This window comes from Vigna unguiculata, chromosome 5 (genome assembly GCF_004118075.2).
Source record: "Vigna unguiculata cultivar IT97K-499-35 chromosome 5, ASM411807v1, whole genome shotgun sequence".
Taxonomy (NCBI): domain Eukaryota; kingdom Viridiplantae; phylum Streptophyta; class Magnoliopsida; order Fabales; family Fabaceae; genus Vigna; species Vigna unguiculata.
Genome location: NC_040283.1, coordinates 9,883,007 through 9,955,095, shown reverse-complemented (window position 1 = coordinate 9,955,095; position 72,089 = coordinate 9,883,007). Strand labels below are relative to the sequence as shown.

General features: G+C 27.5%; 1 protein-coding gene, 1 long non-coding RNA gene and 1 pseudogene across 2 annotated transcripts; 1 reads left to right on the top strand and 2 right to left on the bottom strand.

Annotated features, from left to right (window-relative positions):
• Positions 1-29,754: 29,754 nt before the first annotated feature.
• On the bottom strand, positions 29,755-39,041 carry LOC114185128 (calcium-dependent protein kinase 13). The gene is made up of 7 exons (XM_028072661.1): positions 38,135-39,041; positions 33,952-34,095; positions 33,490-33,642; positions 31,300-31,415; positions 31,050-31,217; positions 30,544-30,774; positions 29,755-30,464 (listed from the first exon to the last, which is right to left on the bottom strand). Exons 1-7 carry the CDS (start codon positions 38,766-38,768, stop codon positions 30,315-30,317), a joined length of 1,596 nt encoding a protein of 531 aa, XP_027928462.1. The 5' UTR covers positions 38,769-39,041; the 3' UTR covers positions 29,755-30,314.
• A 12,579-nt stretch (positions 39,042-51,620) lies between these two features.
• Positions 51,621-52,448, top strand: LOC114184332 (annotated as a pseudogene).
• Positions 52,449-56,029: 3,581 nt separating this feature from the next.
• On the bottom strand, positions 56,030-57,437 carry LOC114185931. Its single transcript, XR_003604930.1, has 2 exons — positions 56,873-57,437; positions 56,030-56,222 (listed from the first exon to the last, which is right to left on the bottom strand). It is a non-coding gene; the product is annotated as an uncharacterized LOC114185931 (long non-coding RNA).
• Positions 57,438-72,089: the final 14,652 nt, after the last annotated feature.

Genomic DNA, 72,089 nt, shown 5'->3' with positions numbered 1-72,089 from the left:
ATTTAAAAGAATATCTATGGATAATAAATGATTCTATTTATAAATAAGTGTAAGTATCATACTAATTATATTTATAAATATATATATATATATATATATATATAATTAAAATTTAATTTATATTTTGTTAAGTTAAATTTAATTTAATTTGTATTTTATATATTTATTTAATTTTAACTTATATTTAATTTTAAAATTTATAAATTATCTTTTTTAAATATCTATAAAATATTTATTGATTTTTAAATATATTTTCACGGGAATCTAACAAGTAAAAAAACAAGTAATGGATTACATGTTTCGTTGTGGATTACATTTATCCTACCCGCTAGATAATTTGTCCCGCTGTAATCGTATCCATATCAGTCAGGTATCCGTTATGCGGGTACTTGCATAATTTTTTTATATCCACAGATATGCATGAGTACCAACAAATATTTACAAAAAAAAATAAAAAAAAATATTTAACAACATATTTTAATTGTAAATTCAAATAAAATATAATACATAACATTCATAAATTTTAAACAAAGTTCAAATAACTCATTTAAATAGTGTTGAATGACTGTTTAAAAAGAAATTAATTTTTTTAAAACTAATTGATAAAAAAATAACTCATTCAAAATCAATATATTAATATTTTAATCATATCTTTTATTTTTTTAATTTAAATTAGAGTATAGCGAGTACGAGTATTTATGGGTACGGATACTATGATACTCGTACTCACTCCATTAATATGCATGTATTAAAAATACTCATACCCGTTATTCGCGAGTATTCATTTATAATATTCATTCTCCATGAATGTCCATGAATACGGATTTTTTTGACATTCCTAAAATAAACACAATCTGTATGATTCTTCGTTATCATTCATTAATATAATCCTTATAATTTAATTGTGTTGAATTTTAATACAATAGTTTCAAAGTGTCATTTGAATGATTTCAAAATGACTTTTATACCATTGAAATCTTTTTTGATAATAAATAAACTTTACATCGTTGATTAAGAGAATTATATCTTCATCTTATTTTTAAAGTTCAAGAGGCAAAATATATAAATTTTAATTTTGTATCAAATTTAAAAACTGAAATCATATTTAACCTATACATGTGGTCCTATCTTATATACAAGACAAGATTTTTTATTTTTGTCATAAACAGGTCATTTAATTTTTGTATTGAAAATTTGGATACCGCTTGGTATGTGGAAAAAACTGTGTACTGACTTGAAATTGGTGCACCCCAACCATACAGTAGAAAAAATATGTAGGATTTCTGAAAAAGAAAAGAAAAAAAAAAGAATATCTTTGGTGTATTAGTTTTGTGTCTAACAACATATGGAAAACATGCTACATCGGGACAGAAAATAACATGACGGCATTTAGTATAAAACATAAATATAAAAGTTGTGGTCTGTATTATATAACTAATATATACTTACTTTTTAAGGTACCGTGGAGGTGGAACTACACACTTTTTGTATTCTAATTAAACATGGTGAAATAAACGAAAACAAAGTTTGTGTTTGTGTGTTGCTACCTAACTATTGTTTCTAACAAATTTGATGACGTCCTAATAAGTCAAAATTTGTACTATATAATTGTTGATAAAAACAAAATAATATTTTCAAGTTTAATTCAATTTTGAATGTGATATTGTATTACGGTTTTGTTTAAATTTAAATTATTTAATAAAACTGGTTATATGAGATTTATCATTATTTATATATTATAATTTAATTTTATCTTTAATTAATGTAATATTTTATATATTGTAATTTTATATTTTCAACTTACAATAAATTAATTAAAAATAGTTATTATATATATAGGCAAAATGTAATAGGTTTGATTTTAGGAACAAAATTTAAAAATGCTATTATAATAATATTTTTTATATTTTATTTTGCTTTAAGAAACTAAAAATCACAAAACGTGTGAATTAAATAACAGGTCTTATGAATAAATATATGATGAGAAATAGAGAAATGTGTTAAATATGCTAGAAAGGAAGTTTACCCGTAATTTCAGTCCTATCAAGCTTGATTAGAATTGTCTTCCATAATAATATATAATAATAGTATATATGAGACCTAACACCAAACAAAGTCAAGGAATTACTAAATGCAATATGTTTGTCAAAATTGAAATTTTGATTATTTTCTCTTCCTATGTTTTTCTTTTCCGGATTTAGTTATTCTACTTAAAAAAAAATCAAAATTTTAATTGAAGTTTTTTAGAAAAATTGTTGATATTATTAATTGACAATGTGACAGAAAAAGAGGGTGTCCAATAATGTACTTGTGGTTGTTTCTGTCGACATAGGATATAGATGACAGAATTAATATATGCCAGCTCAAATGTCTACTTCATCACTTTTTTCTATTTTGCTCGGATCTCTTTAATCCTATTTTTTGAATAATAATTTTTTTTTTTACAATTTTCAGCCATAAAAATCTGGAACCACAATGTATTCCAGCACAACTTTGCTTATCAGTCTTTGATGGGACAGTTAAGTTTATATTGTTTGTATTTCTTATGCATCACTTTTTTTATGATATTTTATTATTGTGTAAAATTATTTACACATAAATATTTGTGTTATTAATTTATTGATATTAAATATTTAAAATTATGTAAATTTTATTTATTTTAATTTTTTATAATTGTATTTTTTTATTTACTTATATAATTTAAAAACTATATTATTTATTTTTCTTTTATCGTTACACTTATGTTACATACTTACTTCTATATTTAGAATTGCAAAGTTGAAAAAAAATGATTTTTTGTTTAATTTTTAAAATTTATACATACTTATTTATATATAAAAGATGAAACAAATATATTAATGTGAACGTTCTCTGTTAGTCTAACCAATTCACTCTACCAATTCTAATAAAAATAAAATATAATTGATTATCATAAATACTTTATTAATATTTATGTATAAATAAATTAAATAAAAACATGCATTATATGAAATCAAAATTAGGTCGTCCTTGCAAAACGACATCATTTCGGTATAAATATCTCATACATTACAACAACAATTTATACCTATATTGAGTTGACTTTCCAAAACAAGATTAATACGGTTAATTAAAGATTTAAAGATTAGACAAATAAGTTAAGTTAACAAAACTTTAAACCCCCTCTTAACCTACCTCATCCAGCCACATCCAGGTAAAATCTCAACAGATATAAATAATATTTTTCATTAGATAAAATTTAGGTTTAATTACTTCTATGGTATCTATTATGGTAGAGGTATGTCAATCTGATACTAGTATTTAAAAAGTGTCAATTGCATCCTAATTTTTGAAAAAGTGTTTCAATTAGGTTTCTTTCATATGGATATACGTCGTTAACGACGTGCCACGTGTCAGTCTATGATTTTTTTTTATTTCTTTGATTTTTTTATTCTTTTTGAAAAAAAAAATTAAAAAAAAAATGTCACGTGTCAAGTTTCTGGTATGACACATGGTATTATCAGTGTCACGTGGCAATTCAATGCCACATGTCAGTGTCACTATCAGATATTAATGTATTGATTTCAATTTAGTCCACATATATGTTTTTTTTATTCAATTTAGTCCCTATTTATGTGTATCAGTACGTAATAAAAAGTAATTAATAAAGTAATATGTTAAAATTTTGTTTTTAATAAAAAATATTAATATAACATTTATACAAATAATAAATTTGGTCTGAAATTGAAGAGAAACAATATAAATATCAATACTTAATTTTGTAAATTTATTTATACTTAATTAGTTTTAATCTTATAAAAAATGGATTACAAAAATATTTTAATTATTAAAAAAATTGGGACAAAATTGAATCAGATACACATAAATATGGACTAAATTGAATCAAAAAGACATATGTGAGGACTGAATTGAAATCAATACACTGATATCTGATAGTGACATTGACACCTGACATTACATTACCACGTAACACTGACAATCCCACGTGTTACACTAGAGATCTGACACGTGACATTTTTATTTTTATTTTTATTTTTTAAAAAAAATTAAAAGAATTTTAAAAAAAAATTAAAAACCATGACACGTGGCACGCTATTAACGACGTTAGTCATCTCGTATGAAAGAGACCTAATTAAAATATTTTTTCAAAAATTAGGATACAATTGACATTTTTTTAAAAACATGTACCAGATTGAGATATTTCTATCAAAATAAATACCTTATGAGTAATTAAACTATAAAATTTACGTATTTAATATTATATTTATTGATTTCTTACGCACTTATCTGAACATCGGTGTGTGTCTTTGCAAACATTTTGGATATAGAAAAACATCTCAGACTTCGAAATAGGAAGATATGGTACATCTAGAACTGAAGAGAGAATCACGGTAAAAAAATGTTACCTCAAGAGATATGTGTGTGTTTAGGTCTATAAAAACAAAACATAATTAAATAAATTTAAATAAAATATTTATCTCTTGTCATGATACAATAAATAATTAAAATAAGAAATATTATAATATAAAACAATAATATCAAATAATTTAAAATTTGATATATATGAAGTAAATTATTTTAATATCTAATAATTAATTTTGTAAATATTGTCAAACTCAATCAATTAACTTGTAAATTAATTTTATTATATTTTAACTTTTTAAAATTGATATGAGAAAAATAAGTTAGATATTATTTTTAATTAATTAAATTAATTAATTAATTAATTAAATTTTAAATTTTAAATCATTTTTAATATTTTTATTTCAAAAAATAATTATTTCTTAATTAATATTTTCAAAAAAAAAAATATTTCTATTCATTTCTATCAATTAAAATCAACTTTTTAATTGTTGCATATCATTACAAATAATCTAATACAACAATTTTAGTTAAAAAAAAAACTTTTTTGGCAATTAGATGTTTACATTTATGGATATATAATTTTATGATTTATCTCTTGTTTTGTTGTTGTTGTTCTTCTATATATAGGTGCTGCCAAATTTGAGTAGCCTATGTATTCATAAGGAAATTATTATTTAGGTGAGTTTTGACATCTAACTGTACTTAATGAATTCTAGCCTGTCATACTTATTTTCACTGACTTTTTTATTTTCAAGATTCATACAATAAATTAATTTCAAAGACACGTTTGGATTATCAAAGTCACTTCTCTACACAGAAGGATTTGAATTCAAGTTCTACTATATGAAATTAATATAGTCTTCAAGTTACTTTATGATTCAATTTGATCAAATTCAACCTAATTAAATTGTATTAAATTTTATTTATAATTGAGTTAAACCTAGTTAAATTGTATTAAATTTTATTTATAATTGAGTTAAACCTAATTCAATCCAAATTAATGCACTCTTACAAAAGTTGGATAACAAGTTTAGTATAAATTATCTAGAATCTAACTCAATATTTACTATCTTATACTTATGTTTTGTCCAAATTAATCTAACTCAATATTCAGTTTCTTATACTTATGTATAAATTATGTTATATATTTCTTTTGATTAGGTTAAATAAATTTATCGTGATTTTACTTGTTGATTTACTTGAGGCCTTCGATTATTTTTGTAAAAATTTAACTAGATTGATGTTTATAAATTAAAATTTTCAATATAAAAAATTTCAAAATCTTAATCAATTGATCTAACCAATTTAATCAATTTCAAAGTGGGTTAAATGAGACTAACTTTAACATAGAAATACAAAATCTAAATTCAAGATAACCAAAAAAAAAAAATTAAATGAATTGAATAGTGGATATGTTCAAATATTTGCCCTATCCAATGTGGCACACATTAATTGAATGATGAACAATGCATTTTTTTTAATTTTACTTTTTCGATAATATTTTTTAATCTAAAATAACTTTTTTTTAATTTTATTTTTTAAGTGATTGTTTTCCTAATTTAACATTTTTTTCAATTTAACCAATTTTTAAACCGAAATAACTGTTTATAATAAAAAAATACCTATAAAATAAATAAAAATCATCTATAATAAATTTGTAAAAATCATTTATATTTATTTTTATAATAATTATTTTATTAGTTTTTATTATTATAAAGAAAACTTGAACATAAATAATCATAGTTCGTATGTTTTAGCTAGTATATATAAAAAAATTTACACAATTTATAGAATTCAATTATTAATTCATTAGTTCCACCAATAACTCGATCAAATTAACAATCAATCTAATTTTAAAAACATTTGTCCTAACTTAAAATTCGGAAGTAGAAACAATTTATTTTGACAAAGAAAATAGCTCAAGTATTTTACAAATAACTTGACACATATGGAAATAATAATACGTATACAATATAAAAGAAAGAGAGGAAACTGGATGAAATAGAAGACTTTCGAGTTTAGACGTGTTTTTAATACTAAAATTGTCACTACAATAAAAATCATTAAATAGTAATTTAGATATCAAAATAATCAGTCATTATATTCACAAAGTTATATATCATTTTATAAATTAAAAGTTATTATATTTAAAATACTTTTTTTTATAAATAAAAAATTATAATTAATTTATATATTAGAATCTAAATTAGTTTCTATTATTAAAAAATTCTTAGAAATTAATTTAGAATATTTTTTTATCTAATATTAGAAATTGATTTAGACTCTAATTCATAATTTAATTATAATTTTTTATTCCTATATATATTATTTTATATATCAATAATTTTTAATTTATAAAGTTATATTTAAATTAATCAATATATTAATAATTTCTTTTAGTCTCTAAAATTACTTATTATTTAAATTGTTTGTTTTCAGTGATTTTCTTATAATATGTAAATAGAATGGAAAATAATATTTCAAATATCAATTTGGGGAAGACATCTCTTATCCTATAAGCTTCAAATCAAAAGTTTGTTTCTAATAGATAATTAAATTCTAAGCTTAATATAATATTACACAAAAATAATAGCACAAAAATAGGCCATGCTTAAAAAAAGTTCACTTATAAAGACTAGTCGTATTTAATTTTGATCTTAATATAATAGTTTTAAAAAATAAATATAAACTAATTAAATGCAAGTAAATAGACATTAAAAAAATTTATAGTAGAAAAAATACTTATTACGTAACCAATTTCTTAAATTTGATTTTAAGGAAATTTATAGTTAAACTTACTCTTATAATACATAAAGATAGGAAGACTTCATTTCAATATTCTCATTTTATCACTCACATGCACATCTTTCTTTTTCTTTTCTTTTTGTCTAAGTTTTTCTTTTACCTTTATAATTTCTGAGTGTTGAATTTCAGTTTCAAATTCATCGAGATAATATTTTCATCAATCACCACATCCGAATTTGGAGCTTGTTCCATCTCAATTTTGTCATTAAAAGGAATATTTAAGGGTTGAGGTAAAAAAGTGTATTAAAATTGGTTTTAGTCTTGATTCCTAAGTAGGATGACAACAAGTCAGGTCAAACACAAATAGTGTCTATTTGTAATTGGACCCGCAACAAAAAATTCACACACAACCGCTCGTTTATTCGTCGAGTACCCGCTCAAAAAATATCTCCAAGTATTTTAAAACTCGCAAGTACCTATGGATACTTGCAAATATCTTTTTAAAAAATATTTTATAAATTTTAAAAATAAAATTTTTAAAAAATTACAAAAATAAATATATAAAAAAATTAATAAAATTAAATTTTAATTTTAATTAAATTTAATCTAACAAAATATAATTTATATTTTAATTCTAATTAAGTTTAGCTTAATAAAACATAAATAAAATTTTAATTTTTGTGGGTAACGGATACTTGCGGGTATAGATGGTATGATACTCGCATCTAATCCGTTTATAAACGAGTATTAAAATACCCACTACCTATTACCCGCAGATAATAAATATCTACGGGTGTCAACTATACATCGTGAGGTACTCACGTGCACGAGTATTTTTGTCATCCTTACTCCTATGTAAAGATGAAAAAAATACTTGCGCTCGCAGATATCCGCGGATAAAATTCGCTGTGGATAGTTAGTATCAACGACCCGCGGGTAACGGGTAGCGAATATTTTAATACCCACTTATAAACGGATCGGGTGCGGATATCATATTATCCGTACTTGTGGATAATCATTACCCGCAAAAATTAAAATTAAAATTTAATTTATATTTTATTAAGTTAAATTTAATTATAATTAAAATTAAAATTATATTTTATTAGATTAAATTTAATTAAAATTAAAATGTAATTTATATTTATATTTTATTTTATTTTTTATTTTTTTCATAATTTTATTTAAATTTTCTTTTAAAAATTATAATTTTTTTTAAATATTCGCAGATATACGGGTATCCACGGGTACCCAAGAGTTTTAAAAAATTTCGCGGGTATTTTTTAAACAAGTACTCGAAGAGTAAACGAGTGGGTAGCGGGTGAATATTTTTTTTTTGCAGGTCGGATTGCGGATAGACACTATATTTACCCGATCTGATTCGTTGTCATCCCTATTGACGTGAGACTATCAACTAGATTTCAGATCCCTTGAAAAACAATAGTTTGTTTTTGGAACCTCGTTTTTGTCCCCATCAACAACCATTGGCATATCTTTGACAAATATTTTAGAGGTGCCAAATTATTTACATAGATGTATAAAAAAATTTGAGGATGCTGAATATATAAAATATATTAAAATTAAAAAAAAAATTATATAGGATTAAATATGTTTTTGGTCTTTTAACTTTTCGTAAAAATTGAAATTAGTACATCTTCGAAACTTTGGTCCAATTTATTCTTCCAACTTTATAAATGCATAGATTTAGTCATCTTATCAAAATTTTGTTAAGGTTATTTGACATTTCAAACGCATTTCTCAACTAATATTAAAGCTAACATTGAAGCGAGGATGTGTCAAATGGTATAAACAACTCAAATGCTATCATGAAACATGTTTGAAACGCCAAATAAACTTAACAAAAAAATTTGGTTAAAGGACTAAATCTTCGCATTTTTAAAAATAGAGGACTAAATTGTGGTTCAAAACTTCAAAGAATAACTAATTCCAATTTTCACTAAAAGGCAAAGAACAAAAAACATATTTAACCAAATTATATATAATTTATATAAATATAAAACAATATTTGGGTGAACCACAACCCCTGTGTCCCAATGAAGATCAGCCCCTACCAACAACATTTCTTTATAATTCGTTATCTGTAATTATTTATTAATTTTAATCATGCAAATTGATACTTTTATTTGTTTTAAGACCAGAGTTTTGTTAATAATGTTTGAATAGTTTTTATCTTTAATTTATTTGTTTGCCCCTTTTATTTATTAATATATATATATATATATATATATATATAAATAAATAAATAAAAGGTAAAAGATGTACTAATATAAAATATTTTATTAGAGACATGAAAATTAGTTTGTCTAACTATAAGACACCTTTCGTATTAAAATGTCATTATCAAATTTTTTAGAATATTTTTCAACATCTTTTGAAGTATTTTTCAAAACATGAAATCCTTAAGGTCGATAAATAATTAGCATATTATATTTAAACACTCTATGTGAAGATGAAATAATATTATATTATATGTAGATAATTATTTTAATAATAAATAATAAAAATAAAAAATTATAACAATGTATTATCTTCCACTACTAAAAATTCTCATATTACATGAAACTTTTCTTACAAATATGTTAAAAAAATTTGTAAGAAAAAACTGATTTCTACTATTTTTTTAAGAGTTTTAATTGGTAGATAATTCCTTCATGGTAATTATTTCTTACAAAATTATAAAATTCATAAGTATTTCTTACAAAATTTGTTGTGAAAAGTGTTTTATACAAAATATTTTGCAAAAATATTAACAACAATTTTCTGCATTTTTTTTTTCATAACAAAATTTTTAAGTATTTTCTAAAAAAAAAATTCAAATCAAAATTGGTAGGAAAGATGAGTTTTTTTAATAGTGTTCATGAATGATGAGGAAGTTATATAACATATACACATACACATGATTTAACAACATGAAAGTCTTGGCGATAATCTTAATAATATTTCTTTCTTATTAATAACAAGCATACACACATACACACATTACATCTGATTATTAATATTTTTTATGTTCTAAAATATATATGTTTCCATTTTGGTATTGACAGAAGGTTGTTGCAGAATAGTTTTTTGATGCAATAATCTTTCTCAGTTAAATCAATCATCATATTCCTCAACAGGACATGATATTCCTCTTATGAAATGGAGAGACAAAGATAGGTGTGTTTATAATTTGACATATTGGGACCAAGACCATCTTCTCATTAAAAAAAAAAAAAACATTTAGGATTCTTATTAACTCCTAATGGGCCAAATCTGATTTTCTCTTATTTAAGTCCATATAAGTTTTCTTTTTTAAGGTAAAATTAGATCACTTTTATTGAGTATAACTAAATGTAAGTAACTAATATAAATACTATAAATAATATGTAGAACCCATGTTAATTATTAAAGATAAAATTTTTAATCATCTCCCCCCTTCATATTCATTTATGAATTTATATCACAAAAAATCTTTAGGCTCACAATCATATGTTATTTACTTTTAGAGTCACTCCAACTTTCATCATAACCCAACGTGATTAAACCACAATGACCACAGTTGTACCTACTCAATGACATAAATCAAATATGGATAAGTGACATGAAAATCACATGTAATGTGATCTTAGTCATATTTGTTTCCAACGTGTCCAAAAAAATTATTCTTTATAAAGATCAAAAGAAATACAATATATATATATATATATATATATATATATATATATATATATTATTTGACTAGATTATGTCTTCTTTTGGAATGAACACAAAATGCATAAATAATCTCATACTAACATCCATGTAATCTTAATTAAATTACTTTCTATAACAGAAATTCCATTGACAATATATTACGTAAACTTAATTTAACTAAAATTTACCAGACACAAACAAAAAACTATAATTTGTCAAAATTATTTATTTATTTTTTTTCATTGCAATCATAATCTAATATTTCCTTTTTTATTTTTAGAAAATACAAAATGAAAATCAAATTGTGGGAGTCAAAATATAACTTTTCAAAAATAAAATCCCTTACCTTATCTGTTGTAAAGTATTTGAAGCCATTTTATTACAAAAAGAAAATAATGAAAGCTACGTAAGCATGTTTTCTTAACCTGATAGAGAAGGCACAAACAATATGCGTATATAAAAAAAATTATAAATATATATATGGTAGAAAAAAATGAACAACCACATATATGAATAATTTGATAACAATGGTCGTTCTCATATCATTTGTTGGCAACAATCTTAATAATATTTCTTTGTTATCGATAAAAGACAAACAAGTATCGCATCGTATTATCAATATCCTTTTGTAGTTTAAAATATATCTATTTTCATTTTGGTATTGACGGAAGGTTGTAATGAAGTAGTTTTATTATCGAATTAGGACATGGTATTTCTATTCTGATGAGAGGCAAATATGCATGTATTTCTAATTTGGCATCTTATGACCATCCTTATAATTTTAAACATGTAGGGTTCCCGTTAAGACCTAAGAACCCATATATGGTTTCCATTTATTTAAGCTCATGTCAGTTTTTACCATAGGTAGTCTTAAAAGATCAACTGAACTTAGAACACTTTTATTGAGCCTAACTAAATGTAAATAACTATAAATAACTAAGATAAATACTATAAATAATATGTACAACGCATATTAATTATTAAAAGGTATAATTACTGATTTGGTCTCCTAATTTTTTGGTTTAGTTCAATTTGGTTCCCATATTATTGATTGGTTAAATTTAGTACTCAATTATTTAAAAGAATTCAGTTTGGTCATCTCCGGTTAAGTTTAAGTTAACGTCGTGTCCTGCACCGCATCCATACAGGACACATGTAAAGCCGTGGAAACTTTAATTTTTTTAATTTTAATTTTTTTCTAAAAATTTATAAACTACCACATGTCAAGTTACTTCGTGCCACGTGACAGTTTACAGTCATGACACGTGGCAGTAGTAATAATTATTTTCAATTTAGTCTTCAATTTAAAATTTTAATTCAATTTAGTAGTCCGATTCTTTAAAATAATCCAATTTTATCCTTTCCAATTTGAGACAAAATTAATAAATAAGTTTAATTATAACTTATATATAGATATTAAAATAATTGTTTTAAATTTCTACATCAACTCACTACACCTAAATATTCAAATTATTTTATTTTTTACAAGTGCAAAAATTTCAAGTGTAAAAAATTACAAAGGTAAAAGTGTAAAAAATGAAATAATTTGAGTATTTAGGTGAAGTGATTTGATGTATATATTAAAAATAATTATTGTAACATGTATATATAAGTTGTAATTAAAGTTATTTACTAATTTGATCTCAAATTGGAAATGACAAAATTGGATGTTTTAAAAAATAGGAATACTAAATTGAAAAAAAAAATTAAATAGATGACTAAATTAAAAACAACTATTACCACTATCATGCGTCATGACTGTAAACTCTCAGGTGACACGATAGTAACCTGACACGTGACAAATTATAAATTTTTAGAAAAAAATTAAAAATTACAAAAAATTAAAAAGAATAAAAAATTTCTAACTTAATGGAGAAAACCAAATTGAACCCTTTTAAATAATTGAGGTACTAAATTGAACCAATTAATAACATGGAGACTAAATTGAACTAAAAAAAAAATTAGGAACCAAATCCGTAATTATACTTCATTAAAAGTAAAATTTCTAACAGTACAATAGCCAAAATACAATTATCAAATTTCATGTAATTTCTTAATAATTTGAAAAAAACAATTCATTTATACAATCAAGAAGAGTTTTATGAGATGTTGAACATCCTTGGATGATTAATTTATAAATGTAAATATACCATATGTTGGAGTTAAGATGGGAATAAAACGAAGAACGAGTTTTGTCTCAAATGGATGTTCATATGCTAATAAAATCCTCAAATAAAAAAAATTAAATAAAAAAATAAAAAATATAAAAATAAATACTAGTTGAAGTTAAACTCCATATTACAAAATAATATATATATATATATATATATATATCTTAAAAAATACTATTTTTAGGATTAATATTGTAATGATTCTAATTTATATAGGTTGTATTAAAGATATAACGAAAGCCAATAATTCTTCATTCGTGATAAAAACTTATTTATAAAATATCTAAATAATATATGATTGATTTACTAACACGTGATCAAAGAAACATAAGTTGAATTTTGTAAGTTATTTTAAGAACGCAAAGCGTCCCACTTAGATAAATAGGACTTTTAATAGCTTAATATATAAGTCGGCAGAACCCAACGCACTTTCTTATCTCCACAGGCTATTCCACTTTATAAGGATAAAAAATTATAAACAAACAAACAAAACTTCTATATATTTTATTTTCGCACTTAGCTTCTATATATGTATAGTAGTCAAGGATAAATATTTGTATAAATTAGATTTCGAGAGTTTAACGAGTTCATGTAACTAAAGTAAATGTTTTAGATTTTTTATATAAATTAAGTTGTCTTGAAAATTAACCAATAAACAAAAAAAAATGTTTCAATTTTATATTTCAAAATAACTACAATTATAACGATTCAAGTATTTTTCTTTTCAAAATACCTATTTTTAATATAAATAAATGAAAAAATATTTATTTTAAATTTATTTTATCATTGTTTAAATTTTAATGTCTTACAAATATTCATACCATTTTGTAAATTTTTATAAAAACTATTTAAACAAGTTTCGAAGTATTTTGAGAAGAAAAAATAAAAATTAAATTTTTAAAAATTAAATTAACATTTATGAGATTTAAGTTTTTATCTCTCTTATTTTTGTTTATCGTTAGTTACTAAAATTTTTGAGTGAATAAGTTGAACTTACGATCTTTCTTATAAACTCATCAAACCAATTTTTTATTTTCTTTTTTTTTTTTTGGTAAAAAAAGTTGAATTTACAATCATTCACACTTTCCCTTTCATATTTACCATTAAGTTATCTTATCTGTTCAACTGTTTCTGTTAATCCTAATTAACATTTCCACAGTTATAATGTGTTTATTTTATTTTGGAAGTATTGTAACTCTAAAATTGTATACAATATAAAAATAAAATAAAATGCAAGAGTCTATTGTAACTTTTAAAAATAATACTATGTAAGTATTAACTTTATCATTTGATCATGTACAATGAAATAATAGCGTTTCGTATTTATGTGGATAAAAAAGAATTATATCGTATTTATATATCTTTTTTAATTTGTACGGTGAAGTTGGACATGAGAGGACATAGAAACTAAAAGTTGTGCCGACATGTGATAAAAAAAATCCAATGCAACTAGTTTGACATTGTTGTCACGTGGGAAACATTTGTTTTCGCTGTTCCAAAATTTGCATGACAAGATGGGGTATGACGCGACACACTAACTTACCCATTTGCAGTCACATAAGTTGTATTTATTTTTATTTCAAGTACATTTATGTAATAGCTAAATATGTCTTAAATTTTTAAATTGTTACAAAAATTAATATATTTTATTTCGAAATTAAATTATAAATTATCTTATTTTATAAATTAAGTTTATAAAATTAAATTAAACTTAAATTTATCTCTTAATAATATTAGAATCAGATTCAAGTCTATCCTAATAAAATTTATATATACAGCTAACAAATCTCATTTCTCAAACGATATATGCATAAAAAGTACAGCAAAGAAAAACAGATACATCGAATATGAAAAATGAAATGGAAAACAAAAGTTTAAGCAATAAAAAAAGTACAAAAGATTAGGAACACAATACAAAACACGAGGGATCAAAGATTAGTTTTCTGACGTGTAAGTAAATTGGTGGAAACAAAAATTACACCAACAAACAATTTCAATAAAGACATTCATACAATATTATCATGACTAAGATCCAAAAACAACAATGGTTTCAATTTCAATGGTGCAATGAAGATAAGGATCACCAACCCTCAATGACAGATTTGGATCCAATTGGTGAAAAACACTCAACACAACAAAAGTTTCACAGCAACCGATACAAACTAGCATATAACCATTGGCGAATCTTGGACCAATATTTTTGGATGTCAAAATTTTGGTTGAATTATTTTTTTGGTCCGTTTTTTATTAAAAAATGTCAAGTTGTTCTTCTAGTTTTTTTTGACTCAATTTGGTCCGATTTTTTTAAAAATTGATGCAATTTGGTTATTTTTATTAAATTTTTTGAAGCGGAGCAAAGATTTTTCATCATGACTGACTCTAAGATTATGTCAGTTACACCAACAAAACAAATCATCCTTATTCACAATTTCAATTTTGATTAAAAAACTTTGATTTGATTCAGAAAATTTAACGAAAAATAACCAAATTGTATCATTTTTTCAAAAACCGAGATCAAATTAAAATTAAAAAAAACTAGATGACTAACTTTATATTTTTAAACGAAAATAAAAATCAAAAGAGTAATTTTAAAATATTTATATAAACCGATAAAAATATTGTATTTACTTTTCTTAAAATAATAAAAAATAATAAAATTATAATTATTGTTATCATTATAATTATAAAATAAATACAAATAATTTTTATAATTTTACTATAATTAATTTTTATTTATAATGATTAAGTTTCAAATAAAAATAGTCAAATAAAAAAATGATTAAATTAAATAAATGATCACTTAAAATAAAATGTTAATAAAATAATTAATTTTATTTTTAAAAATATTAAAAAGGTAAAATTGAAAATATGAAAAAATAAATAGAATAAAAATATATTAAATATAATAAAAATATTAATTTTTAAATATATATTTAAAATTATATATTAATTAAATTATGTAGATATAAAAATTTTGGGGGACAGGACACCCCTATGTCCCTTCAAAGGTCCCGCTTCTGCATATAACCTCTAACACTACCAGAAACACTCACAAACAACACCACAAGAAAATGAGAAAGGAGGAAAATTCACTAGTTCTAAACTGCCTTTTTATGGCTATGAATTACATTGATTTAGTAAAAACCATTGTAAATAAAGTGGTGGCAATTTCATAACACAGGTGACATGTAGTACACCAGCTTATACTAAATTTGATATAAAATATAGGTTAAAATATTCCTTTGTTTTATGTTTTTTTCAAAAATCTCAAATAGGTTCTAAGATTTTTTTTAGTCTTAATTAGGTCCATACTTTTTAAAATGTGTAACAATTAGGTTCATTATGTTAGTATGGTGTTAACAGTGTTTAGGATGTGGCATGTGTCAGCTTCTCATTTTTTTATAATTTTTTTTAAATTTTTTTTCTGATTTTTTTTGAATTTTTTTTTGAATTTTTTGAATTTTTTTTAAATTATTCATGCCACATGTCATGTCGATATTGTGTTACATGTCAGGTCAGTAAGGTGACACGTGTCAAATATTGTTTGAATCTCAATTTGGTCCATATATTTGTTATTTTTATTATTTCAGTCCATTTTTTTAAAAACTTTAAATATATTTATTTTAACTTTTTACAAAATTGTTTTAAAATTTTATATTTAAATTTATAAATTTTTATTTTTAAACCAACTCTAACATTTGTATATAAATTATTTAAAACAATTTTGTAACATGTTAAAATAAATATTTTAAAATTTTAAAACAAAATATAAGTAAAGTTTAATGTAAAATATAAATTTAAATAAACTTAATATTATTAAAATGTTTAATAAAAATATCATCATAAAATTTATATAAAAGTTAAATTTGGTCTCAATTTGAAGAGGATGAAATTGAAAATTAAAAAAAAATGGACTGAAATATAATCAAAATAACAAATATATAGACCAAATTGAGATTCAAACAATGATTTGACACGTGTCACCTTACTGACTTGACATGTGACACAATATTGACGTGACACGTGACATGAATAATTTAAAAAAATTTAAAATTTTAAAAGATTTTAAAAAATAAAAAAAAATTCAAAAAAATGAGGAGCTGACACGTGACACATCCTTAATACCGTTAACACCATACTAACGAAATCGGCCTAATTATTACACATTTTCAAAAATATAAACTTAATTAAGACTAAAATTAATCTTAAAACTTATTTGAAATTTTTGAAAAGAATATAGGAAGAATTTAAACCTAAAATATACTATGAGATTCTCTGTTAAATTGATTGAAACCTGAAATGTGTAAAAGTGCACCGAAAATGGTCAACTAATGTAATATTTCAAAAACACTGGCATACTCATCTTTAAAGTGATTATAATGAGAAAAAAAGGTGAAAATAATATGAAATAAAAAAAACCTTTAAAAATATTAGACAAGGCCTAGAGATATTTTTGAAGAAGACTTGTATTTTGGGTCATCGTTGTAATTGTACTTACGTGTTCTATTTCATATATGCTACACCTAAATCAGATTGTTCCTAGTCTACCAATAACTTTTTTTATATATACTTGTAAACAAATAAACATGACTACCTAATATATAATAAGTTTGTTTTACATGATAATAATTAATTACACTCACAATATACAAATATTTAATTATATGATAATATATGTTTTACATTAATAATAAGTATTTATTAATAAAGTTTTAAAGTACTTATAAAAGGAAATTATATTATTGTTTTTAGCAGATAAAGAAAACAAGATTTAGATGAACTTATAATACCATGATGGCATTATGTAAGTCTTCTACTTATGATTGCTTCTTGATTTCAGAGATCTTGGTTTTTGGGTCTTTTTTCTCAAAGGTCTTGGTTTTTGGATCTCAATTTGAGAGCTGGGGTACCTACAAAAATATTAAGATAATAATATTGTCATAGAATAACAATAGTATTTGTAGTCAATAGCTTGAGAGTAATCGTCTATATTTATATTATTCGTAAAAGTCTTTATTTGGATGGATCTTCGAGACAAGTCAATGTCATTTTTAATTTTGATTTAATTGTTTTTTAATTTCAAATTTCTATTATTATTTAACTATTATTATTTAATAGATTAAATATGTTTTTGTCTCTTAATTTTTATTAAATTTTGAAAGTAGTCTATTTTAAAATTTTGGACTAATTTAATTTTTCATGTTTGGAAATACATTGATTTAATTTTTTGAAATGTCAGAATCTTTCATTGTAAATACTATTATGGAATGTCAAATAAAGTTAACAAAATTTGATTAAAAGAACTAAATTTACGTATCTCGAAAAATGAATGACTACATTAATCCAGAATTTCGAAATGGACTAATTCTAAAATTTACTGAAAATTAAAGGACCAAAAATATATTTAACTCTTATTTAATCGGTTACATAAACATCAGGAGTTCACGATTTTGTCTGATACTTATAGACAAAACTAGTACATGTCGATCTAATACAATACTTTTAAGCCTTGTTTTATATTTTTGGATGAGACCATACTTATAAACAAGACTAGTACTTGTTTACAAGACGAGTATTTATTACCCTTGTATTTTTTCACAAGATTAACAAGTTTCTAGTTTATTAATTCATTTAATGTCCAACATAAATCCTCTTGATTTATTAATTAGTATAATCGTCATTTATAATAATTAATAAAGCTATTTGAGCATGTTTTTATATCATAAAGTAAATATATTCTTAGCATTTATTTATGGAGGAAATCAATTTAATTGTACACTCATTCTTGTATAATATGTTCACATTTTTCTTTTTTATTTTAATCAAATACAACTTAATATTTACATTTTATAAACATAATATATACTATTTGTTTAAATATAAAAAATATTGTTTAGAAAAAATTGTTCAAATATATTTGAAATTTTTTGTAAACAATAACACTATTTCTCATTATAAATTATAAATTATAAATTATAAATTAGTTGTGTTTATTATTTTGAAGGTGTCAATATCTAGATCTCAAAAGCTAAAGAGTTTAAAGGTTGTTGAGGTACCAATGTAGATGTTGTCTCAACATGTTTCCATACATGTTGCTCATTAAGAGTTTTCTCATTTTTATTATTATTCACATTTGAATATTTTTTTTATTTATATATTAATGTTTCAACTTCAAGTTTGCTAAATTAGAGTCCATTATCACAATTAAAATATTATTTGCTTTGAAACTTTGTATCTTTATCGTTTGTCCTTTAAAAGTATTTGAAAATGTTTTAAAAATTTTGACTTCCGAATAATGTAAGACTTTTAGATATATTAGACATAGTTCTTAGGAGTGATAGTTCTTAAGAGTGAGGAAGAAGGGAAAAAAAATTGTGGGATGACAAGAAGGGTAGGTTGGGATGAGATGGTAGGAAAAGGAAATATTATATGATGAATATTTTGTTGATAAATTTTTCAAATTCATTTTAGATTTTTGTTATTTTTGTAAGCTTATCTAAAGACTACATTATTTTTTAAATGGTGAAATCATGTCTCTATGATAAAGAATTTCAAAAAGACTATTGAGAACATAATAAAATACAAAACTAATAGACTTTCAAACCCCATTTTCTCTTGGCTTACATAGTGTTTTTCTTTCAATCACAATATTTTTCTCTCCTTCGATTCTCTTATCCAATACCATAAAAACTCTCCTTTGAATTATCATAATTGTCTTCGTCACCTCTTTTTAAGATTTTAAAGAAAATAAAATAAAATAAAGAGGTCGTATTATAAAGATATCACATAGCAATTCTATCAAACTTAAAACTCAACCTTTATGAAAAAATAGATTCAACCATAACCCAACCCTCCAAATACCATTTCCATTTCTACAATATATTACCATATTACTCAATATAAATAGTTCCCTTCTTCATCTAAGAGTGTCATCAATGACCATAACATTTTCTTTCTATAACTTCTAAAAAAATAGTTTTTATCTATCTCTATTTCATCACTCATACTCACAATTCAATCTCTTCTCAAGATTCAAACAATATTCACTATAATTTTAATTCATGCATGCAATTCTAATTAAATTTATAAATAATTGACTACCTTCCCTTGCCTGTTTGATAACCTCCCATAATGCCTCTAGTATGTCTCACACAGCCCACACCTCAAAGAATCCTCTATCCACACCAAAAAACATCCATTTGACGATTGGATCACACCATTCAATTTATAGTACAATATAAACTTAGTTTGGGCATAAAACACTACATGCAACTAAGAGAAAGTTTCATACACATATCACATTGAAGTTTAAAGGAAGGGAAAAATCGACTTATCTAAATAAAGAAATTGATCGGGAGCTTTCATAGTATTCACCAAGAAAAATACTTTTATGGTCTCCAATCTTTAAAAGGATAAAAGCTAAATCAGAAATTTGAATATAAAAAGAATGTTATTGAGAGTTACGATTTATATAAAAGAAAAAATGTTTTGTGAAAGAGAGTTTTCTGGAAAATTTTATTGGATTCTCACAGGAGATTTTAGATTGGTGTCACATTTTTTTTTCAAATTTAAATAATAGTTATAATACTATTATAGTATAAAGTTCCAATATAAAGCCAAACATCAATAATAATACTATTTAACTTTTGACGAAATGTTAAATCATAGATCTAAAAAAAAAAGTAAGAATACTATTAATCGTCATTAATTTTTATTCATAATAGCCAACCTTAAGTTTCTAAAATTGAATCGCAGCAATTAAAAAAAAAATAGGTCATAGGTAATGCCCTTACATATTTTTTGAGTTAAATATACATATCTTTAATCAATATGTTGCTTCAAATAGAAATGAGACTGAATGCCTAAATAATATCTCGTATTCAAGTCATATTAATGAAATAAATATTAAAATAAAATTCCACTAATAATGTATTTGAATGAACTACAAATTGCGTAAAATAACTTCTTGTTTGTTAAGTAATGTAGGAGTTATATTTCTTTGAATTTATGACATGGGTTACAAGTTAAACACAAACTAAAATAAAATTATAACTTGTTTACGTCAATGTATAAAATGGATAAAACATATCTGTTGTTTTGTTTATACCCACAACAAACTTTATAAAAATTAAGACGAAAAAAATATTTAAGTCATCAAAAAATATAAAACTTTTATCTCTTCGATGTTAAAGAAACGTGTGATAGAAGTGATTAGACGGAGATCAAACATTGAAACACGTTTCAACAAATTATGGAAAGAGTAAAATCATTTTTTATTAAAAAATATGAAATTAAATCACTATTTTTCAAAAGACGCGCTTAATAAAAGTCAAACAAGAGATCAAAGGATTATCAGAGGTAATATAGGTTGAATAATGAAATATGTTAGTTGTAATTATTCGCATAAACGTTTAATATTTTCTTTTATAAAGAAAAAAACGTAATTTCTTATCCTCACCTTTCCGCAATTAAATTAATCAATCCATATATGTTGATTTTTATCCATTCCTTTAAGCAAAGTAATGAAGATGAAATCGAATTTATTCTTCCTCTACTAATTGCTAAGTACTTTGTATATATTCAATTGGTATAAAAAGTAATATTTTTCTTTCATTTTTCTGTTCAACAATCGAAAGCCACTAATGTTCTAGTGCTTTTAGTGGAATCTTAAAATTTATATATGTTGAAATCCATCTACTTTAACTTGGTTTATTTTAACAAAAAATTACTAACGTTGATGAAATATGTTACCTTTAAAAATAGGATTGGTGAAGAATGATGGAGATCTCATATCGATAAAAGAAAAGACAAATTTATAATATATAAGTGAACGTAAACCTTACTTTATAAACTAGTTTAATAACGTTGAGCTAGACTTAAAATCCACTTCTTAAGAGTTATGTGAAACCTATCCTAGTGAGATTTTTTCTTCATAAGGCCTATCATGTCACTCTTATCAAACTACTCATTAATGCCTCTCATACTCGAGATGTATATGCCTTGCATAAGAGGGGTATGTTAGTGGCTCCACATCGCATTACTACAAAATACATAATTTACATCGGTTATTTTTAAGCTATTACATCGATTACAGATCCGATGTAGATGTCATCGATGTAAAATGTCACAAATGTATTTCGTCGGTTATATACATAACCGATGTAATATTTGGATTCAATTTAAAGTTTTTATTACATCCATCTATTTTCTCCTCGAACAAACGCATACCATTTGAGTTGGGAACTTATGAAAATTTCATATCTAAACCTCTTCATCTTCAACTAAGCACTCCTCAACTTTAAATTATAATTTCAAACAGTGAAAAAATTCATCACTCTGATGCATTTTTTTTTGTTATTCTCATTCAAACAAGAGTAATTAGTACATTTCAGATCTAATTCTGATGAATCAATGCAAAGCAAACATCTTGTTCCCTAAATCTATGAAGCAATCACATTTGGAAGACATGAGGCGAGCCCTGGCTCAAGGTCGTCACAATGTTCTACCCCCAAACATGCCCTTGCTGCCACTACAAAATTAGGCTCCAAACATGTCGCCAAGTCCTTGGTTGGTACCTTTGTTTACACCATTAACAATTCCAATAATGAGTTCATTCTTATCTTTGACGTCGACAGAGCCAAGTCCATTCGATCAAGGAGTAGAGAACTTCAAAACAAGGCTAAGGTTGTTCCAATTACTCTTGATTAGGTGAATGGCCTACAGGAATGAGACTAGGAATAAATGAGAAGATGGATCGGAACTCACCTCGCTGTATGTCAAACTCAGAACTCCATCTAAAGACAAATCTAATGATTAAAGTTGGGGTGATGCAAGAAATCCCTCATTTGGAGATAGATCCAAACGACTCGAATCTCTCATTCTTCCTCTCCTTGAAGAAGTCCTTTCGGCTGCAAGAGCAAGCGGTAATGGAGGTGGAGGTCATGGAGGGCGCCAATCTCTTCCAAGAGCAAGTGATAACACATACAATGGTCACGGATGGCATCGATCACCTTCACGAGCAAGCGACAATAAAAATGGTGGTCATGAAGGACAACGGTCTCCTTAAAGAACAAGCAGTAGCAATGACGATGATTTCCTCACACACGAGCAACGATAACGACGTCGTGCTCTACTGGAACAGTGCACACGAGAGGTCAATCCTGGAGCGACGACGGCGTAGTAACGAATGAATGGATGACCTTGCAGCATAAACATTTTGGAGAGGAGAAAGCATTATGGAGAGGAGAGTGGGTGAGAAGCAAAAGAAACCTTAATGAGAGTGGGTCGCGAATGCTTGAAAATAAAGCCCATTACATCGATTAGTACATGAATCGATGTAATACATACCAAAATTATTATAGTTTTGCCACTGCTTCTCATATTACATCGGTGACAAAACAAATGATGTAAAATATTGATGTTAAAACTCAAGTTTGCACTAGTGTCGACTAAATATAATATCAAAGTTCGGTATAGTTGTTAGCTTTAGTTAGTTTGGTTTGGTTAGTTTAATTTCTTTTTTGTTCTCTTCTTTTTACTCTTCTACCCCTCGAGCCTTGTAATATACACAAATATAACTTTTGTACTCTTTCCATCTTCAATAAACATTTTTTCTTGTCTATGTTGTGCTACAACTTTGGCTTTGTTGTGTCATCGCTTTGCATGTACTATATTACCTTTTTGCTCCTACTATGTTGATATGGTATCACTAGGGATTTTTGGGTAAATTTGGCTTTCACTCTCCTTCTTTCATCTTCTTCCCTATGGCTACCACACCTCTCCCAATTATAGAAACCACAGCCAAGATCTACCCCATCCTTTGTTCCTCTATCATTCTAATGGCCTTGACCTCGTCCTAACCTCCCAATTTGTTGATCACAAAAATTACACCACTTGGAGTCATGCCATGCATGTGGATTTATGTGTGAAAAATAAACCCCCTTCGGTAGATGGAAGTCTCTCGCCACTTCTTTCCACTAATCTCATGTTTATTGTTTGACATCGTGCTAACAATGGATCACGAATCTTTCAGCCTCGCTGAAAATTACTGTCTCTCCAACAAGCATTTGAAAGTGTCAATAAGTTTTACACATAGCTTAAGTTAATTTGGGAAGAGATTTCAAGTTACAAACTTAATTTTCAGTGTTCTTGTGGAGCTCTTAAAAGTCTTCAAGCTCATATAGAGTTTGAATACGCTGTGTCACTTATAATAGTTCTTAATGGATCTTTCTCCCATATTCGCAGTTAGATTCTTATTTGCGACCTTCATCCATCTATTGGTAAAGTATCTCCCTTATCCTCCAAGAAGAGGCGCAACGTGAAATTATTGATCATTCTTCCTCTCAATCTCCTGGTGATTCTCTTGTTTTTTCAGTCAATTCTTCTCAAAGAATTTTTGATAATTCTAAAACTAAAAAATTCAAGAAATTTCAACCGAAGTATAGTAACTTCATGCTATGTTAATATATAAGGCGATTTTATAATATATAAATGAATATAAACATCAATTTATAATCCGATTTAGTAAGATCAAGTTAAACTTAAAGTCCATTTTTTAAAGAAGGAACGGTGGATTAAATATTAAATAGTATATATATATATATATATATATATATATATATATATATATATATATAATGGTCGTATACATGTTGATGTATTTTTATATACAACTTGTATAACAATTTCTTACTATTACACGGATAAGAAAACATTTTAAATTGTAGATAAATTATTTGATTTTATAAATTGGTAAAATAAAAATGCAAATATATATACTTTTGATCAAAAAAATTTTGAGTTTTGAAATTTGTTCTTAACTAATCCCGAAATTGATTTTATGAAAGAAAGTGTTTTGGAAGAGACCATTAAATTTTGTAAAAGTAAGGTTAGAAATTCATATACGATTTGTTGACTTTCCATTCTCATCACCTTAAAAGCTTGAACTTCATGTGAGAAAAGATGTGGTGTGAAAGACTTGATAGTATTATATGCATGGGTCATGCAGTTTACAAAGGTGATTTTCGTGTGTTTACAGTCACTATATTTTATCAGGAAAAGATAAAGAAAACTATAGTCAACAGATTATATTTGAATACTAAAAATGAATTATGCATAAAGTTTATAAAAAGTATAGGTTAAAGTCTTAGACAAGCTTTGAAAAGGGAGGGAAAACACAAGAAGTGACTTTTGGGAAAACATAAGAATATGATTAATCAGCTGCTGAAATTATTTGGTTCCTTTCGGTAGTCAAAGTCAGATTAGCATTTATTGATGCAATATTTTAGTAAATATGTTTATAATGGTTTTAGGCACAACATTGGTTGATGAAGAATAAAAGGGTTTACTTTATAAGCTTCACATAATGTGTGGTAGTTTAAATCCCATTAAGATAAAGAGAATGAACTTTAGAGTGTATAAAAATATATTCTGTCATAAAAACGTGTATCACCAGAAAACAATCATATCAGTCACATTTGTTCTTCAGAATGGAAAAAAATGTGGAAATGTGAACGATTTGGTTTATCACAATATTTCATAGCATGTGCTGCTAACATAATTAATTAATTAATTAAAACATTAGAGTTTGATTGGGTTGATGGTTAATTAATTTAATATTTGGGTTATTGGAGTATGACCGAACTTGTGGTAGTCCGGGTGTAAAAGCTTGTTAAGATTAAAAGTGAGAATGTTAACTTACTATTTAATTGAACCCGTAAAAACGATTTGCTTTGATTTTATGAGAATAAAATACAACGGATAATTATATCGCCATGAACTTCAAAGTTAATTATTCGCCACAAATTTTGTTTTTGTTTAAAAGTGAAAGTGTCACAGTATCTCATACAAATTCAATTTAATAAAGATAGAACTCGAAGTTAATTTTGTCGTAAAGATAAAAAGTTTTATAAATTTCAACACATATTGAACTTTCAAGAAGGTTCATGCCATAGACATTTGTCTATGGTTAATGAAATTCACAAAATTAAAAAAAAAAATCATCAATTATTATGATATTTGTGCAGCATTCTCTGTCATGATATTAAACCATTAACATATCTATAATCTCAAAAATAATATAATTAAATATACAAAATATTGTCCATTTTAAAATTTAAAACACACGTCAAGTTTTATTTTTAAAGAATATCTTAAAGACTTAAAGAAGGAAGAAATATTTAAGTTGTCATTAATCTTAATTTCTAAACAATATAAAATTATTAAGTATAGTTAAGATAAATTTCGAGTCGAGAGTTAAGAAAATTTTCGTTTCTACGTATAACATCAATATTTTAACTTCAAATCCACTTATACTATTCATTAATTTTTGTTCTTTGGTTTATAACAAACTCTAAACAAGTTGAATCGGACATTGTGTTATTAAAATACTTCAGGCCACAATTTTTTTGTGTACATTAAGTATTTGATTCATTTACTATTTTTTCTTTATTATTATTTTTTTATTATTTGATTATGTATATCTATTATCATGTCATAAACATATGAAATCTAAGTGAATTTAAAATTTATATTAAATAAAAATAAGTTTATTGAGTAATATACAAGAAAAAAGTTTACAAGCTCGAGATGATGTCATATTTCTTTATATAGACCAACTTACAACGCATTAATATTAAATATATCCGATCAAACTTCTTAAAAAAAACAATTCAATTGTCATATCCAATTAATAATATGTAATCTAACAAAAAAAAAAAAAATCAACATCCCTACGACCCATACCTAGTGGCGACATCATATCTTAATGCTCTTCAATTATACATCCTCTTAAGCTTAGGGGCAAGTATATCCCCATGATGTTGAGATTAAGTATGTCAATGAGGTGGTGTGAGATGAGTTTTATAATCTCATTCTTATTTCAAAATAAAGATTCATATTCATTCCAATACCTATGTTTAACAAGTATAAAATTTTGGTTAAAACACATATTTGATTACTATTTTCATTCAATTGTTTCAATTTCGTCCTAATATTTTTATTTTGTTTAATCAGGTCTCAATTTTTGTCAATTTTATCCAATTTGGTTCTTTTTTATTAACGTCATTGAAATAATTAATAGTTTGAAGAGTGACGGGACGTGTCACTTCATGGTTTTTTTGTTTTTTTTTCTTAAATTTTAAAAGAAGTTATTTCTTTTTTTTATTTTTGAAAAAAATATCCACATGTCAACCAAACAGCATGTCATGTGTCAAAGTCAATATTTTATATTCAATTTGGTATATTCGTTATATTCAATTCAGGGATCAAATGTTTATTTTAACCTAGAACTTTTGTCTCATCCTCATTTTTACCAGGTAACAATATACCCATACCCCGTGCTCATGCTTGCTCTTTTACGATTTCAATATCAATTAAATAATTAAAAAAAATCAAGAAAAATAAAATATTATATTATCAAATATTCAATATCAATAGAACGTCTTCAATGTCAAATATTTAGAATGATGATTGTATAAATTTTAAATTAGAATACCAAATAACAATTAGATAAAAATGGAATAATTGTATAAAATAATACACATAAATAAATTTCATAACAAACAAAACAACCATTAATTTTAAAAATGTTAATGAAACATTGTTGATAAAGTTACAAATACTTTTAAAAAATTATAAAGAAAACAAATATTCATGTTTAAAAATATTTCAAATGTCTCTTTACTTTCTTTCTCGAAACTATAATAACAATTTTTTCTTATACATTAATAAAGATTATAATACACTATTTAAAAGAAATCACTAATAATAATTTAGATTTATACATAAATATTTCATCTTTTCAACTTCAAGATAATGACATTAAATTATTATATTATAGTAAATAAAATATCTTTATACAATTGCAATGGTAAAATTATATTAATGAGGATGAGTTAAAAAAATAAAAGTAATTATATAAAAAATATTAAAACAATATTTAAATGATAGAAAAACAACAAACAAAAATATTAAAAAGTAAAAACAATCAAATGTGTGTTCTAAAAACAATTTCATACACCATATAATGAAATTACACAGAGAAAAGAAAATGTATAACTAAGTGTATAATAAGATAAAGTGTCTTGGAGATATAAAAAACTTTTTAGATATCAAAATAGCCGAACTGTTAATAATAAAAATTGTTTGAGCGAAACAATACTTTATTCAAATAACAAAAATTAAAGATAAAATAGAATAAAGAAGATAAATTTATTTTACATTACTTACTAAATTAAGGATTTACATGATTGAATACAAATTAAGAGCGTTTATTATGTAAAAAGTAATAAATAAAAATAATAAAAATAAAGTAGAAATAATTAATTATGAAATCTGAAATCTAAAATCTATTTGATTCAATGGAAATGATAATACACATCTTATCATAATTATAAAAAAATAATGTGAACCAATATTGTAATAAGAGAGGAAGTACATTAAAGATGTGGTTTGAGTCGATTATGTGGATATAGAACAAACATAAAATTAAAAAAGATGAAGGAAACATAGTGAAAGAAAGAAAAAAGTTACAAAATTAAATACCAAAAGGAAAAAAAAAGTCTTTTAAATTGATCAACGCTCTTGGTAATGTCAGAGTAACACAACAACGTGATTTCTTAAATATATTTCTGCTGTTGTAAAAACAAGGAAGATGCTGATATAAAATCAGTTTCTCTAAACTTAAAATAAATATTTTTCAAAAAAATAATTTATTCAAGAGTAGATAAAATTTGCTTATTAAAGTAAGTTTAAAACCTTCTATTTTTTTTTTAAAATAAACAAGACAAATACACGTATTAAGAAATTAAAATATGTTTATATCATTAAAAAAACACTTTTTAAATAAGAAAAAAAAACCGTCCACAGTTTATTGTTATGTGGTTATTTAGTGCTATTTAACGAAGCATGCCAAATTCTTTGCTTTGATAGTTCTTCTTGTAAATGTTCGCTCTGTTTTCTTTGTAAAGGCAAAAGGTGAGAATAAGATACGGAAAAATACGTATATCGAGCCTGTTTCCGGCTTTTACCATATCATATGATAGGAATAAATTACTTGAAGAAAAATATAATAGAGCGCAGGTGTTTTGGCACGTGTTTATTATAATAAAATAATGGTCATTATTATAATAGTTATTAAAATTTATACTGAAGTTATAAAAAGAATGTACATAAAAAAATAATTATAATTTTCTATTAATTTTACAATAAGAGCACTTTCAATTTTCTCGAAGTAAAAGAATGAGTATAAGAAAAACATACGAAGTTCGCATTATTAGTTATGATACATATACATTATAAATACATTAACAATGACATGTGATTAGAGTTTAGATAATCTTATATTTAAGCACATAGAAAATTGAAATTCAAATATAATAAAATCAAGAACATAAAAGATTATTATCGTTTACGGAGAAATTAAATGGATGATGTTTCTAAAATGTCGTAAGTTAATTTATTAGAATTTGTTTGCTCACTCGTTTAATTCAAAATAAATTCAAAATTGGAAAGACGTGTTCAAAGCCATGTGCAAAGGGGAAGCAAAATTAAAATGTGGATATGAAATACAATATTGTGATATTAAAATTAAATCTTTTAGGCCCATTACAGAGGTTATCGTTGGTATGGATGAAATACCTGAAGATCCATATGTTGAAGACTGAAATCTTTAGATAAGCCTCTCCTAATGAAGTCTAAGAACCCTAAACTCTGGAAAGATCTGAAAGAGGCAATAGTGTGCAAATGCATGTTTTAATGCATTCACAGAGCAGGTGTAACGATACAACAAAACCTGCGACTTGTACTTCTTAGCCACCCACAAATTCAACAGCAACGGTTCCATGTGTGCACATTTCCAGGATCAGAATATCTTACAGGTCATGCTACGAGACAAGAAAAATCAAATGTTGTCAGCATTCCGGAGTAAACAAATGTTTTTTGGCCATTGGCCATTATGAGGCAGTGGAAAGAGAGGGATAGAATGACCAAAAGAGAGTCCAGAATTGGAACTACAAGATATTCGCACTTTGATAAACATATTCTGACTGCACTAAACAGTTTTTGATTCAACATTGTCACACCAGAAGAGAAGCAGGAGTGGTTAAAACGAGTGGAATCATACATGTCACACCAGTGGCTCCAAGGTACCATGTTTTACACAAGTAACGAAGTGCGTGTATAATTGGCGTACCCAATCCTTCGTAACTCGCACAGCACCAAGTGGAAAGGAACCCTTCTAAAAGTGGAACCAAATAATCATCACAAAGAAGCCAAGTCCATATTGTAGGAGGAATATTACACTATTTGGAAAGCCAGATCGAATATAGCCAAACACTCAGACAACTACTCATTTCCTAAGTTTAAAGAACCGTCTTTCATCAACTTTAAGCTCAAGCTATTGAATCTCCCACGTGAATAATGCCTTGATGCCTTTCTCCAATCCGTTCCAGTTTTCATCATAGCAACAAATTCATCGTAGCTGATACGTCCATCCTGCAATTGTTCAACAATTTGAGGCTACTATTCCCTAATCAAGACTACTATATCTAAAGAAATAACTCCCAAATTTCACCTTATCTGTGTCTACTTCTTGGAAAATATCATTTGCGACATCTGTACAATCATCTGCTCCATCTTCCATCAAGGCATTCCGTAGCTCATCCGGTTCAATATATCCATTCCCATCTTTGTCAAAATAGGAGAAGGCCTTACGAAGATGATCGTCATTAGCCATCCTTTTTAAATGAAGGGAAACAGCAACAAATTCTCCGTAGTCTAGTGTTCCCTTACCATTACTACCTACCTGTTGTCCACATACAATGATTAAAATACAAAACAAGAGCAAGGTAAACTTCAAATATTTTACTTAGTACCTTCAAAATGAAACTGAACAAACCCAACCAAAATTATAATGGAAATTATATCACAATTGTACACCATGGATTTCAATTTACATTTGCATGTCGACATATCAACTTTTGTCGGCCAATTTATGATTATACCAAGTAACAAGTAACAATATTAGTGTTGTTCAGTCACAATAATTTAGAGGAACAAGGGGAAATTAACTATACTTACAGCTTCAATAAGCAACTGAATTTCAGACTCAGCAAGTTGAGACCCAAAGTTTCGAAATCCAGCTTTCAGTTCTTCTATGGAAACAATGCCATCATTATCATTATCCATCTTCTTGAACATATCTTTGATGTCTTCAACCTCTTCATTGGATAAGAAATCAGCAATGACCTGTTTTCAAATGTACAATCTTAGATCCAACATGCTATACAAGCAATAGCTTAAGTTATCACCAGAGATGCAGCGAACTAACCCTAAGGGCTTTTCTTTTGAATCTGTTCATCATTGAAAATTGCTTAAGCCTTGACTTGACAACATCTCCAAGTGGAACATTAGGAGCCTTCTTGGCATTTTGGAGCCAGGGATGCTCTGCAAGGCAAGAAAAAATAGATGAAATTTATTATCTGTTCTGAAAAGTCATCAACATAATTACAACAAGTAATGTTTATGTTGAAATTATGGGGTTAAGATATTAACAAAGATTGAATTGATATTATCTAAGATGCCAAACATGTTCTGATGGTAGAACAAATCAATGAAGGAGATGACCAAAATAAATAACAAAATTGAGAATTGCCAGAACGAGGACATAACACCCAAAGAACTGTCAGAAACACGTCAGAAAATTGCAAGGCTAAGCTGAGAAGGAAGCAGGAGTGATACCAATTAAGTAGCACCAAAACACTTGGGGAAACCAGCCTTAAAACTAGCCTTAAGGAGGGAGAATCCTGTGGTTAAAAAAACACTCCAGCATGCATCTCATACTACTTGATGAGGGACCTAAGCACCTCATTAACTAAGTTGATAGCTTTTATTGATGGCTCAGAACACTCCACCATGCATCTATATAAGCACCTCATTATACATCATAGCACCCCACTTAAGAGACAACATCTTGATGGCTCAGACTCTACAACATTTCAATCAACTTACTCATTGGTCAAAAACTTTCAGTAGTCAGAACTCTCCACAAGTAGTAGCCTATGCTGAAACATCTGACAACCAACTTTGATACCAACGGATGGGAACCTTAGGAGAACCACAACAAAAAAAGTAGCTATTGTAGTAGTACAGTCCATGGACTTATAAAACTCACACCAGAATCTCATACTTCAAATGAGGGACTCCAGGGTCTGTACCTTGCAATTGGATCCTAACACAAAGCTAGATGAACTTGCTAGAAGGAACAACACAGTAAAAGGGAGGGAAAATACAAGGGGATTGACAATTAACTTGAATAAAGAATCATGAAATGAAATTAGTACTGCACCAAACTTTAGGGACCTTGACAGTGGTGCTGACAGGGCAGTTCACGAAGGATGATACCATCTTAATACCATGTTTAAATTATAGGAGGTGTAAAGGGAGGAAGAGAGACAAAAGACAATATAGCACTGAAACGATATTAACTTAGATGTATGGCATTGCCATGTTCTTGATAGTTGATATATCCACAAAACTTAGGACAGTGCCCCATAATTATACTACCTTTCGTCCTATATATAAGAAACAAATGACAACAGTTTTTTTGTCCAACTTATAAGAAACAAATGACAATTTTTTTGTCGTACTTATAAGAAACAAGGGATCACTTCCAAATATATTAACTGCTAATTTCATTCTATAGCCTTGATTTATTGAAGAATCAATTAATGAGATATGCATTCATTTCCCAAGAGTGTGAATGCATTTATTTGGTTAATGACAAGACAAGTAACACCCATTGGTTGAAAAAAAATATCTATCTACAAAGAGTATCATTAAATATACTTGAACCGTTTGTTCCTATGAGTATTTTTGGGATACAATTTAAGCCAGGATATCATTGAAGAAAATTAACTAAGTTGACTACTTTTATTGATATTGATGAATTAGATATTTGTTTCTTATATATTACCTCTTGTAAATACATAAGAAACAAATACTAACTCATCAAGACCAATAAAATAATCAAGTTAGTTATTTTAATTAATAATATCATAAATTCAAATACCCACAAATTAAATGGTTTAAGTGCTTGATTACATTTAATAATACTGCTCATAATCTACAAGAGAAATTTTCAACCAATGGGTGTGACTTGTTTTGTTAATAACTCAATAAATGCATTCCTTCTCATGAGAAATGAGTGCATATCTCATTAATACACTCTAAAATAAATAAATTAAGGGTACAAATGAAAGTTAGCAATTAATACATTAAGAAATAGTCCCATGTTTCTTGCGAAAGGACCACAAAAATATCTTCATTTTTTTTATTATGTATAGGACCAGATGTAGCAGTTATTAAAAATTTAAAAGCTAGAAGGAGATAGTTTTCACCAATTTTTTTTCTTCACTGGATTTCATTAATCATACACGCTTAAACTTCTGGCATTTAAATCGAGATTTAAAAAAGGCTCTTAACAGTAATATGAAATGAACATGGAAGAAGATAAACATACCAAGCACTTGTTTAGCAGTTAATCGAAGCTTAGGGTCTGGTTCTAACATTTGCCTAACAAGACTTTTAGCACTTTCAGAAATACTTGGCCAAGGTTCCCTTTTGAAATCTATAAGCCCTCGAAGAATGGCCTGTGCAACTCCTTGCTCAGATTCTGCATAGAATCAACATACAGGATAGAAAATAAGAAGACTTTTTCTGAGCAAATGAAATAATAAAAAGAACCAAGCTCAAAAGCACAAAACTCATAATATGCTTGAACCCAAAGAAAGGGTCACTAGCAGATTTAAACCATGCCAGAGAAAAATAGTATGTTTCACAAACCAAAAGAAAAAGAGCAAAAAGTCTAAGCATGCAAGTATTAGCACATAATATGGAACAAACATGAATGTTTATAGGTGCTAATGCACATATTAAAAGAAGGCATACATAAAGAGCATTGTAAGAATATAACAATTTATACCAGCCCAAAACGGGGGAACACCACACAGTAAGATGTAGAGAATTACTCCTGCACTCCATATATCTATTTCTGGTCCATAATTCCGCTTGAGAACTTCTGGAGCCATATAATATGGACTTCCAACAATTTCAGAGAACCTCTCGCCTGGAAATTTTTGTATTACACACAATACATTATGGTAAATAAGTCAGATACCGCAAGAATGAAACAACATATGTATGTGTCTATTTGTTTGTGTGTGTGAGTGTGCGTGTGTGTGTAACATTGAAACATGAGTAGACAGCAATAAAATGTGCCATCTGATGGTAAACTGGCAATAAGTGATGGTGTGTGTTCAACCCTAACATTAATGTCTATACACTATAATGCAGCTGTATACAAACAGGCTGTGTTTCCTAAGAAAATAAGCCAACATTAAAGGGCGGCGCTAAGTTTGTTTTTTGCTTTCATTTACAACATGTCCCCATTACAATAACAAAGATAAGTTGGTTTCTTCTTGTACCCTGTTTTCAATCTTTTCTGAAGGAAACGGTCAACATCCTAAAACAATAGTGCAGTTAGATTCAATTTCATTCTTTTGCTTTAAAAAATTGTTTACAACATTACTTAGAAACAATTTTTAAAACAAAAATGATGTAAGAATGTGTTTAGGTTTTGGTGATGTATATAGTTTATTGAAATATCCACATTTGATATTATAATGAGTTAAGAATTTGTTAATGCCAATGTATTTCTGTAACACAAATTCATACCATCTGAAGTGTACCATTCACTTTAAAGGAGCTAAATCCCTTAAAATAATTGTTCAGAAACTAGCCATAAAAACATATTTATCTTCTTAGGAATTAGCATTATTTTAACACGTCAAATGAGACAACCATAGAATAGAGAGAAACGTCCAACATTTTCACCGACAATTGAACAAATTACAGAACATAATTACAAATTCAAAACAGTAAAATCAAAAGTTAATTACACTTCTTTTTGGAAATGTGAAAATGTAGGACAAAACCCTCTCCTAAACTTTGCTGGTGGACCTACAAAGATGAGTAAAGGAAGCAGCAGTGCATCACTACACAAATTCACACTCTGCTACAATGTGGCACCATAGTGTTTGCATAAAACCATGAGGGTACACATTGGGCAAAAAAAGGAAATGGAGGAAGCATGGAATGACATGGACCTCTTTCAACTGGAAGAGAAAATTTTTGTTGCAGATAAAAAGACAGTCAGAAGAGATAGGCTCTTTAATTTATAATATTATTTAAAGAAATGAAGCCAATCAACCCAATATTTGGTTGTTTAAGCATCTCCCTTCCAGAATTCTGAATTGCAATCTGAATGAACATAAGTTGGTATTATTGTCATACTAATGAAAAAATGAAAACAAGAAAACAAATCAGACACTCTCTTATTAACTGACTGCAACATGATCCACTACTTTGTGTCCAGTTGTTATCGCAGAGTGCAGAATCCTTAATGCCTAAAGAAAATCTTTCTTAAAGACTGACAAACAGCTAAGGTATAATTTGAGCCAAAATATGCCAAATGGACTTTGTATTACATGCCCTTTTCAAGTTTATAAGTTATAACTATCAAGAATAACAGGCTTATGGTTAGGGTAGGAGAGAAAGCAAGAAACAAAAGAATAACTATAACATTGAATATTATTGATAAGATGTAATGAGTTACACTAAAAGAACAACCTAATGTTCTATTTACATGACTAATTAGGTTAGGCTCCACAGTCTAACGAGCACTTACCTCAAGCTACTTCTTACTAAGCATTAAGCTTCATACAAGTAAAAACACATAAGCTAAAAACAAAGAGGAGCATCTGGTCTCTAAAACAAACATAGGGAAAGCAGTACGCCTCCCTAACCCCACAACACCACCAAAGCAAAAAACAGGAAAGCTCCTAGCGTCTCCATGCTACACATCTCAAGAAAATGAGATGATTTCTGGAGTCTTAGACCTTTTCATCAACAGATTCTCAACCTCCCAATTGATCTCTAAAATAGTGTCTACAATAGCATAAAAGAACCAGGGAAAGGGGGTCTTTAGGGTGCAAAGTCTTCAAAGTTCAAAATGCATACCCTTAACAAGCTAGACTACATAGTTACTCCAATCCTTCAACCAGTATAGTTCAACGTCAAACAGCTTAAAAAATTCAAAGAAATACCAAATAGACAAAATAATCAAATAAAGAAAGAACGACCAAACATGCCAAAAGGGGCCAGAGCAGCAGTTCACCAACAGGCCAAATCTAGTCAGAACAAGACACTGAACACACACAGCCAGGCATAAGTGCATAGAAAGTCCCAAGGTCTTGCCACTCTTGCATTGCCAAAATTGACACCACTGGCCACGGAAATGCAGCCAGCAATGACATGTTTTCTTCTCGAACACTGATTGACACAACACCCTCATAAAACCTAAATATCCACAGAACTAGGAGAAAAGCCAAATCCGAGACAGAAAACAGGAAGTAAAATTGAATCTGAAATTAATACTAACTGAACTTGCAAGAGCTCCAGCCAATCACCATCTTCATAGCCAGCCATTACAGGCAGCCCCATCTACACACGTCCACCACACCACACACAAACACCACAAAATTAAGTATGTCCGAAAGTACACATTCTCCAGAGTCCACATGCGCTCAGATTCTGGGATATTGTCAGTCACATCACGGCAATACCCTACAGGATGGGTTCCAGTCAACAGAAAACAAAAACTTCTGCTCAGGATATGTAAAGATCTTACCCAGAGGTCATCGAGAAAACTATCGATTATCAATGAATTTATAAACACCACAGGCAGACAAGAATCGCCCATGCTCCAGTTTTCCAGCAGCAGTTAGTTGACAGAAGTGACTCTACTCTGATTTCTAAACAGATTCAACCAATAGCTATCTCTTCAAGAATAAATTCCAACTTAGAAACGGACGTGAGAATCTATGAGTACAACCAAGTTTGGTGAACTCAAAACAACAAAGAAGACCTCCTCATTCATAAAGAATGACACTGCTCTAATACCATGTTAAGAGATACGAAACAAGGGAGAGAGAGAGAGAGAGAAGAGAGAGAACCACCTAACAACACTGAATACGAAGTAATGTGGTACTCTAATACATAACCTAGAGCTCCTACTACTAATTACTTGTCCTAAAGTACTAGCCCAAGCCTACTACCAGTAACCTCAATATAATTTCAACAATAACCATCAAAACAGAACCAAAAGCACTTTGTTTGAACACAACCATACAACAGCCTCAGAAAAATACCACCTTAGTGTTAAGAGTACTTATTTCTTATCCAAATGAAGGGTGACAGCCCCCAGCATGGCTGCAATAAAGTCCGCACTTCAACCCACATGTGGCAATAGGGTTTAGAAGAAAGGGAGAATAAAAGGATTGACAAAGGGGACTAACGATGAAAAACTCATGGTCTAATCCAACACAAGCAAAGCAACTGCCAAGCTTGGCGTTAGCTGATCTATTATTCCCGCAACCGACTCCAAATTTTCAACATCATACATTAGATTGACCACTTATAAAGCGCCCTATCATCTTTCAATCAAAATCACATTGTTAAATCCAATAACCGTGAGAGCAAACATAAATAAAAAGGCACCATCATTAACATAGATGCCGTTCAGAGCTTGAGAGTTAAAAGCAGCATCGAAATTTAGGTGCCAACGAGCGTACCAACTAGACAACCATCTTTTTGTGCTGCAGGCGCAGAATGTAGTGTAGACAGTACAAAACCTAACTGTACCAACTTTAAGTACACTGAACAAGGTCCTTGATTGGATAAACTTCTCTATATATACTTAAAAATTGTAATAGAAAAAGAAATAAATTGATCTTATCCAGTAAGCTACAAGCAATTTATAATACTTAACTACTTTGTATAGCAGCTCTCTGGTTTAACATCTCCAAGAGCTTAAGTTTTCCTAACGAGACAAGTTTAATTCAATTTCTTTTATTTCTTCCCGTAGGAGTGTTTATATAGTAAATAATCCAAATTAAGCCTAGACACCATCACAGGCATCTGAAACACCAACACAGTCTTCCAAACAATAACCCCACCAATCAAGTTCAAACTCAACCATACCTTCCCATTCCAAACCAAACTTCCCCAATGCAGTCAATGAAATCCAAATTCACTCACGGCCGTACCTGGCTTGAAGAATATGGAAAGCCCGAAGTCAATAGCCTTGAGCGGCGAATTCTCCTTCTTGTTTGCAAACAAGAAATTCTCCGGTTTCAGGTCGCGGTGGATGACCCCGTGCTTGTGGCAGAGCTGCACGACCTCCACAATCGTCCTAGTGACAGCGGCAGCAGCTCGCTCGGTGTAGTGGCCGCGGGCAACGATCCGGTCGAAGAGCTCACCCCCCTCGCAGAGCTCCATGACGAGGTGAACGGCATTGTCGTCCTCACAGGCTTCGCGGAGTGACACGATGCTGGGGCTCTCCGGCAGGTGGCGCATGATGGCGACCTCGCGGCGGACGTCCTCGACGTCGACGGCGGTCCTGAGCTTCCGCTTGGAGATGCTTTTGCACGCGAGCAGCTCGCGCGTGTCACGGTCGATGCAGAGGTAAGTCACGCCGAACTCGCCGCGGCCGAGCTCGCGGTCCACGAGGTAGCGGTCCTCGATGTTCTCCTTGGGCACGCCGGCGAGGACCGTGATCGGCGCCTTCTGTTTGACAGCTTCAGCGCCGGAGCCGCGCTTGCCATGGTGGTCTGCGTTGGAGAAGCTCGATTTGACGTCCTCGCGGGCCACGGCGGCCGGGGATCTGCAGCAGTTTCCCATGGCAGGAGGAGCAGAGATCGCGGCGGAGGGGAGGGTTTGGGAGGAGACGGTCGACTAGGCGTGCTTCGTTTCACATCATAATGCCGAAACCCTAACCCTAGAATGTGATTTTGAAAAAGAAGGTATGATTGAAACGAAGGTGACGAAGAAGATGAAGAAGAAGACGAAGAGTATGAGTGTGAGAATGAGTGTTAGTGAGTAGCGAGTGAAGGGAAGATGGGTGTGTGAGGGTGTACGGTAACGGCTGGGGATGCGGTTTTTTAGGAGCCAGGAACCTCGGGTTTTCGCCATTTCATATATATAAATTATTTTATTCTTCTTTTTTCGTTTTCAATGAACTTTTACTTACTATTAAAATATCAACAGCTTAGAGTAATACTGAAATACTCTACTTAATAAACAAACATTTTCCGCTTTTGTGACTGCGAAAGTTAACTAGTAATGATAATAAATACAACTGTAAACAAAAAGAATTAATAAATACAACTGCAAAAGTGATTGTTTTTGTTTTTGTTTTTGTTTTTGTTTTTCTAAGCACTACCTTCCAAAACCAATCAACGTTATTTATTTCTCTAATAATCTGAAATAGTGAAATTTATGTATCAAATTAGTATTTTTCTAGTAGATATTCTTTACATATATAAACAACATTTAAGTTTTTGAACTGATGTTTAAAATTAAATGTCATAATTATTTGTCTTGAATAAAAAATTATTTTGATGCTTCAATAGATTGAAGCATATGGGAATATTAATTAAATGTTATCCAAGACTAAAATATTTTAATGATAATTTAGAATATAATCGTTCAACGGTTGTGTGGTACAATATTAATGCAAAGATATTAAATACTATTAAATAAAATATGAAGTTGAAATAAATATACGGTTGGTAAGAATTATAGTGTGCGCATGATAATAATTTCTTTTGATGGGGTTATATTTAGCTAGATCAAAACTAATTGTTCTTAAATGTCTGAATGAAGTAATTAATAGAAGTACTTTTATTTAATTGATAGTTTTGAATTTGTCTTAAATACGTAGTTATGTTAAGAAAGAGAAGTTTGTTACTTGTCACCTAGAATAATTATATTCAACTTAAATTAAAAACATTTCCAATGAAAAAAACTAATTTGGATTTTTAACACTTTTCAATGAACATTCTCTTACAGAAACAAAATAAGTGGTGGAGACAAAGGATTTTCAAAGTCCAGACACAAATGGTATAAATTATAACATACAATCCACTTCCCTAATCCATAAACTCATGCCACCTAATTTTTATTAATTTTCATATTAGCAAAATCTTTTGTAACAGTTAGATTGCAAAAAATTAAATTTATAAAAGTTAAATATATTTTTAATCATTAAAATTTGTATTTGTCTTATAATTTAGTCTATAAATTTTAAAAATAAATAATAAATCCAAAAAAAGTAACATTATTAATTTAAAAAAATTATATTAATTTAATTTTAAAATTTAAATATTAAAATATATCAAAATTTAGAACTTGACAATTTTAAATTCAAAAAATTAAAAACATATTGAACTTTTTATTAAAAAACATTGCCCAACACACTATCTCTGTATTTGCATATATTAAATGTTTTCTTTTATCTAAACAAAATGATAGTATGATTCTTATTTTTTAACTTTCATCATTTATTTTCTGACATAACTTGGTGTGAATTATTGATTCTTAAAAAAATAGTAATATATTAATTAGTCATGTTAAAAATAAAATATGAAAGTAAAAAATTTAGAATTGTAATATCGTTTTCTTTTTTTAGTGATATATCAAAAGTAAGTTTGAAGTATAAGGTAAATTTTGATGAAGCTTGGAGGGTTAATTCCAATTTGTTTGCGACCACATCTTGCAAAATAGTGCAAAGATCTGTTGAGGTATTTGTTTCTTGGTAAATGTTGCTACTTGATCCTACTTGTTGTTATATTTGGCAAACATGTGTACTATGTAGTTTTTCTAGTGGTGAAGAAGAAATCTTGTTATACGACAAAATTCAATAATTGAGATCATAGTTTAATCAAATAAAAAATGTTTCATGCACTCAATTAAAGAAAAGTTGCAGTGCTTCAAATTACCAGCAGACATGTTTATTGATGACTATTCAGAATGTGAATATGCAAACAACATTCTACCGTTTAAAAGAAAAAAAAAATTACTTTAGTGAAGATGTGCACACTTCCCTAAAATAAAGATGGTTTACTGTCCCAACCACTGGAAGCATCTCTTCAAAATGACTACAAATTTGTCACACACTTGTCTCTGTTTAAGACATAAAAATGAACATTGGAAATCTCACCTGGGTCCAATTCACACTGGTACATGCAATTATTTGGAAGAAAAAATTAAACTTTGTCAGTGAATATGGCTTATGAAAATATTCATTCCTTAAATACAACAATTTAAAAGGAACAGGTTAACTTTAAGATATAATTACTTACAATTGGATGAAAATATAAAAATGTAAGAGTCCGTATTGGTTTTCTTATATTGTCCTCTTCTGGATATTAAAAATTCATTCTGTTAATATTTTAAATAGTTTTTTAATATATTTAAAAATATCAAAATTAATGGTAATTAAAGTATTATACAATACAACAGAAAAATAGTACAACAAAATTCAATAAAAAATACAAATTTAAAAATATATTACTGTCAATATATCATTTATACTTCCTTAATAAACAAAACCAAATTAGTATTTATATGGCCTTCTATTATTTTTTGTTTACGGTTAAAGTTTATAAGTGAGTTTAAGATTAAAATATAAATTTTATATTGATTAAAAATGAAAAAATTGAGTATGATATAAAATATAAATATAAAGATTCATAAATTTATTATTTTAAAGTTTTGAATTTAAAATGACATTAATAATTCATGGTTAATGATATTTTGACTCATTTTTTTTATTTACTTTTAACCTACCATTATAATCACTCTTAGATCATCACATCACATTACTAAAAAAATCAAAATAAATAATTAAAGGGTGGTTAAAATGATAGGTTAAATGTGAGTTAAAAAAGGTGAGTCAAAATATCATTATCCTTTATTGATGTTGTGTTTTCTCCATAAATAATAATATTTTGACATATTTTTCTGACTCACTTTTAACTTACAACTCCAATCACCTTTTGATCATCACATCACACTATTAAAAAATAAAAATAAATAATAAAAAGATGATTGGAGTTATAAGTTAGAAGTGGATCATTGAATCAAAATATGATGTGATCAATTTTCTCTTCGACCCTGAAATATAAAAGTACAAAACACGTAGAACATGAGATACAACAAAAGAACTGTTACATCAATATGCAAAATCTTGTGTAACATGCTAAAGCAATCATAGAAAGAGGAGATTAAAGAAAGGTTTGAGAAGAGAAGTGTGATTAAGCAATAGTTGAAGGGATTAGAGTGCAAAATTGAGGAAGAAAAAAAGATTGAGAAAAAGAAGAATAGAAGATGCCATGTGCCGTCTCTTTAATTTACAAACACATGAAACCAAAGGGACCTTCTTGTCTGTCTTCGTTCTGTGTTTGTTTGTGTGAAAGAGGAAGTGAGTGGGTCTTATTGGGCATCTCCACCAACCAGTTTTTCTCATTCTATTTCTGAAGTTGCTTGCATTGTTGGGGTGCTTCTTTTAGAAGCTCCACATAATTGTTGCAAAGCCTTGGATCACACCCAGCCTACCAAATTATGACTCATCCAAACCTTTTTTGTGACCAAACCTTATTATATTATTGGGTCCATTAATTGGGGAACAAGACTTATTATGCCTCATTTTGTATTCATTATCTTCTCATTGGAAGCAGAGAACAAAGACAGATATTTCCAAACAACTAAAACATACACGACAAACATCCACACAAGAACCCCAAATACACAAATCCTATTCACATTTTATGCTTTCTTCAATTTCACCATTCAAACAACCTTCTACTTTAATCAAAGCCTTCACAACTATGGAATGAAATATACATATATATATTTACTATACTATATATAACTGAAATCATGTCGGACAACATAGTATGTCACCATCTCGACCAGAGCTAATAAGGATTAGGCATTTCACCCAAAACTAATAAAGATCAAGCATAATTAATAAGAAGATTTAGACATAAACAAGATTAACGAAACCTTAAAAAAGCTCAAGAAAGTTAATCACCTAAACAACTGTCAGGTTTTACAAGGAGGGGATTTCACTGGGAAGAACAAACACCAATGAGATCTAAGTCTAACCACATAAGACACTGACACCACTCTCAACCTAAAACCTTAAGGCAATGGGTTTATGGGTCTTTATTCTTATATAGTGCTCCACTTTCTCATTTCTAGCCAATGTGGGACTTAGAATCACACTTGGATTCCTAACAACAACCTAGGTCCAATTAGGTAAAAGCCCACAAATCCATTATAAATAATAAATAATGATATTTTGACCCACTTTTAAATCACAACTACAATCACCCTTAAATTATCACATCACACTACTAAATAAAAAATCAAAATACTTAATTGAAGGATGATTGGGGTGATGAGTTAAAAGTGAGTCAAAATATCATTATCCATCAATAATATTATTCACAAGATAAATACTATGCATTTATTACAATATTTTATTATCATCTGACGCACATATCTAACTTGAGCATCAGAGTGTCTTTTACGTGAATACTTTATTTTGGATATTGAAAATATTTCGAATCTAGTACATTTCCGACTACGTAAAAGTAAAGTGGAGAAATCTCTTATAGATGATATATAAGAGAGTAGTGATTGGCATGAGAGTTATGCATCATTATAGCATACAGAAAAGTAGTCAAATTAGGGAACTTTTGCTTGTAAAAGTGCATTTGAGTAAGAGGTAGTGTAACTTAGCTTCTCATTTTGTTGAACCTTGGCATTTCGAGCTTGACATTTTCCATATGCAGAACTTTCCCTTTGAGTGTTGTCTCTGAAAACAGACATCACACATGATGAGTATATCGTAGAAAGTAGACAAATTTTTAATTTGGAAAGAAGGAAAAATGAGTAAGAAGTTGATTGAGTGGTCAAAATTAAATACTAATAGGAGCCAACTTTTGGCAACAACACTGCAGCTTTTGATTAAAATTGTTAAATTGTACTGGTTTTCCTTGGTGACTGGTTTAACACCTTTTTTAGCCAAACCAAAAAATCTTCAGTCACTTGTTTCGTTAGGCCATTTAGTAGGTGCTGAACATTTTGCTAAATTTGGGGACATATCCATAATATTTTTTCTTGGTGCAATGTGACCAAATAGTAAAAGTAAGAATTGTATTAATCAAGAATTATAGTTATGTGTTAGAAAGTGCTGTGTTTCTCTCAAGTACTGCAATGCCATCATTGTGTAAGTTATTTGCATTGTGGTAACTTCACTTCTAAACAATGATACTTATCATAGTAAAGAGTCAAAGTAGTGCTAGAATATTATCATTAGTCACATTCCTTACTTAAAAAGAAAGGCATAAATCAATGCTGTGATGAAACAAATGAATTAATGATTAGTGGCAGCAATTAAAGTTTATTTGTGGAAGAACAGAAGCCAAACCCTCCCTTTTAACTTGGTTGTTTCCAATGATAGAAAATAGAGAGACCAAGTATGGTGAAAAAGGTTCATTTGTCTGCTTTACCTAACTAACGTTTTTAAAGACTATTTGTTGGTTGAAAAACAACCAGAATAATAGAAAAGTAGATATAGGATATATAATGTTGTTGGTTAAACTGTGGAAAGAAGATAATTTTCACAGTATCACAGGCTCAAAGTCTTCTACATGCAAAACACATTGTTGGTTCCGAAAAGAAAATTTCATTTTTCAACACTACACAACCCATGTCAAAGTAAACAGTGCCTTCTTTAAATTCTTTAAGCTTGCTTTACATCTACTTAACTTTCAACATAGACAGTTTTTTTTTTTTGTTCAATGGAACTAGAATGCTTGTTCCTGAAAATATTTGTCTCATTATTCGATTTTGTTTATGTATCTATACTCTATGGTTGAATTACAAGCAAATGTAATATTAAATGCAAACATGGTGTCACTGTTTAAGTTAAAATAGGTTCCACTAATTTTTGATGGTCTTAATGGAGAATTTGATTACTAGGGTGGCAAAGTAGGTTAGCTAAGTTTGTCAAACTGGCATATATCTAAGATGAGATGGGCAAGTTGAGACAAGCAAGTTTGCTGGTTCACTTTTTCTTAATTAAAGATTAAAATAAAAAAAATATTTAAATTTTTATTTTATTTTTGTCAGGTTTATAAGGAAGGGTATCACAACACCAGAGCCTAACCACTTTTATTAGGATCATACTGCACTCGTCTGAGCCGGTATTAACCATAGCCGGTATTAACCATAGGCTCTGATACTACTTGTCAGGTTTATAAGGAGGGGTATCACTGGAAAGAACAACACCAATGAGATCTGAGCCTAACCACATAAGATATTGACATCACTCTGAACCCAAAACCTTAAGGCAATGGGTTTATGGGTCTTTATTCTTATATAGTGCTCTACTTTCTCATTTCTGGTCAATGTGGGACTTAGAGTCACACTTAGATTCCTAACAATTTTATCTATTAAAAACATTAATAAATTATTAAAAAAATTTATAAGATTAAATATGATTTTAATATTTATATATCAAAATAAATTTAAAAATTAAAAAAAAATTGAAAATATATACACTATTCCGTCCACTTGTTCTTGATGAACTTGTTCTTGATGAGACAAATTAAAATTTTTAATTTTGTTTGAATGTAATATGTCAACCTAACCAGACTCATATTTAACGAATCAATATCGGATCAAGCCAAAATATAACGGTTCTTTTATTATTATGGTATAATTATACTTGATAATTACTAAAATGTCAATTTTAAAAGAGAATTACCGATATAGACAAGTTCTATCAGATTGTACGACTTCAAAAGAATAAGTCGTATGTTACGAGTACAACTTTACTAAGGGTGTGTTTCTTTGTGTAGATGGATATGGGGGAGAGTGTGAAGATGGATTTGTATAGATTTAGGTGGATGGATATTTGTGTTTTTTTGAGTGGATTTAGAGGGTAAAGTGAGTGGATTTGGAGATAATTTTTATGAAAGTTAGTGAAAGATTTGATTGATGTAATAGATAAAATTATATGTTAAAATAGATATATTTATTAAGTTACCATAATACCCTTGTGTAAAAAAAGATAATGATTTTGTAATTTGATGTTATAAAAATAATTATCATTAATTAATACGAATTTAAAAAAATATTAAAATTATATAAATTTTTAAATAAAAAAAAATTAACTTTTTATGAATGTAAAAAAAAGTTAAAAAAATTTAAAAAAAAGTCAAAAGAAGTTAAGGAAAACGAAAAAAAAAAAAAATCAACGACACCGGTGTCGCCCTTTGTAGAAACAAGGCACCGGTTATCACTCCACTGAACACAACACCACACCGGTGTCACCGGTGCCATCCCCAACCCCAAAACACCTCACCACCACCGTGACAGAACACCTCACTCACCACCTTCACCTGTGCCATCCACTCACCACTCCAACACCGGCTGCCCCTGCAACACTGCCGACACCGTGCCCACACCGGTGCATTCACAAACTCCACGTTGCGAGGGCACCGGTGCCTCCCTCACCACCCTCACAACCAACCACCACTGCATTATCACCACTCACTCCAACACCACTCACTCCACCTCCAACACCACTCACTCCACCACCCCGCAAGACACCTCACAACCCTCCCGCAACACAACACCGGAGAGACCACCACACCCCCAAGGTAACTCACCTCTCACGATGCTTCACAAAACCTCTGCCTCACAAAACCAAACAGCGAACCCTTGCAGCAGTTCAAATTGTGTTGTGTGAAGCAGTTTAAATTGTGTTGTGGAGAAGAATCAAAATTCGGGAATCTTGCTTTGCTTCAGTAGCTTCAGGAATCTTTTCATCAAAGTACGAATATTGCACTGTACTGCATGTGAGCGGAGTCAAAAAACGAGGGCAAAATGGGGAAAGAACCCTCTTTACTTTGTAATCTGCTCATGAGAGGGTGGATCGAAAAACCAACACATCCCTTAAATCCGCTCTCCCTAATCGGTTTAAATCCATTCAATGGAACATACCACCATTCAAGAATCCGCGCTCTCTAATTCGTTTGAACAGTGCCATCCTCACAAACGAACAGACCCTAAGTCGTGCAGAGCAAATACACCTTCAGTCTGATAATAATATTAATAGAATGGAGTACTTTATTTTATTTATTAAAGAAAAAAAGTTGTATGGGAGTTGAACGACTTGGGACTGAAAGTCATAATTCTCATTTATGACTTATATAAATTGTGGTTGTGGTGTAAGACTCCTTTGAAATGAAGTCTACAAATTTAATGTTTTCTATTTTTTATTTTTTAGTTGAAATAATAAATTTAGTTTTATACTTAATAAGTTGTATTAAAATAACATAAAAGAAATAGTGGGAGACATATTATTAAAAAATTAAAGAAAGAAGGAAAAAATGTTAGATATGTGTAAGTCATGAGAGAAAGAAAAAAGGATAGGTAAAAAAAAATGCACAAAAAAAGTTTGGGTGAACAACAACTCAAAGAGAGATTGTTTGCTTCTTGATTTATTAGAACATTTGTTCAATATATAGAGTACAATGTCTCATCATATAGAGGGAAAAGTAAAAACCAAATAAAATATAATATTTGATAATAATAAAAGAGAATCAAATATATAATATCTCTATCAATATAAATAAAAGCAGGAGATATATAATATCTTTATCAAAAAATATTATTAGAGAGAAAGAAAAGAAATATTATGTGGGAAAATGATAAAATATATTATAAATGATGATATTAGTTTTAAAGTTCTACAATAAGGTGATGATTTGACTAATCTATGAATGGACAATTTCTTCTATTATGACCTTCATTTCTATAATAAGTACATTTTTTTTTTGCTTATGTAAAATTGGGTGGTCCATTTCATTATGGATACGATTGGTAGTAGGTCTTCCTGATTCCTTACGTCGCTTGTGGGGGTTAGATATGAAATTCAGTCTCGTATTTGTTGTGTACAACTCACATACGACTTTATTAAAATCACACTAAAGTCATACTTGCTGTGTATAATTTAGTAAAATCGTACTCATCACATATGACTTGTTTTTTTGAAATCATATAAGTCTGATACAACTTACCCATATTGGTAATTTTTTTAAAACAAATTACCCATTTAAGTAATTATCAAGTGTAAATTATACCATAATGGTAAAAAAACCAAATATGATGGACTAGTCCGTTTGAAACCCGTTACTAATACAATAAATTGAGTGTAGTGTTCTTGTCTAGCTAGTTAAGACCATGAATATTCCAATAATATTTGCCTACATTTTTTTAGATAAAAAATCATATGAAGTTCTTTTATTGGAATAGAGGTGGATAGAAATCCAGCCCAATTGTTATAACATAGCACCTCAATAATAAGAAATAAAGTGTTGCACTTGCACATGATGTTGAAATATTATTCCATAAAAAAAAACTGTCTAAGGCCCATATGTAGTCCAAGAAATTATAGATTTTTCTAAGGATAATGGTAAGGCTTTTTCACAAATAAATCGATGGATATTTTATATTTATAAAAAATAAACGGCTAACAACAGGCTTCTTGGCATATGTTTTTGCTATTATTGAGATTAACAAAGTATAAATATTTCAGTTAATGATTTAAAATTTTCACCGATTCAAATTTACAAATTCTTGGTTGTTAATGTAAGATCTCAGTTTTACTAATATTTTCTTTCCAACTCTATAATTTTTTATAAATTTCAATTGATGGTAAAATATGTGTCAAAAAGAATGCTATTAAAGTTCTTTTAACAGATTAAAAAAATTGATCCGTTGTTCTTATTGGTTCTTAATTGCAGCAAATATAAGATAGGTCCATTTTGATAAATATAATGTACTTACATATAGTGTAAAAAGCTAACAAAAATATACTTTTAGTCCATTACAAACTACTGTATGTATATGTGATGAATTTATTAATTTTATTATAGTCGTTATTTTCAATCTCTGATTAATAATATTTTTTATCTGTTAACAGTATAAAAAATAATATTCATCATAACATGTTTAATTATCTAACATTACTGAGGGAGTGTCTGATTAATTTTTTTTAGAAACAATTATTTATTTTATCATTTTTAAGAAAGAAAATAACAAGAAGTTCTTTCTCTTCAATTAATTGTTATTTATGCACGGATAGGATATGAGTATTGGATACAACACATATCTAATGCGTCAATACATTTATAACAATATATAAAGAGAATTTCTCTTTTGTGTCCATATTTCATAATATCAGTTTTACTCTTAATTATTTTAAAAAATAATTATTTTATAAATAATTTATTTTTAACCGTTAATCTAATTTTTTTTTATCTTAACTTATTATTTTAAAAACTTTTTTTTATACATATCTTTTGTTTTAATTATACATTTAACAATATTTTAAAAAATTATATATTTATTATTGATCTTAACTTAAATTTCTTAAAAATTAAAAAATACAAACACATACGCGTTTGTATCCTATACGTATGTGTGTTGCGTATGTGTGTTCGCTAGTATAAGTAAAGTGGAAGGTCTCACTATGGTCGTAGATTAAGTGTAACATAATCGGAGAAATTAAAGGAACAATCGAATGAAATTTTTGCAAGCTAATTATCATCATTAATATTAAGGAAAGAAAAAAAATGGAACAAATATATATTTATTTTGTATCCTATAGGAAAGAAAATATTCATAGTGAAAACTTATAAAAATATAACGTTTTTTAAATATATGATATAAAAGATTAAAACAAGATGGTATAAATTACATTATTCTTCGATGACAAAAAAAAAAGGCATATAAAATATTTTTAGTGCTTTAAATATTCAATCATATAAATAATGATACGAAGTTTCATTTTATTTAACTCTCTTATAAGATGTCCCTCAATTGAATGTACGACAGAAAGATTTAAAAACTTTTTAGGATTGACTTAATTAATGTTAACTTAAATAAATATAAATTTATTTATCCATATTAATTTTATTTGTCTTTAATATTTATTTTAATTAACATATATTACTTTTTTAAATTAAATAGATTTTATATGTTAATTTTACATTTAATATAATATTTATTTATCAAAAATAAATTACAATAACTTTACATTTTTTAAATTATTTTATAAAAAAATAAACTTTTGTATTTTCTTACAGTCAACTAACAGACGAAGAACCACAATTTTGGTTAACGTTACTGTTTGAAAACTAATTTTATATTTTCTTATAATAATGTTATATTTTAGTTTAAATTAAATAATTTTAATTTCAGTTTTATAAAATAAAATCATTGTTTCATAATTTTTTAAAATTTAAAAGTTACTATTTTTAATATATGTTATATATACGATATTATTTTTGTCCAAATATGATTGACACGATTAACATACTGTTTGATTTGGGGTGAGATGGAAAAAAAGAAGAGAGAAGCACAAAAGTAAAACTTGAAATTTTGAATTAAGAAAACTAAAATGGTAGTAGATATAATTAACGTGAAATAAAAAAATAAATAAAACTAATTATCTGACGTTGCTATTTATCAAAATGCCCTCATCAGATTAAGAAGGAATTTAAAATCATTCTGAAAAAAAAAAATTATGAATTAATCAATATATAATGGAAAAATAATTACAAAAAAAATAAAATTTGTTTAAAATCAAATATATCTATATCCCTTATCAAAACTATAAAAATAATGCAAATAGAGAAAAATATATATCTGAAGACAAATATATAAGTGTTTATATGATTTTGTTGACACATATCGTTATCAGTTATATATGTTTCTACTATACACTAAGTCTATACATATACGTGGCTTGTAATGAAAATTGAATTTAAAAATATGAAATGACATTTATTTATGCTTTTAAGAAGTTTATAGTCAAAATCAAGTGATTATAGATCACATGTTGATAATTATAGCATGTTCTCGTTCAAATTGTATTATGTAAATATGAGACTCTTATTTTTAGTTCTTTATTTTATCATATATAACTCGAAATTTTGGTTTTAATTTTAAGAATTTTCAAACTAGACAAAAATGGAGTATAAAATAGATAAAATACTTATATGCAATTGAAATATAATAATCTTGTAAAATAGATAAGTTATCTACTATTTAAGTATAACCATGTATAAAATATGAGATAAAGCTTTAGATTTTAAATATATATCATCTCAAAAAAAAAATTATCACCATTTAACTCGAACTATACTTTAAAATAAATAACATAACGTTATATATATATATATATATATATATATATATATATATATATATATATATATATATATATATATATATAAAAGATGAAATTTATAAATAAATATCAAATAAAAGTATTTATGATATAAGATTAAATTGAAGTCTAATTATATTTTTATAAATCTTACAAACTTTAAAAGAATAAAATGTGATCTCATTTTAAGTATATTTAATATCGATGAGATCATTAATTGAAATGATTTATTCTTAGCATAAATCTATTAATATATTATATCGAGAATGTTATTTATAGAATAAGTTTGATTATAAGATTAGATTGCACAAATTAATTTTATCTTATCTTTTCTAATCAATTTATGATTTATTTGTATAATCCATCACTATAAAAGTGTGCAGTTGTAGTCCTATTTTATTACTTTTGGAAAGAGAGATAGGAAGAGAGATACTAAGATGACCATGTCATGTGATGCTGTGATGACACGATCAGTTTGGTCCTACAATCTCGAAGCAGAATTCGAGTTGATTCGTAGGGTGATTGGGTTATTTCCTTTCATCTCTATGGACATAGAATTTCCTGGTGTCATCTTTCAGTCGCATCCAACACTCCGACAACCACAAAATAACTATGCAGTGATGAAAGCCAATGTGGATTGTATGCATCTCATCCAAGTTGGATTGACCTTTTCAGACTATCACGGCAACCTTCCAACCTTTGGAACCTCCCATCACTTCATTTGGGAATTCAACTTCTGTGAGTTCGATGTCACGTGTCATCCTCATGCTCCTCACTCTGTCGCCCTCCTCCAACGTCAAGGCATGGATTTTCATAAGAATCGAAACTTAGGAGTCAACATTGTGCAATTTGTTGAGCTCATGATGATCTCAGGACTCCTCTGCAATAGTCATATTCGCTGGATTACTTTTCACGGTGCTTATGATTTTGCCTACATGATCAAGGTATTGAACCATCGTTTTCTACACATGCAACCACTTCTACCTCCCAACTTGGGTGACTTTCTGTAACTCGTTAAATTCTTCTTTGGACAGGAAATATACGATGTTAAACATCTTGTGAGATTCTGTCCCAACCTTCATGGTTGTTTAGACAGAGTTAGTGAGTCTCTAGGTTTGGATAATAGTGCAAGAAAAAGTCATCACGCAGGGTCCGACAGTTTGGTCACTCTGCATGTTTTTAATGAGATTAAAAAACTCTATTTTCACACACAGAATGACTTGAAAAAATATGCAGGTGTTGTTTATGGTTTAGAGATGTTATGATACTAATGTTTTATAATATTTGTACTTCTCTTGCTTTTGTTATTTTCATGCAAGTGGAAAAATATATAAATTTGATAACAATTTAAGTATTTTTTATTTGATTATTTTTTAATTTAATATTTTTTTAAAATTCAAATATGGTTTAATTAGTGATTTAGTCTCGTACTTTGTTGGTTTGATTCATTTTGGTCATCTTATTATTTTTGGATTTAATTTAGGCATTCTATTTTTTAAAAATGTTTACTTTGGTCCTTTAATTGTTTAAAAAAGTTTAATTTAAAAAAAATCAATTTAATCCCTCTATTTAAAATTTTGATTCAATTTAGTTTCTCTATTTTTTAAAATGATATAATTATGTCATCTCCAATTTGAGACCAAATTAATAATTAAATTTAATTATAACTTATATATACATGCTAAAAAAATAGAATTTATACATTGAATCACTCCATCTAAATATAAATAAATTGAGTATTTAAATCGGGTGTAAAAAATAAAAGAATTTAAGTATTCAACACTTTTTTTTTTCTTTTTATAATTGACATTCTTTCGTTGAAAAATGAATTTGTTAAACAATGGAACACATGAAAGGATGACTATTCACTCATCTATCAGGCCAATTGACAATAAGGTAGTATAAATAATTCGTTTCTATGATGTCATTATTACACATATGGTTTTATGATACTTTTATCTAATGATTTTGACAACCACGTTTTTATTCATTGGGATCATATTCTCCATATTAGGTCCATCGATTGCAAATTTATTTTATTGGTTGGGGCTCCATAGTAATTACAGATAAAACTTATCTTTCAAACCAAACCTCATAAAACTAGAATTATTCTCGCATAGGATACACAACATCCTCAATTATTTTAATTGTTTACATACATTAAATAATGTGTATATTCAATTTTATTTTGACCCATTAATAGGATATCCCATACTTCAAAATCTCAGCATACTTGCTACAATAACGTACTTTGTTCACAGTAGGGGTGGGCAAAAAATTTAATTTTCTTGATTCAATTCACTTTTGTTCCAATTCATTCCATTTATAATCCATTTTATTAAAAATCTAATCCATTTAAAATCCATTTAATGGATATGGATTACAATCTAATTTACATTTTATATATCTTATGGATTGAATATCCATTTTATAAATCAAGAATTTTAAATATGGATAATCCAAAAAATCCAATCCAAATTTTCAATTAAAATTTTTAGTTAGGTTAGACTAAAAGTTGAGATGAACTATGCTAAATTCAGACTTGGATGGGCCTTGCTCGACGACCTATATGGATCGGACAGGCCCGACAACCATATTTGGATTGCCTGATGACCTTGACGTACCTGACGACCCAGACGGGCCCCACGATTCAAATGTGTCCGATTACCCGATTGGGCTCGACGATTTGGACCGGTCCGTCCGGGTCGTCTGGCCCGTCCGGGTCGTTGGGCTCATTCGGGTCGTCCGACCCGTTTGGGTCGTCCGACCCGTTCGGATTGTCCGGTCCGTTCGGGTCATCGGGTCCGTTTGGGTCGTCGGGCCCGTTTGGGTCGTCCGGATCGTCGGGTCCGTCCGGGTCGTCGGGTCCGTCCGGGTCGTCAATCCCATCCGAGTCATTCAGGCCTTAATGACACAAGTTTTAAGAAATTCAATTTAAATTTCTTTTATTAAAAATTGATTCTGGATTTTAAACTTGATCCAAATATTTGGATTGGATTTAAATCTTGATACAAATATTTGGATCTAGATTTTAAAAAAATCCAAACTACTTTTGCTAAAAAAATGGATTTAGGTCAAAAATCTAATCTAATTATTTGGATCTAAAATGGATGTGGATTGGATCATTAATTATCCGATCCATGCCCACCCCTAGTTCACACCAAACTATCTACATTAATGAAGTTATAATTATTTATTCAGTCTTTTATATTACATTATACATAGATTATAATCTCTTTTTTTTTCAGTTCTTCAAAATACAACAAATTATGGATGATATACAAAATTAAGGAGACTCATTGAAACTAAATTATAACTTTTTGAGTATAATTAATATATTCTCCGATGTTGTTATAGTTTAATACATTAATTCATTATAAAAAATAATATTCATATCCATTACAAGCAAGCTCAAGCACATCCTCAACATGGATCATTATTTGATCTCCCAATGAAGAATTAATTGAGCCACAATTACAAATTTGTAATTTAATGATTTCTTCTTCAAAACAATATATAAAGAGGATTCCTCTTTTTGTGTCCACATTTCATAATACCAATTTTACTTTTAATTATTTTAAAAATTAATTATTTTATAAATAATTTATTTTTAACCATTATTCTAAAAACCTTTTTTTGTCTTAAATCATTATTTTAAAAACTTTTTTTATACATATTTTTTTTTTAATTTTACATTTAACAACTATTTTAAAAATTAATTATATATTTGTTATTAATCTTAACTTAAATTTCTTGAAAATTAAAAAATGCGAACACACAGATACAATAACGTCTGTGTGTTCGCTAGTTTAATTTAAAAATAATAGGATACGATACGTGATATATAAATATTAAAAATTTTACAATAATTCTTAAAAACATAACAAATATGTGATTGTTATTGTCTGAATCCAAAATAAAAGTATGTGTATTAAAGTTGTCAATATAAAAAATATAAATTATTGTCATCGTAAAAGTACCACTACAAGAAAATTTTTAAATAATGATCAATTTTAGTAACCATAAATATGTTAGAGACTAATTTCCTAATTAGAAATCAATGTAGAGATCAATTATTTTGGTAGCAAAAACCTTAGTAGCTAATATTATTGACCAATTTAGATACCAATTATTTTGATAGTCAAAACCTTGGTAGCTAATGTTAGTGACCGATTTAGAAACCAATTCATAATAAAAATTATTTTAATTATCAATTTAGAGAGAAATTATAATTTTTTGGAACTATTTTAGTTGTCAATAATTTTTAGTTTATAACTTGTTACCTAAATTGGTCATTATATAGTGACTAATTGTTTTTGTCATTAAAATTAATTATTATTCAAATATTTTCTTATAGTGTACTACTATTTTATAAATTAGATATTTCATTGATAAGTATCGATAAAGTATCGGATACGAATATGGATACGGATATATGTCGGACACAGATACGTAACTCAAGTTGAAGTATCAGTGCATTATTATAAATCGTTACCAAACAAATAAAAAGTGTGACTTTAACCTATTGCCCTTCTTCAATGAAAGGATAGTATGTTGCCATTTGAAAATTATGTGAACAATAATAGTTTAATCATGGTGTTGATGTTAGACATGTCAAAGTGAGCCAACCCGGCTCACACGGGTTGGCTCACCACGGGCCGGGTCAAAATACTAGTGAGCCCAACCCGGCTCACTTTAAGGTGAGCCAGATTTTTTGTAACCCGACTCAACCCACCACGAGTTGGTGGGTTAAGTGGGTTGGCTCACCAACCCACCTACAAAATTGATTTTTTTTTTCAAGTATTGAAATATTTCTAGTAATCATAACAATGTTTTCAACATCAAATTTGATAAAAGCAAAGATGTCATTTCCTCCTGAGAACCATAGTATTTACAGCTTGGACTGCCATATACACACAAACAAGCACTTTAAACTAACTAACTAAACATGTTCAAAAGTTGCTATTCATTTAGCCTCCAAATATTTCTTAGCCTGCATATGCAACACCATAACAGAGTGAATCCAATGCTACAATGACCTGCATAGATAATGAAAGGGTTGATTCAGATCACCTTGAATCAGATCACATCACTTATACACGTATACTCCAACTCAAAAGCATACAATTTTGCATATACTTAAAACAACAACAACATAATAATGCTCAGTATTCTGTTTAAATTACAATAGCAGAATAATTACTAACACAATTTAAATTCTAACAGGGAAGGTTATGCGACAAAGATTTAACCAATTACTAACACAATTTATGAAAAATAAACAGAAGCAACCAGTAGATTTTCGTGCTGCAAATTGAATCAACTGTCGTTGGCATGATTTGAAATGTTTGAATTTTGGAGATTGATGTTAAATTTGCCACTGAGATTGATGTGCAATTAATACTTCCCAATAGGCAAATGATTAATTGGTATGCATGAAATGGACTTATTCAGTATATGCAACATGTGGTAAGGCAGAAACTAATGCATAATGCTTCAACAATGGCCCCTGGACATATGCAGAATTTAGTATTTGTACAGAAACAATCACGGAGTCATGTTAACCTCAAATCAAATTACTCCTCAAATTCAGTATTTGTACGAACCAGAAAGATATGCTAACCTCAATCGCAACTTATTTGAGATGTAAACAGAGAAAGAAAGAAACATGAAAATGACGTCGCAGTACCGAGTGAGAGTGGCTAAGCAGAGGACCAGCAGGAGCAGAAGAAGCGTCGGCTCGACCACCACCGAACGGTCGGCACCAACGTCAACCACCACCGCCAAAGAACGACCGACGACCACCACCTCTATGCACCACCGCGACGGACAGGAGTTAGAGGGAAGGGAAGGGAACTGCGAGTGGGTCGAAATTGAAAATGAGAAGAGGATTAGGTTAGGGATTGCGTTTTTTCTCGACTCGACCACCACCGAACGGCCGGCACCAATGTCGACCACCGCCGCCAAAGAACGACCGACGACCACCACCCCTATGCACCACCGTGACGGACACCAGTGAAAGGGAAGGGAATTGCGTCTGTGTGGGTCAAAAATTAAAATGAGAAGAGAACTAGGTTGGGGATTGCGGCTCGACCACCACGGAACGGCCGACACCAACGTCAACCACCGCCGCCAAAGAACGATCACGACCACCACCTATGGCACCACCGCGACGGACACCAGTGAGAGGGAAGGGAACTGCGTCTGCGTGGGTCACAAATGAAAATGAGAAAGAAGTTAGGGATTGCGTTGCATTTTTCTGATTCTGAATGAAATATTAATTTTATTAAATTACATTTTTTTAATAAAGGTGGGTTGGTGGGTCAGCTCACCATAATCCGGCTCAAACCCACATAGCCCGCGGGTTAAGTGAGCTTAACCCGTTTTGACCCATTATCGCAAAAAAAAAAGTTCCCATTGACATCTCTAGTTGATGTTATAGCAGTATTCACACTAGATAGAAAAAAACAGTGTTCCATTGTCAAACTTTTCACATGTAAAAATGTGCTCATGTTGGAGAAGATGTACTTTTCTTTTCTTAGTTTCTAAAAATACACGCGTATAAAAACCCTAATATTATATAAAATTTTGCATGTGTGAAGATTTTATAAAGATATGCCCCATGTTAAGGCTTATCAGAAGGGTAATTTTGAAAGAACTTTAGTAATATATAATGTGAAAATATAAAAAGTGCTTCGTGGGAAGTTACAATTAATTTCAAAATTTGAGTAAGCTAACACCAAGAATTAAGAATATTCATGACATGGAACCTAAGTCAAAACCTAATATGAACAAATATTCTTTGTCCTCTGTCGCTTCTCACGGATTTGCGGTAACATTCATATCGGTCTTCCGTTTATTTGTATAATTATGTATCAATAATTAATATCACATAATTACATTGTTTAATTGGTATGTTGTGAAAAGACAAAGCATAAACATAACACATACTTTTGTTTTTCTTGGTTCCATGACATCTTATATACCTTATATATGTCACTTACGTTGTCTCATATCATTTTTATTGAAAACATTTATTTTCATATCCAAATTCTAACAAATATTAAATTTTTATCGCATTATTATTCTCATTGCGTAATGGGTATATTTTCGTACTCATATTAGTACTCGTTTTCTTACTGTTTCAATATTAATTAATTAATTTTTATAAAATAAAAAAAATTAAGATAAGGAAAACATAACATTATTAAATATTTAATTTTAAGAGGATGATTGTTTTTTCGATATCAAATATTTACAAAGAAATTATAATTAAATATATTTCAAATTAGAATACCAAATAAAATTTCATGAGAACCAAAATATTTATTAAATTTGCAAATATTAATGGAACCTATTTTTTTTATGCATTAATCAGAGTTATAATACACCACTTAATCAAAATCATGCAAAAAAACAAATATTAAAATAGTTATAATAAAATTTTAACATAAATCTTGTATTTTTTGAACTTCAATATATGTTGGATGGTGATTAAGAAATTCATGACAATTACATTAAATTTTTATATTATAGTAAATAAAATTTATTTATAATATTATAATGACAAAATTACAGTATGATTGATAATGAATTAAAAAATAAAAAATAATTACATAAAATATATTAAAATAGTCTTTTACATGATAAAAATAAACAACAAATAAAAATATTAAAAAATTGAACTTTTTTAAATAATTATAAGACTAAATTGAACTAACAAATAATAAGGGGACCAAAATGAGTTAAACCAAAAAATTAAAAAACTAAATAAGTAATTATACTTATTAATTATTATTTCAATTATAAATTTTATTATGTAGTAGTTATACTCAAATTTTAACTAAGGTTAGGACACTTTAATTAATATTATATATGGCTATCAATTAAATCGATCAAATTAAAACTAAGGTTATTATTGTTTTTCTTCTAATTAATATTATAATTAACGTTAAAAATAAGGCTATAATTTTAGAACACTACAAACTAAAGAATAATTTAATTAAACTAAGTTGACCTATCTTATAGGATTGTAGTTATTTTATTTGGTTATATTAAAAATTTTAGAATCTTTTAATGAATACTTTTTTTTATATTTTCTCTTGTTTGTGACTTTTTATTACTTTTTGTGGTAATTTGAATGTAATTGACTCTAAGGTTGTTGAACTCTTCATAAATTGTGTTGTTTGATTTTTTGAAAAAATTTATTTCATTTGTTATGTTATCAAAATTTTGAATTATTTTTTTAATGTATAGTAAACTACTAAAAATTTATTTTGATATTATTAATGTATGTAATGTTTTAAACGATTAAATATATTTTAAATCACTAAGTTTTAACGCGAAATTAAAATACGTCGATGTCTGAAACATTGATGATTTTGATATTTAAATTTTAAAAGTGAATATATAGTCCTTCTTTAAATAACATAGGTCAAATTCTATTTGAATATTATAGCTCAAATTTATTGAATTATTTTGTATGAATAAAATATTTTAATCACTACAAACTATAAATATTCTATAACTTCGTAAATTTATAATTTCATAATATTATAATTTCAAACATTATAATTTTTTAATCTTATAATTTCGTAATTTTATTATTTTTGTAGTTTTATAATTTCATAATTATATAACTATATAATTATATAGTATATTTTTATAAATTTATAATGATTTAATTATAGAGTATAGAAATATTAAGTGTAAAATTAGATAATTATTAAAATAAAAAAATTATTAAATTTTTTATTTATTTTATATTTAATAATTTTATTGTTCTCTGATTATCTAATTTTATATTTTATAATTTAATTTTGTTATCTTCTAATATATATTTTTTAATTTTAATTTGCTTGAAGAATAATTTTCACTAAATACAATAAATCCCAATGAATAGCCTTGTCGTTAAAGTCTTTTGTAATAGTATTATGTGACATATTTAAGCATAATGACATTACAAGTTACGAGACTTAATTGAAAAATTTTAAAATATTGAGGACAACACACAAATTTAATGAGGATTTAATTGAAAATTCCTAAAATTTATTAGAATTCAAAACATAGTTAAGTCAAATTTCTATTAATCTCATATTCTGAACAAAGTCATGTCAGACATCATTATGAATCTTAACATATCATATATGTTGACACTCCCAAAGTCCATTAATTATTTGTCATTACGTAAAAATTTATTTTATTAAAAAAATATAAAACATGAGGGATCACATCAAACCCATGATAAAAAAAATTACATTTCACGAAACAAAGACAAACTATACTTATTACAAAAAAAATTTAAATAAATACATGAAGTTAAAACATTAAACCACTTATATTATTCTCTATGAATCAAAGCTAAATTAGCTAACTTATCAGCACTTCCTTCACAAAAAAACATGAGAAAGTTTGAATTGCATATGCTTATAAAAATGCAAGCACCGACACCATCTCCTCCCTTAGGCTCCAAGCAACCACTCGTTGATCCAAAAGATTATGACAGACTACAAAACAATCCTTCTCCAAACAAAGTCTTTAAGAGTTCTCCCTCCTAGCATAAATCGTCCATATAAACTCAGTATAAATAGAAGTATGTACCCTTGAAAAAATTTAAAAAAAAAATAAAGTTATCCACATATTCACTATAACTTCCTCTAAAAGTATTGGCACATAAAACCAAACCAGAAGAATCCTTAACTACATCGTTAATATTCATCTTACCCAATTAGCATATGAAACTTGTTATATTATGTCCATAAATGAAACCACACTACCCTCCCCAATTTGAATATTCAAAAATGTCAGTACTAAAAAATTAGAGGTAATATTACTCATATGATTTTTAGATTTATTCTACGTCATACACACAATTGAAGCCTAAAATGTACTATGATTTTTCATCTTCAAATGATCCAGGTAATTGCACTAATGATAACCACTTTAAGAAAAAAAAAATACAAGAAAGACTTTTTAAACTGAACAACCAAATTCAAAGAAAAAAAGTACAAATCCCGAAAAACTTCTAAAAAATCAATTTTAGCCAGTGGAACCTCATCCAATTAAATCAAATTTCCTCAATCCACATGTTCCATATAAAAAAAAGTAAAACTTTTTTACAACGTTTGAGAAAACAAAGAAGTGTCATCTATAATCCGATCAGGTACAACTTCATTAACCATTAATGTGGAAGCCAACCTAACAACAATATTAATCTCATTCAAATTAGTATTTCCTTTTTTGAATGAAAGTTTCATTTTTAACCATGAGTAGTCGGTAACAATTAATCTTTCCACAAAGAACTGCAGATCATTTTGTAGTTTCGGAATCTGTCTGAGGATGTACATATAATAGCAATTGCCATAAATAATTTTTTTCGTGGACAACTTTGGACGCAGGAATGGAGAAGTAGAGGGAATGTAACTTGGTGAATTTGGCTTTTTCTCATCATTATTAACATTTATTTATACAACTTTACCTCTTTTTCTTTTTTTTATTTCTCTTCTCTATCTTTACACCAGTTCATATACAATGTGATCAGAAAAAAACTTCATCATTCATTAGTAATTTTGTTGTCGTACAAGGGCATGTGTGGTGTGGGGCTATGGATGTGGGCCCAATGGGTCATAGTCCATTTTGAAGTCAAGTGTCTTGGATTGGACCTTTGAACCCTTTTATCAATCCATGGGCCCACTGGCCCACCAAAAGGCTCCGTTCACACTTTCACTATTCGAGAGATGGTTTCTTTTCCACACTTTATTTCACATTCTCGTTCAGATATCTCATAATTAATATGTGTGTAGGATAATTATTAATTATTATCGTACCCAAAATAATGTAGAAGTAAAAGAAAAGGAAGAGAGATGAGAAATGAAAATGATGGGTGTATTTCATAATTAGCTGGCAGTTGTATCATTGTGAGGTACCATGTTAAATCCATATTATTCATCAAATTTTGCTATGCTTAAACTTTAAAAAGTTGCTTTGGACTTATCCACAACAATCTGTTATTACAGTTTTTTCACAATTGCCATATATTTTTAGCATATACAATGTAGATTATATTCTTTTTTTCCAAATTGAAATAATGGAGATTTAAATAAGCACGCCTTAAAATGGAGAGAAACCTGATCTAATCTAATATAATCTAACCTAAACTATGAAACTATGACAGTTCATAGAATTGGTTTCTCTTGCACGCATCAAATTCTCTGAAACAAAAACCTAGGTTAGAAGTGTGGTTGGTTCCAACTTAAACATTCATGAGAAAAATAGATATTATAAGCAAATAATTGTATGACGAGATGTTTAACGTAAATGAGAAGTATGCGTTTGTGTCTTTGTCTATCTCTTGTCTATTTCTTTGTGAGGTCTTTGATGTCCTTTTGATGGTACATCTCTGGTGTGTTGTAGAGTCTTAATTCTACAAAACTTTATCATAATGTTTGACCTTTTGGTGGTGTATTATTCCCTAAACTATCTCGTGCCTGTCGTTTTTGCATTTCAGTGTGAACATTGGTATTACTATTGGGGTATGTTCCAGACATTATTACACAGAGGTGTATGTGGTTGTTTAAACCCTAATAAGAAAATGCCAAATGTATGAGACTAACTAAGCAGAATATAATTGTATTCAATTTTTTCATTTTTACTTAACATAATTCATAACGATAATCAAAATCACATGGTTGAAAGATGATGGTATTCAATTTTTTCATTTTTATTTAATATCAAACTTAAAACGATAATGGAAATTACATAGTTGAGAATAGTTTTGGTAGCTTAGTTTGATATAACAGTCGAGTACGTGAGTTTTTAAACTCAATCAACATTTTTGTTTATCCATGCAATCAAAAGGTGGGGGTTTGGTAAGTTGCCACCCCAATGTTTTTGCCCATTTATTTATCTAACGAGTGAATTTGTTTTAATTTTTTTAATTTGTAAGAAATTTAAATATATTGAATTTGAATTTTTATTTGATATTATTCAATGTTTAAATATTTTGTTTGGATATATAGTTTAAATTATTTGATTTTGTTTTTTTTTATTTAAATAGAAATTTTCAATTGGTATTAAATACAAAAGAATATTGTTGAAATCCTATAAACATTAATAAAAAAAGTTAGCTACTAACGACAACAAAATTATTTTAGCCCTATTGAGAAAACATAAGTAGTAGGGATATGTCAAATAAAGTTGTATAGTATTGAAAAATGGATGAAAAATACTAAAAAAATAAAAAGCATACCTTAAATAATGGATTTTTGAAAAATACTAGACCCTAAATCCTCATTGGGGATTGGTCAATGCGTTCATTACCCCATATCCAATAACTTTCATTTTTAGAGCGCTCGCTCTCCATCCGACGTTCGTAACAAAAGTTGTGACTATTTGAAGTTTTTCACCGTTAAATCTTGACACTCTGAATTTGTCTCAATATTTCACATTTGAACACTCTACATTTGAATACAACCTAATAGAAGTTTTCACAAAAAAAAAAAAGCTATCAAAAATAGTTTTCTACCTATATTTAGTAAATTTTACAAAATCAGGATTAAGTTAAGCACAACCTTTAGGGCACATAAAAATGCAAAGTGAATGAAAACACCAAACTTTAATGCGAAAGGCAAGTGAGGAGAATGAAAGTTTGAGTCTAAACGAGCACTACGACAAGATGGAATAAAATGGATTGACACGAGTTTCTTTCGTGCAAACGAGAAAGAGAAAGATGAAAGCATTGGCGCTTCTGTTGAAATTTTAAAAGACAAGTTGACGTTAGACCCTTTCACAACAAACATTACTCTCAAATTTAATGTCGGCCTAAGGGCCAACAAACGTTAAATTATTTCAAACCCAAGATTATATAACGTTAAATTATTTCAAACCCAAAGTTATATAACGTTATTGAAAATTGCAAAGAATTAGTGGTTAAAAGTTTCAAATGGTCATAACTTTTGTCAAGAATTAGTGGTTAAAAGAATGAAAATTGTTAAAAACAGGGTAATGAACCTTAGACACAAGAATTTTAAACACACATGAGACTTTATGGATTTTTAAAAATTTTATTGTTAATGGTTTTTTTTTTCTTAATATTTCTCCTTGATTTTTCTATACCTTATAAATTTGTTTGATATATATATATATATATATATATATATATATATATATATATATATATATATATATATATATATATATATATATATATTAATTTTTCATATTTTCAGAGGACGTAAATTTTGACTTAAAATATAAAAACAAACAAACAACAAATTTACATTTATTGTCTTTGCAACGTATGTAAATTTATGTCTTTATATATGGACCAAACATAAATTTACATATGATATTTCTTATGTCTGAGTTGTAACAAACATAAAAAGTAAAAAATAGTATACATAAAAAGCATTTTTTTTAGTGAAATAAACCATATTTAAGTAGGAAATATGGAATGAGAAGAAACTTATACAACAAATTAACCGCTTGTCATAGTAATGGAAGAAAATAATGATGAAATCCTTTAACTTTTCTTTTCGGATATGAAATTTCAGTAAAAGATTGTGCCTCTTAGTTGGTTAGAAAAGTGTATGAAAGAATTTATGCCGAAGCTAACAAAATATAGCAGAAAAATAACTACAGCAGAAAGTTTAAAATAACTCGAAACTTTAATCTATGGGTCCATGCAAAATACAAAATATTTCTTGTATTGGAAGGAAACATAAACAAAAACAAATTCTGAACTAATTTAAAATATTCACCCCTTTTTCATGGCCTTCCAACTCACAATACACTGTGTTCTTTTTTTTATTGTGTGTGAAGAACAAAAATTAGGTGAAGTATCGAAGATTCTCTGTCAAAGAAAACCCTAAAGTAACATCGGTTAGTTAACAAATGAATACAATACAAGTTAAATCGTAAAATGTCTTCCTTTTCAACCATAATATATAAATCACAAAATGTCTTCTTTTTCAAGCTTAATAATATATAAATCATAAAATGTCAATGTCTCTTTTTGTTATCACCTTTCAATTTGACCTTTTTTCAATGTGCTTTATCTATTTACTCTTCTAAACAATAAGTTCACACGATCCACCACTGTACCATATTAAACTATTCTCACCACTAATACAAATGATGCAATGCATGTTCAGAATCTCGTACACCAAAACATATATATATATATAGTCCACTGTCTCTGTTCCACGTGGTTTAGGATTCTTACATACGACTCTTTCAATCTTCAAACCTAAGTTTCTGACGAACTCAGAAAACATGTTCGTTGTTGAAGCTATAAAAAATTAGATAGATGCATATATATGTTTCAAACTTTCCAACCATTGTGTCTCTAAATTTTCTTGTTCTTGGTTTTGCAGCAATGGTCCAAATTGAACGTAATGAAAAGAATGTTAGGAATGAAGGTGCGGGGAAAATTACGTAGAAGAGTGGGTCAATCACGTTGTAACCAGCAGGTCCTCGTCAAGACCAAAAATAAGACCAAACACCTCTTCGTCTCAATCTTATCCATACTTGTCTTTCCCGTGTAATGTACAGGAAACTTCAGCATCATCAATGCAACAAACAAACTTTTATTTTCAAACTATTGATGCACTTTACTTTTGCTTCCATTGTTTGTTTATGATGCTTTTCTTTGGCTGTAAAATCTTTAATCTAAGTTCACTCTTAATCAACTATAGATGATGTTTCATTTATTCATATATTTTTAAAGAATTTGAAACTTTATTTAAATAATTTATTAGAAATGGGTTTTAAACCTAATTCAACCCTACAAAACTGACTTGTAAGATGAGGTTTGTACCTCACTTATATACTATGAAATTGTCTTATCTCTAGTCGACGTGAGACTTCCAATACACCCCATCAGGCCGAAGTATATACATTTTGTGCGTGAGACTAAAAATTAATAGATGGTTCGTTAGCGACATGATAGCAGATGGAACAGAATGTCCAAAAAATCTTGCTAGGATAGGTTTTTTTTTTTTTTAAACAATAGTTCTGATACCATATCAGATATGTATAAGCAATGAAAAGAAAAAATATTAACAAGAAGTATTTGATGAAAACAACTCAATGAAAGCTTGCTTCTTGATTTATTAGAACCTTATTCAATATATAGAGTATAATGTCCAATCATATAAAAGGAAAAGTAAAACCTAATAAAACAGAATATTTAATAATAATAAAAGAGAATCAAATATATGATATTTCTATCCATATAAATAATAACAGAAGATATATAATATCTTTATCAGAATTAGAATTTACGTATACCTGAATTCATGTTTTTCATTAATCATATCTAATAATAAGAATATTTAAAAAAATGTATGAATGGCTGTTGGTTGTAGATGTGAACCAGTTTAGGGATAGATTTTCACATGGAATGGTAGTATTTGATTATTTGTCAAAAGAATAAAATTTTATTGTTCCACTTGTATAAAAGTAATCCTCAATTTTGCATTCATAAAACTATATTTTTTTTTTCTTTTTACACTATTTTATATCCACAGTTTAAATCCAATGTTTTCTTTTGATCATTTATTCGATTTGGTGAGTTTGATCAAACTAATAGGTTCAATTAAAATATTTCAGTCAGATCAGATAGATCAACGTGAGGTTCAGATTTCTATTATATTAACTATAATTTTAAATAGTAATAAAATATTCTCAATCGCTTTTATTTAATAAAAAATATGTTTTAGGTATACTTAGTTTAAAAAAAACATATACATAGATCAATGTGTTAGTTTAAATACTAAACCTTGTAGATACAATAATATTAAATATATATATAGAGAGAGAGATTTTGTTCATAGAAAATTTATAAATCCACCTCAGAAATATTATAATGTCGTATTAGACCAATGAATTTATAAATATGTTATCGTCAAAGTTTGTTGCAAAGTATATAATTATACACATGTTTACAATGGTTTATTTTGAATAGTATTTTAATTGAACTATAACCGTAAAGGTTTAATCTATTTGTTTTTCACAATGTTTTATATTTAATTAGTTAAAGTGTACATAATGGATACGAATATAAGCTTTTAGATACCTAATAAATATAGATATAACAATTATTAAATTTATTTAAAAAACATTAAAATTATTATGCATGTGTGAATTCAAATACAAATAATAATTTCATATACTCATATGTTATTCAATACACATTCTATCCTCTTTGATCTCTCCTTTATAATAACCAACATGTTTTAAAAGTAAATAACATTCAAACACGTGACAATACCACTTAGAATGTTATAACATATAGATAACTTGCAAGAATATTGAATAATCTAAACATTGTCAATAACTTAAAATCCAATATATTTTCCAATCAATACTTAACATATAACAATTAATTTTAATCAACTTTTTCATAATTACATTTCTTTTTAAAATCATTTAAGAATATTTTTTTAATTTTGCATACAAAAATATATAATGTAAAAATTTCTTATTTTTTAAAATATTGGTTTTATGGTTGGATTCCAATTATGAATAACTTTTTAATTGACGGATTTTTAATAATTGGATTGAATTAAATTGGATTTTTAACAAAATTTTGTAATATAAACAGAAAAGAGTAATGACTTATATATTACGAAAATACATGGACATTGAATTTATTTATGAAAAACTATCATTGTTATTCAACATATAAACTAATTCGAGATCAATCATGTATGATAATAGCGAGACAAAACTTTTCTTCTAACTTCCTAATCTGATTACATTTTTACGAACTGTAATATAATTTATTTAAGGATTTTAATCAATTTTTAAGTTCTATATTCTAACTTTTCTTCTATTTTTAGCAATTTACTAAAAGTATGAAAAGGATATAAGAATTCTTTTTAAAACATACGGACCTTTTATTAAATTGTTAGAGAGACGAAATTAAGAACAAACCAATGAATATATAGATATTAGTTGCAATACCTAATATAGAAAATATAGTTGAAAGTAAACGAAGAATGAAATTTTTGAATAGTTCATAAATAGGTATAAAATAATTATTTTTTATTTTTAAAAAAACTATTTCTACAATTTAAAACTTATCATTCATCATTTTTACGATCAGTCTAAATCTTTTAAAAGACAACATAGAATAGATTAGGATAAATTTATCCAGATTTTAGTATAAGTTGAAGTTTTTGAAAAATCTTTTTTCTTGAGTTTGGAAGATTTTCAAGTTTTGGAGTTGTTTTCCTTGCTAAGCAAGCTATCAAGAGTAGGAGGCAAATAACTTGCATCTATTTAATTATTTGATTAAGATGATTTGGAATTGGTGTTGAATATTATGATTAAACAAACAGATTTATTGATAGATAAGTTAATTTATAATCACAAAAATTTCTCAATAAATAAATATTAGTGATAGACAAAAATTTACTAGAAGATATATTTGTCAGTAAATATTATAATTTGATTCTTTTTTTTCTTCACTTTATATTCTTCTTCTTTCTTTTTTTTTTCCTCTTTTCTTTAACCTCTCTTCTTCGGCTCCTTTTCCATTTCTAATCATGTTCTTGTTGTTGTCGTGACCTATATCACTATTCTTGTCACCTGGAGCTTCTCTTCCTATTCCTCTTTCTCCTCATCTTCTTCCTTTTTCTCATCATTCTCTTTTTATTTTCTCTTTTTTCTTATTCTTTTTACTCATCTCCAATTAATTTATAACAAATATTTGTACAGATTTAACAGGAAAATTAACATTAATAACTAATAGAATTATTGGAAAATATTAAAAAAATATATTTACAAACGAATTTACCAACACATTTTAAAAAAGAATCAATTATCAATGAATTTACAAAAGCTCATTATTGATAAATTTACCGATGAATTTAGACAAAAATAAATCATTACCAACAAATTTTATCATGACATGATCAAAGCTAAAGCTAAAAGTAGAAACTTTTGTGTCTATTTTACTAACAAAAATCACCGATTAAAATATATGTAGATAATAGACAATATAAATCATCGACAAATTCATTATTGATAAACGTTTTCATTGATAATAAAATTATAATTTACTAACGGGTTTTACCGGTGAAAATATCCATCACAATTAAAATTTCAAAATTTGTCAATAAAACTAGTCCATAAATTTTCTTTTACGGACAATTTTTTTCTATCAATATAATTTTTCTAGTAATTGTGCTTTTCATATTGTGTCCTTTTGCCAACATATTTCTCGATAGATTTAAAAAAAATTGTTACAACGGATTTATCATATGTTTAAATGAAAAATCAGTTACAAATGGGTTAAAAAAATCAACTATCCATAAATTTACCAGCAAATTTTATCTTGAAACGGTCAAAACTCAAAATGAAAACATTTTCAAACATTTTACCGATAGAAAAATTATATATAATGAAAATTCTAATTGAGGAATTTTACCAATAGATCCAATGCCAGCGGATATTTCTATTTGTAATAAAAGTTCTAATATTTATCCATTATAAACGGATATTTCAAACTATAATTAAAAATTTAAATTAGTTTGTAAGATTTTGTCGATAATTTAATAATTTTTTGTTTATGTAATTGATTTGATATGTCTACAAATATAAAGTATTAGGCTTGTTAATTATGTGAACTACTTGTCTTATGTTAGGTTTAACTTATTTTAAGTGTTGGTTGGTCAAAGTTGAACTGAATTAGCATTTTTTCAATTTTGAACGGAAAATTATTTACCGTTAAACATGTTATTAAAATTGACGATTTTGAGTTATGCAACTTTAATGTGTTTGTCGTTGTTTTCTAAATTTTCATACATCTAGCTTTTAAGTTGGAGTGACCACTCAAGTGACATTCAAAGGATGCTCATCATTATATGGTTAAAGCATTGTCACTTAAGTGTAGGGATGATAAAAATATTAGTGTTCGTAGGTATTTGTGAATAAAATTTGCAGTGAATAATTAGTATTTATGGATAATAAATACTTACTTATAAACAAGTAGTGGATATCTTAATACCCGCTTATAAGTAGGTTGAGTGCGGGTATCATATTATTCATACTTGCGGTTACCGTTACCTGCAAAAACTTAAAATTAAAATTTAATTTATATTTTATTAAGTTAAATTTAATTAAAATTATATTTTATTAGATTAAATTTAATTAAATTTATATTTTTTTTCATAATTTTATATAAATTTTATTTAAATAAACTATAAAATATATATTTTAAAAATTTTGTACAAATTTCAATACAGGTTAATCTTTTACTCAGCCCACCTAGAATCCGTGGTGAGCCAGGTTGGTGAGTCAATCCATAAGTAAAGGGTCACACAAATATTTTTTATTAATTATGTTGGACTTTGTATTTGGGTTATGTTAGTTTTTTTTTTTAGCCAACACATTGATAATTTGTATTTTTGCGATTTTAGTTTGTATTTGGAGTTTAGCATCATTTTGGATTGTAATGAAGTTTATTTAGGTTTTAATCAAAATTATAATTTATTTTGTTTAGACAGAAGAAAAAAATTGTATTTTTTTTAATTAAGCAAGTCAGTGAGTTAATCCGTTTCACCTATCAACCTGTGGTAGATCGAGACATGCTCAAATTTTTTTGACTTGTTAATAAATAATCGTGTTAAATTGATTTACTAAATAACTAATTCATAAGATATCGAATCGAATAGGTCTGATCATCCGTTTTAACAGTTTTAGTAATAAATACTTAATATGTGAGTTGTAAATAGTTCATGTTATCAAATCCCATAAATAAAAAATACTTAGGAATATGATTCTATACATATATCTCATTACATAAGTTTCCTCTTGAGGTGAGCACTACTCCAAGTTAAATTCACCAATAATATTTAATATCTTAAATATAATACTTTTAATAAAACAGAAGTACTAAAGTATATGCTCAAAAGTTGAAAATTGTGCATAAATAAATAATCTTATATGGTGCGAGAAGCTTCCAAATAGTAATGAGCCACGTCACGTGTTGATCTAAAAATCTTACAGGTGTTTTCACCAACTTTAACCTACACACGCAATTTTGACAATACTTCGTGGAACTGCAACGTGTCTTGTTTCTATTCGTCCAAAAGACGAGGTAGCTAATGTACTTCACCTCCTAGAAATTGTACCATGGTCTACGCCACAATTAATGCATTTTTTTATATTTATTTTACTGTTCATCTTTAATAATTTAGGTTTAAAAGTATCAAACACTAATATTTACGAAGGTACACAAGATTGGTTTATCAGAGTGAAGGGATAATTGTTGTAAACTTTTGTTTAATTTTTTAGATGAGTAACTTTAAATATCATGTATATTTTTTGTTTCGTTAAATATGTGCTCATCATTGAATATTTGGAGGAAAAGTTAAAGTAGAAAACAATTCAACGATAACGTATAAAACAGGTATATAAAAAAAAAAACAGTCAAACAAAGTGATTTACATTTACTTCTTGTAAAATTAATTCAATTTTAATTCTTTATAAATTTAAGTATTTTAATTTAAATTAATATTTATGTTTTTATTTATGGATATTTAAAACCGATATTTTTTGATTAAGTATCTGTAATTTAATTTTTTATTATGATCTTATCTCCATTTATTAAAAGATGTAATTAATTTTAATATTATTTTGTATTAATTACAAAATTTTACATATTAACATATTAAAACTAATAAACAAAACGATGAAATAAATAACGATCACAATATTCAATTAACGAAATAATTAAATTGTGAAAACTCGTTGAGAGATATAAAAATGTTACCAAAAACATTTAATAAAAATAATTAAAATATTCAAATTTATAAATATTTTAAAACTCAATTAAATTTATTTTATATATAAATATGAATAATTAAATCTGTTTCATATATAAATATGAATAGAAATCA

Coding starts and splice junctions, on each gene's coding strand:
- LOC114185128 (XM_028072661.1), bottom strand. CDS start 38,768: ATGGGAAACTGCTGCAGATCCCCGGCCGCCGTGGCCCGCGAGGACGTC. Junction 34,096..38,134: donor TTCCATATTCTTCAAGCCAG/GTACGGCCGTGA, acceptor AAAAATTTCCAG/GCGAGAGGTTCTCTGAAATT. Junction 31,218..31,299: donor TCAAAAGAAAAGCCCTTAGG/GTTAGTTCGCTG, acceptor ATTTGAAAACAG/GTCATTGCTGATTTCTTATC.